This window comes from Panthera tigris, chromosome A3 (genome assembly GCF_018350195.1).
Source record: "Panthera tigris isolate Pti1 chromosome A3, P.tigris_Pti1_mat1.1, whole genome shotgun sequence".
Taxonomy (NCBI): Eukaryota; Metazoa; Chordata; class Mammalia; order Carnivora; family Felidae; genus Panthera; species Panthera tigris.
Window position 1 is genome coordinate 7,354,055 of NC_056662.1, and position 72,089 is coordinate 7,426,143.

A 72,089-nucleotide genomic window follows, 5' to 3' on the forward strand; every position below is an offset into this window, starting at 1 on the left:
TGACACCAGGCTGACATAGAACAATGAAAGAAGGGCCCTGCTTCGTGGAGCTTCCATTTTGACAGTGAGACAGACAAGAAAACAAATAGATAATATGTGAGAGGATGAAAAGGACTTGGAGCAAAATAAAATAGGTGAAATGATAAGAAATGTCAAGGGGTTGGGGACCCCTGTTTTATCGGAGGTAGTTTGAGAAGGCCTTGCTGATAAGGTGACATAAGGGTAGAGACCGGGAAGAATGGGAGGAGGCCACAAGGGGAAATGGGGACTATGTTTTCTAGGCTGAGCAAAGAGTAACATTCAAAATCTCAGGAGGATGCCTGGGGTGTTTGACGTAGAACAAAGCTGAAGCTGAGTGGTCATAGGAGTAAGTGGTAAGAAATCATGTCAGGGTGCGCCTGGGTGGCCCAGTTGGTAAAGCATCCAACTTCGGCTCAGGTCATGATTTCTTGGTGCATAAATTCGTGCCCCATATCAGGCTCTGTGCTGACAGCTCAGAGCCTGGAGTCTGATTCGGATTCTGTGTCTCCCTCTCTCTCTGCCCCTCCCCCCACTCCCACTCTCTCTCTCTCTCTCTCTCTCTCTCTCTCTCTCAAAAATAAATAAATCATTAAAAAATTAAAAAAAAAGAAAAGAAATCATGTTAGAAATGCAGTGGACAGACAGATGACCCTATAGAAAACTCTGAGATGGGGAACGCTTGGAGTTTAGAGCAGTGACTTGACATACGTTTTATGGGTTTTTTTTTAAGCGTATTTATTTTTGAGAGAGAAAGAGAGCATGAGCAAGGGAGGGACAGGGAGAGAGGAAGAGAGGGAGAATCCCAAGCAAGCTCTGCACCGTCAGAGTGGAGCCAGATGCAGGACTCGAACTTGCAAACTGTGAGGTCATGCCCTGAGCTGAAATCAAGAATCTGACGCTTAACTGACTGAGCCAGCCAGGCGCCCCCGACACATGTTTGAAAATGATCACACTGTCTATTGTATTGAGTATAAACTAGAAATAGAGCAAAGGCAAAAACGGGATGACCAGTAAGAATGTTACTTAAATAATGCAAATTAGAGGCGACGGTGGTGTGAATCATCGCAGCAGTAGAGGTCGTATTTTGAGGTAGAACTGGGATAAAACGTAAAGAGAGAAATGAAAGATAACTTTTTTTAGTCTGAACTGAAACGATGTCATCTTAGATGCTCTGATAGACCACAGAGATCCCTCCGTTGGGTTGGCTGACTGATCTCCCCAGTTGCAGGATATGCCACCAAGCAGGGAGCCCTCAACTCCCAGGCGTCGCTGGAAATCGATTTCAGCTGACCAGAATTCCCTTGCTGAAGGTCACTCCCCATTGCCGGCACTGTGCATCCAACAGCTGGCTGATATGGGGGTTGGGAGATAAGAGCCTGACTCACCGGATCCTTCTAAAGATGACTCAGGAAATCTATTCCAACTTCAGCATTCTGGAGAGCTCAGCTGAGGCTGTGTCTTACCCCAGCTTCTCCCTTTGCCCATCTCACTTCCTTCCCTTTGCCCACACTCATTGATTTTTGAGAGCACTCTCTGATTAAACTTCCCACACAGTAATTTCCATCTCAGGGTTTGCGCCCCAGAAAATACTCAGTCTGCAAAAGATAGAGCCACCATTTACCGAATGGGGAAGACAGTACAGGACGAGCAAGTTTTGGTGACAGAATCGGGAGTGCAATAGTGGAAAAACTTAGAGCAAATGCCATCGCTGTCTAAAATTTACTGCACACTTACTCAACAGATACTCTTTCTAGTATTTTACAGAGTTAATTAAAAAACATTGAATGAAGCAAAATATTATTTATACTCCCAACCACTCTGCTGTAATGCATCCCGGGCAATTTGATGTGTTGCACACAAACCGTCTTTTGCTAAAATCTCCTCTTTTTGTGGGTCATCTGGTTACACAAGTTCAGAACACCGATTAAAAAAAAATCCATTCCACATACAAATATGCCATTTGTAGATGTCTTTCTGATACCGAATCTGTCTTGTTTAACAAATATTTTTTGGATGGTCGGGTGAATGGATGAATGGATAAATGGGTGGGTGAATAAAAGAAAGAATAAATAAATAAAACACATATAGCGAGGGTACCACTTACACAAACATGAAAGTGTGACAGAGCACAAAAACTGTGGAAACTTAGCGCTAAGTTTAGTATGACAGGACTAATGGTTAGGACTGAAGAATGACAAGAGTTGGGCTGGACAATTAAGCAGTAATCTGATCATAAAGGACCAAGTGTCAAGTTTCTTAGTTTCTCACGTATAGCTATCTGGAGAAAATGCTAAAAACTGAAAGAATAGGAGTAACCATCTAATTATAGATGATTATTTACAATGATGTGCCAGCTTAACTGAGTACCTTTAGCAGATACCCAGAAGGCCCCAAACCAACTAATAGAGAAGAAACAAAAGCATCAAACAGGAAAAAGCCAGAAGTCTAGAGCTGGGCTATCTACTATGATGACTTTTAGCCACATATGGCTATTTCAATTCAATTCAAATAAAATTAAAATTAAGAAATCATTTCCTTAATCACACTGCCTACACTTCAAATGCTCAATATCCACATGTGGTCAGTGGCTAGTGCATTGAGCAGTGCAGAGTTTATAGAACATCCTACCATTACAGAAAGTTCTACTGGACTGTGCTGGAATAGAGCCATAGGTACCCGCCACATTATTGCTGGATAAAAAGCATCATTTGTTGTTTAATGGATCATTTAGGACTCTTTTAGTTGCAGATAACAGAAATCACTCTAGCTCACAAATAAAAATGGAGGGTTTTATTTTAAAGATACAGTGATAACTGTTCAAGGGAGAGATGGGGCCAAGTTTTGGGAAGGTATTGCAATCTGGAACCACTCTCCAGGGATCCAGATCTCTGCCTTCTGTTCCTTTACTTCATTCTCCCATTGTTCTTGTGATTAATCTCACAGTTCATTGGCTGGCCACATTCCAAGTTTTCATGAAAAGGATGCAACTCACCCTTACTGAGTCATTTGACTGCCCTTGGTCCTCTTATAAGTTCGGATACGAGAGGTAGACTGGGGAGGTAGTCTACATATGGGGGGGTACTATATAGGTATACCTGCTGCAGGCACCTTGGTGGCTCACTTGGTTTAGTGTCTGGCTCTTGATTTTGGCTCAGGTCATGATGCCAGGATCATGGGATCAAGTCCCACATCAGGCTCAATGGATTCTTTATCCTCCTCTCTCTCTGCCCCTTCCCTGCTTGCACTGTCTCTGTCTCTCTCTCTCAAATAAGTAAACAAACATATTTTTAAAGAGAGAAAAATTAGACATATCTGCCTAAAATACATCCCAGTCAACGGGGGGCCAGTGCTCTGGAAGGAAGAACATTGTGAATTGGGAAGATACCTTTACCAGTGACTATAACTTGAGTTAGCTGCTGTCCATAAGCATCCTTCCAATGCGTTTTTCTTTGTCTCTATAGCTTCTTATTTTCAGTCCCTGGTTTGGGGTACAGAGTGATGCGTCTGCAGTATATGTTACCCCATGTGGGATAGGGACTCACGGAGAATGCAATTTTATAAAGGGACTTCATACAAAGATGTAGGCTGAGTGTAGGGAAACCACAGGGGACGGTGGAGCACTATGGGATTGGTAACAGGGCTCCATTATCATTATAGAGGCTTGAAGGGGTGATAGGAGGAAGCCAATTCCCATCCCTGGAGACAAAGATGGCCATGGGGGGAGGGATGCTTACCTGTGACAGAACAATACATCAGCCCACAGGAACCCTATGACCAGAGAAATGGAATAAATAATTCAAACTTACTCCCTTCTCTCTTTCTGATCTGCTAGTCACTTTCCGTTAGTGGACTCAACTCCCAAGTCAGGAGGCAAGGGAGCTTGGTGATAATTTCCATACCAATTAGCCTCCTGAGGGACAAAGCAGGGTTAATAATAAAGACTAAAGAGTCATCCAGAGGGACAAATGGACATGAGTACACATCGTGGAAGCCATCCCATAAGGTGGAATATGGCTGAACTGGCTGGCCAACCAGACAAGACCGGTTTTCCTCTCCTGACCTAGGATTTCCATCCATACACTTTAGCCTCTGCTGAGAAAATTCCAGCTTTTAGTCATGTTTATTCAAAAAAATAAAATAATAAAAAAGCACCATATTCTCAAGCTTATCTGGAAGAAAGCAAATGTGCAATAGATTTAATCTGCCAAGTATTATTTTCAGTGAATTGCAACTTTGCCACTTTATTTATTTGCAATGAAAAAAGTAAACGAGCAGGAAAGGAATCTCCAGAAGCTGATGTGTCTCAGCTGATAGGGTGAGACAGAGGCAAGGTTACTCAAGGACAGCGGCAGAAAGACAGCTCATACCTGGAAAAGGTTTCTGGTGATGGATTAATCACAATCACTAAGTTAAGCCAGAGATGCTCTTGGTAGTTTTGTTCTTGGATTTCTTCTCTTTTCCAGGCAGCCTCAGGCTGCTGTGTATTTCAGGTGACATGTTTGTCCAGATGCTTGCTTGCCTGCTCTCAGTCAAAGAGAATTTAGTAAGCTCACTCCTTAGTTCTTCCGTTTTAATAGTTAACCCCGGAGCCATCCTGTAGTTAGAGTTTTCAATTACGCTCTTCAGCTGTGTCCTGGGCTTCTTGGGCAGCGATTGGTCAGAGGTTGGTCATCATAAGACACAGAGTGTCCTCCCATGTGAGGTTGACGGGCTGGTACTGAGGCTTGATGAGAATGTGTGTTTCAGCACGAGCATGGGGAAAAAAGAAGTTTTAAAAGAGAACAAAAAGAAGGCAAACAATTTTGTTTGCTCTTAAACACAATTCCTTTGCTTTTGGAATAAAACAAATTCTTGTGCTCTCTCACTTTGGTGATCTTTTCCAAGAGAGAAGTTAAAGAGAAACAGCCTGTGTGTGATAATTTTGCCAGATGCTGATCCTGCCCCAACTACAAACTCAGTTTATCATGTATTCCACTCATTAATGAATTTTCCATTCCACAAATTTTATGATCTGCTAAGGCTTATCTACCCACGCATTACATATCAGAGCAGTCAGGCCAGTTTCTGTGTCTTTTTCTTTCACTTTATGATACTTGTAGGGAAATGTCATTCATCCTCATGATAAAATAACCATCTCTAGTCTAGAGTTCTATTTTTTTAACTTTATTTATTTATTCTGAAAGAGAGAGAAAGAGACAGACACTGAGAGAGGACATTAGCAAGGGAGAGGCAGAGGGAGAGGAAGAGAGAGAGAATTCCAAGCAGGCTCCACACCATCATCACGGAGCCCACCGGGGCTCAATCTCATGAACCGTGAGATCATGACCTGAGCCCAAATCGAGAGTCAGACGCTTACCTGGCTGAGCCACCCAGGCACCCCTACAGTTCTACTCTGGATTTGTCATTTATCTGCTTGTCCTCTCCTGTTTGTTTGTTTTTTTTTCCCCAAAGCACCTCAAATTCAACACATCCAGGGTTAAACCCATGGTCTTCTCAACAAACTTGACTGGGGTTTGAGAAGCATGCAATGTTTCTATCCTCAGTAAATGACACAACTCTTCTCATAGCTGTATGTCAGCAGCCAGGAATACATTTTAGCATCTCCTTTGTGGTACCTCCCCCCATTCAATCCATACCAATTCCTGTCAATTTGTTGGCAAGATATTTCTGGAATATTTTTTAAGAAATTTGTTTGATGTTTTTATTTATTTTTGAGACAGAGAGAAAGCACACACTGGGGAGAGGCAGAGAGGGAGAGGAAAACAGGAACTGAAGTGGGCTCTGTGCTGAAAGCAGAGAGCCTGGGGCAGGGCTCCAACTCATAAGCAATGAAATCATGACCTAAGCTAAAGTCAGACGCTCAGCTGACTAAGCCACCCAGGTTCCCCCTGCGATAAATGTTGATTGGTATTTTCACGTTTTCCTCCTTCGAATGCACTATTCATTCTACAACTGGAGGCTCTTTTAAAAACCAAACGCATGTCAGGCAAGTATGCACCCCTGCCCTTAGTTTCACGTTACAGGAAATTCATGCTTCTCCCACCGCTTCAGTGGCTCATAATGATAAGGAAAATCCCCTTAATAGGGCAACACGTCCTGCCTGGTCTGGAGCCTGCCTACCTTTCTGCTGTGACTCCCTCCAGGTCAGCCCTCACTTACTCCAGCCAGCCATGTGGAGCATGCTCTCTTTGGCCACAGAGTATTTGCACCTACTCCCCCTGCCTAGAATATTTTCTCCTGCTCTTTATCTCAGGGAAGTCTTCTTAAATCTACACGACTTAATCACATACCTGTATTGTGGGAGCTCATAATTTTTTTAAAAATAAATTTTTGTCCGTGGTTTTATTAGATCAAAATTCTTTTTATTCCTTGTTGGTTTAAAATGCTGTTAAGTCTTCATTGCCTCATTTTTCACAGCTGGGATCTTACCTTCATTTCAGAGTTAGCTGCAGGGGAGCAGAACTGTCCACTATACATACAGCAACGTGCGCGTAATAGGAATGCTTTGCGCTCAGCCGACTCATCTATAAAACAAGAATAATGATATATGCTTCACAGGGGTTCTTTCTTATTAAGTGAGATATATCGTCTTCTTAGGACAGTGTCTAAATTGTACAGAAACAGGCATTAAATGGTAGCCATGGCAACAGTTGAGTCTGTTGTTTTACAATCCGTATTCTTTGAGTTCCGCAGTTTATCAACAGTGGCTGCCCTACTTATCTCAAGAAGATTGGAAGATTGAGTGACTTTCTAATTTCGATGCCAAGTGAGGCATCCTTAAATTGGCCTTTCACAGTTGAATTGAAAGTTTGGGTCTAAGCATTACACCTAATTGTACACCATTCAGAGTTCTTGCCATTGGTTTGCTTTCTAAGTACTTTTCGGAGCACGTGCATTTCCCCCAAGGGCTGGCAGGGAGGAACTCAATTGAAGCATGAGACTTTAAAACAATGTTTGGTTCCCTAACGGGAAACTCTGCCTTGTTGTTTTAAATGTTCTCTTAGCTGACAAACACAATGTGCCACTTCAGGGAATCATGACCGGTAACCCCACAGACAGTAAGTCATCAATGACATTGCCAACCTCAGTAATTATGCCTTTTGTTGGGAGATTCTTGATGTTGCAAGTTCAGACTGAGCTAGTTTAGCAGCGAATTAAAACGAATCAGTTACAAATTGGTAACTGTTCACTCTGAAGGGAAAACGGCTTTGGAAACATGGCTGGCCTCACGGCCCAGGATGGCTGATGCCAGGAAAAACAAAACAAGAACAACAAAGGCAAGGTGTTATGGTTGTATAAAAGACATTGTTGATTCCCTGCTTGGATCCCCTTTACGAGACTGGTGCTCCCATCTCCTAGTTACTAGGACGGTTGAGTGCTCACAGCCCGTCGCTCCACCCTTCTCAAGAGATCTTCCCTGGGCCTGATAGGAACCAATTCACCTGGAAATAACCTGACAGGTCACCTCCTTCCCTCTGGGACGGCCCACTGCCAATGGCTGGTGTTAAGTGGCATAAAAGCCCAGTCCTCTTGCCTCAAGCTGGGATGCTTTGTGGAACTGTGTATACTTCCAGAGTTCCCTGTGGGGTCAGACTGGGGAAAGACAGCATCTAAAACCACATCTTATTTCCCCTTTTCCTTCTGCCCTATTCTGCTTCCTTCATATCCTTGTAGTTTTCTCCTGAGCGCACCCCCTCAATGAATCAGAATCTGTCTCAGATACTGTATCCAGAAACCCTGATCTAAGTCCCATTGTGATCATTTCAATCCACGCCTAAGCATAGAGACTAGAAGCTCTGAATTCTACACGGGGGTTTTTGGATGGACCCATGATGAACACAAGCAAAACACCAGATGGTAGAGTTCTGTTCCTCATGAAGCAACAATCTACTGATACTGTGTCTATGTGATTCAGTTCTCATGACATGAACCAGAAAATCTCTTTGAACTCTAAGATCTAAAAATCCATATTGACTATAGCAGGAAAATCCAACAATAGGCATTTTTTAAATTGTTTTTAATGTTTACTTCTGAGAGAGAGAGGGAGAGAACCAGCAGGAGAGGGCAGAGAGAGAGCGAGACACAGAATCCGAAGAAGGCTCCAGGCTCCGAGCTGTTAGCACAGAGCCCAACGCGGGGCTCAAACTCATGAACTGTGAGATCATGACCTGAACCGAAGGATGCTCAACCGACTGAGCCACCCAGGTGCCCCAATAATAGGTATTTTTGTTGTTCAGATCTGCTGTGCTTAGACTGGAGAAGTCGGAAGTCCCCTTGGGTAATAAAACCAGTAAGGAGACTTAAAAAGTGGCCATTAGGGATTGTCTCAGCAAAAGGGATTTTCCCACATTGAGTCAGCAGAAAATGATCATTCATAAAATCCCACAGATATGAGGAAGCCTTGTTAAAAGACTACCAATAGCTTCAGAATATATGAAATACAGCAGGTTAAAAAAAATCAATGAAGAGTTATTTTTCAGGCCTTTGTGTTTGTGGATGTTTAAAGAATCTGTCGTTATGATGATGCCTCTGAGCAACTTTTAATAAAAACAAACATCTTTCCCCAGCTGTGTTTTGAAGCAATTTTTTCATGTATTTGAGCATGTTATGATCCATTTAGCATAGCTTTTAATTTTTTTTTTGAAACAATGATTGAATGTCAATTGCTGAATATTTTTTCTGTTGTTTGTTATTCCATTGCTTCTTGGTATCTTGAATCTAGAGAAATTTAAAACCAGCTTTGCAAAAAGCAGTATCTCTTGCCCCAAGCCAGAGGTAAAAGTCAAGCCGTAGCCCCAAAATGCTGTCAATAACTACCCTGAATTAGGAGGGAGAGCTATCAAAAGTTGCCAGCCACATAAGAAACAGTTTCTGTGGAGAGGGAAATCTGGTAGAGTTTTTTCATTTGTGCGGTTTCAGAACCTTAGAACTAGAGGGAGATAAGATGACAGTAATATGAATTCAAAGAGGGAGAAATGCAGGTTATAAAAATCGTTACGGTGCTTAGAATAATGGTGATTAAATAATTATATTTAATTATTTGTGGAAGTTTTTTAAAATAAATTTTCATTTATTTTTGAGAGAGAGAGACAGAGACAGAGACAGAGACAGAGAGAGAGGGGGCATGAGTGGGGGAGGGGCAGAGAGAGATGGAGACGCAGAATCAGAAGCAGGCTCCAGGCTCTGAGCTGTCAGCGCAGAGCCCGACTCGGGGCTCGAACCCACGAACTGTGAGATCATGACCTGAGCCGAAGTTGGACACTTAACCAACTGAGCCACCCAGGTGCCCCAATTATTTGTTGAAGTCTTAATCAGCCTGGAATTCTCCATGCCCAGGATTTTCATGGCTGATTCACTGCTGCCAGGCAGATGTCAGCTCACACGTCATTGCTTCTGGGAGGCTTGACTTCCGGTCTCCATGGACATTCAGCCATGCTCTATGACACCATGCTTGCTAGTTATCTCCCTGTGCATTTCTAGTCCAGGTATCACCCATCTGCCCACATCCTTAATGATCAGCTTGGTTACTTTCCCTTCCTTTTGTTATGGTTGGCTCTACCTCTAGCATCTAGACCAGAGTTTGGTTCATGGTAGATGGCCACCAAATACTCGTTGGTTGATTAAATGAATTATTCCCACCAGACTCTAAGTTCTGACAAAAGAGAGGATGAGGTCTCTTTCGCTCTGTGCCTTGATGGTATCCTCACTGCCTGGCATGGAGTTAGGTGTTTAATAAATATTTGTGGAATAAATAAATTGTCCTGGACCTTGAGGGTAAATGGGAAACACATAAGAAACGGTCCTTGGCCGTGGGGAAGCAGTTAAATCGATGAACAATACTTGGAGTGGCTCATTAACTCCTGACTTCATGGGAGCAGGGGCGGGGGAAGGAAAAATGTTTAGAATGAATGGGCCTCCACTCGGCAATGAGGCTTCAATATGTTCAGCTACACTGTTTATCTGTAAATGGCTTGAAGCCTGAGCATGCACAATTGTACATAATGTTTGGGAGTGTCTGGTGTCGATTTCTGTGTTCTCCTGAGAATCTGGGCTAAGAAAATGTTCTCTGCCGTCACGGGGTCAGATCTGGTCTAGTCTCTTCCAAAAGCCGACTCTGTGGACCTCGCCTGACATGTCCCTCCATGCCACCTGCCCCGGGACTGGTTGATTTCTTTTTTGGGAGAATATACGATTATATGCTGCTGCTTCTTAGACCCCTATTACTTCCATTCCTCAGAGTTCACTTTAGCTTCAATTTTTTCAGTTGAAGTCTATGAAAGGTTCGCTTTCTTCCAACACACACTGCAAAATGCCAGAGTAACTGTGAACCCAGTAAGGTGACCTTAGTGCATTTGTTAGGCTCTATAGCTACTGCTCTTACCTAATTGCCTTCAAGAGTTGCTTTCTTTTCACTCAGAGAATGGAGGACAATTCAACTCATTTTTTTACTAGTATATTCAATCTCCTATAGGCATCCTTGTTAAAAATAGACTCTCCCATTGTCCAGCTCCATGCCAGGTCCTACAGACCACCATCAATGGTCCCCTGGACAGGAGAAGTCCACCCTGTTTAACCATTTCCCGCCTGACAGCACACCAGCTTCTCTGGCCCATCAAATGCGCTGCCTTGAATGCTTTCCTAAGTCTCATCCTGTCCATGCTGCCCTCACCTTTGGCTACTCCAGATTTCCTGGATCTTGTCTGGAAGCTCAAATATCTGATGTCCCTCTTATCATGGTCCTTACTATTTGTAATTTCATGGCGGCTGAATCATTTATGTTACAGAGTATTTTGGAAATGACCCAATTTTAGTATTGGAGAGCACATTAGTGGTTGCCAGAAGTCGGGGATTGGGGCCACAGCAAGATGGTTTTGTTTATAAAAGGAAAACATGAAGGATCTTCATGGGGTTGGATCTGCTCGGTATCTTGACTACAGTGAATACACAAAACTACATAGGGGATAAAACTATATGGAACTAAATACAAGCAGATACATTCACACACAAACACTGATGGGTAAGTAAAACCAAGGATATCTAAATAAGGCTGATGGATTGTATCGATGTCAGTATCCTGGTTGTGATATAATAGTATATTTTTGCAAAACATTACTATTGAGGAAACTAAACAAAGTGTCCTGAGGTCTCCTTACCTTATTTCTTACGGTCGCATGCACATCTGCAATTATCTGAATAGGCCTTCCAATCAAAAATGAATGAGAAGTGAAATATATGGGTTAGGGAGGAGGGAAGGCAGCGAGGAAGGAAAGAAGTGGGGAGGGAAAATAGAGAAGGAAAGAAGGAAGAAGAAGGAGGAGAGGAGACAGTAGAGGAAGAGCATACAGAAGAGCTGGTGAAAGAAGAAAGGGAAGAAAAAAGGAAGGAGGAGAAGGAAAGGGGATAGAAGAGAAGAGGAGAGAGAGAAGGGTGCAGAGGTGGCGAGAGGGAGAAAGGAGGAAGGAGGTGGCCAGGAGGCGACGGGAAGAACAGGAAGAGGAACTAGACTTGAGCATCTTGGCCGACTATAGCTCTCAAAGGGGGAATCTTGCCACTCAGCAGAGACACCATCATCCAGTAAGGGACATGGAGTATCCCTCAAGTTTAGAAAAAAGAACTCCTCGTTTCTCCCATAGCTGAACACGTCCCAAGCTGAACATGTTACTATAGTGGACAGTTAGACATTTCTCACCCAAGTAGAGACATTCAAGCAATTATTCATCTTAATAGCTCTAGTCCCTGCCAAATATTAACTCTGGTGCCTTCAAAATGAAATTCCACAGGATAATCCAAAACACAACCAACAGACTCATGTTGTGGATGAGTATTTGGATGGCCCCTCGTCTGTCAATCCTCTGAGCCAAAGAACAAGCTAACTACAATCCAACTAGCTGTTGAACTGACTAATCTATAATCCTGTTGGCTGATGATAGTGTTCGTCAACTGTTAATTGATGATCACTGGTGCTCCAATTTAGACCCTACTGCTAATTAACTGAGTGACTGCAGGCAAAACATTTGACCAGTTGGAATCTGTATCCAACTTTCCATATCATGAAGGCAGCACGGTATACTTTACGACAGCATGTTTTCAGAGCCAGACACATCCAGGATTAAATCCCAGCAATGTCACTGGCTCTGTGACTTTAGGTAAGTCACTTAACCTTCCTGAGCTGTAGGTATTTCATTCATAAGGGAAATAGTTGCCTGACCACAGGCTTAACTATCGGTTCAGAAAATGAAGATATTATTGTGTATGGACTGTCTGACACATGGGAGCTCCTAAGAAAAGTATTTTGCCCTGTTTCTGTCCTAAAAAAAAGAAAGTTGTACTAATAAGAGTCAAATATTCTGAGCAATTAATATAGGGCCAGGCAATAAATTGGGTATCATATGTGCTAGGTCATTTCAAATTCAAAGTACTTCTGCAATATAGGTATTCCCAATTTCATTTTACAGTTGATGAAGGTGAGGTTCAGGGAAATTAAATAAATTACCTGTGATGCCACAAAGTGTATGCATCAGAGCTCAACTAACAACATACAGGTCTATCTAGAGTTCTAGAGTCTCTCTAGTCAGGTTCTATATTTGCATTCAAATATTCAAATATTTGATATTGGGGTTTTTGGCTTGCAAGAAGGGAAGGGAATGGGAGCAAATGGGCAGGAAGGGGAGGGGAGGGACATAACGTGAAGGAAGTGTACCCTGTGGTGATGGGGTATAGTGCTAATGCAGTTCTGCCTACTACGGTTTTAGAAGTGACACACCAGTATTGGGGTTTGGAAAGGAGTTTGACGTACATGGTACATTCAGAGGCCAGGTTGCTTCCTTCAGTCCTGCTTTTACCGTGAGCACCCTGGCTCGTACAAGAGCAGCAATCAGGAGAGAGCAAGACACATAATCATCTTCCACCATCCAACCAACCAGAAGGAATAAACGACTGGTTCACCTCTTCCTACAGTAACTTCCTGGTTCCACTGTCATTAATGATTCTAGCTAGGTATAAGACTGCACAGGTCAGGATGGATGCCATGAAACCTCCGTACTTTGTGGTCTCTCAATTCTTCAGTGTCTTGTCAGGTGTCCTCTTGTCCTCCCCTGATGACCCAGATGCTCACTGCTCTGTCTTTGCCTTGGTTCATCCCTTACCACTTGAGCCTATATCACCTAGTGCAGCAACAGATTTAATTTAGTAATATTTGGGGGGGGAGTCAAGCAGTCAAGACTCACCTTCCTTGTCAACATTTTTGTACATTTTTTAGATTTAGGGACTGAACATTCCTTATTTGCTATTTTCAACAATGGTTACAGAGTGAGGGGATGTAGTAGGTAGGCAGTTATATTTTCAGTGAGTTAAATTATAAAATTACAAAGCCAGTACTTTTGTACTGTGTGTGTGTGTGTGTGTGTGTGTGTGTGTATGTCTCTGTGTGTGTGTGTAAATAAAATAATGTTCAGAGCAATGGCTAGAAGACACTGACATACTTTGAAATCCACATTGTTAATGACTAATAGGATCATGTTTGCTCTTGTTTTGATATAAATATTGGAGACTACTCCTTTCTGTATTGATATGGTATCTAGCACATTTTAGGAAGTTGGTAACGTGTTGTAAATAATTGTTGATATCATCGTTATTTCACGGAATTTAGGAGACCACTTAATCTATTGCAGTTATCCATGTATTTTTTCAGTAAAAATTTATTAGGCATCTATGTGCCAATTAATATAGAGACAAGGGCAATATAGTCCCTATCCTCAATTATTCATAGTATATGCAGTGGAGATAGATACATAACTGAAAAGAAACAAGGATGTTTCACTTTCTGAATCACTCTGGATAACAGGAAGTTCACTGATTCAGAACTTTGACACATCTAAAATTACGTATGCTTTTCAGATATATTAACTTAAGAGAATGTGTCTTTTCTCATGCTGTTTGACTCCAAATCAGTTCCATTTCTGCAGTAATGCCAGGGAAAAAGAAAGCATTATTGTCAATGTTTTATTAAAGGCATCAACATTGCTGTTTTTCATTACACAAAGCACTTGGGGGTACCTGAGGTATGAATGCCGACAAAGAGAAGCCAATTCAATTCTCTGTTCCATTGATCTGCAAGGAAAATAATTCCAGAGATACGCTGGTTGGGGAGGGAAATTGAACTTCCTGGGTTAGCTTTATAATAGTATTTCTAAATAGAGCTATCTACATAAGCACTGTTCCCCAAGATGGATGGGCTCACATTTCCATGATGAAGTACAATTTCTCTGAGAGTGAGAATATGGTCCTGGAAATCAACTCACAGAACAAACAACCTTTAGAGGTTGCAACCTGATTGTGAGACTTTCTTGTCTCCTTGAACATTCTGAGACACACAAAAATCACATTTCATTCGGCACAGACTGCTGTTATTATTCCTATTTCTGTTGAAACCTCATTTTGTAGCTTGAAATTTCATATACATTGGCAACAATTAGAAAATATCTCTTTGAGTGGCCAAAATGAAGAAATCAGGAGACTATAGATGCTGGAGAGGATGTGGAGAAACAGGAACCCTCTTGCACTGTTGGTGGGAATGCAAATTGGTGCAGCCGCTCTGGAAAGCAGTGTGGAGGTTCCTCAGAAAATTAAAAATAGACCTACCCTATGACCCAGCAATAGCACTGCTAGGAATTTATCCAAGGGATACAGGAGTACTGATGCATAGGGGCACCTGTACCCCAATGTTTATAGCGGCACTCTCAACAATAGCCAAATTATGGAAAGAGCCTAAATGTCCATCAACTGATGAATGGATAAAGAAATTGTGGTTTATATACACAATGGAATACTACGTGGCAATGAGAAAAAATGAAATATGGCCTTTTGTAGCAACATGGATGGAACTGGAGAGTGTGATGCTAAGTGAAATAAGCCATACAGAGAAAGACAGATACCATATGGTTTCACTCTTATGTGGATCCTGAGAAACATAACAGAAACCCATGGGGGAGGGAAAAAAAAAAAAAAAAAAAAAAAAAAAAGAGGTTAGAGTGGGAGAGAGCCAAAGCATAAGAGACTGTTAAAAACTGAGAACAAACTGAGGGTTGATGGGGGGTGGGAGGGAGGGCAGGGTGGGTGATGGGTATTGAGGAGGGCACATTTTGGGATGAGCACTGGGTGTTGTATGGAAACCAATTTGACAGTAAATTTCATATATTAAAAAATAAAAAATAAAAAAAAAAGAGAAAAAGAAAAGAAAAAAAATTTTAAACTGTAAAAAAAAAAAAAAGAAATGGAAAATGTTAATAAAGAAGGCAGAACAGACTACTAACAAAAAAAAAAAAAAATATCTCTTTGATTTTTTTAAATAAATACACCAACAAAGATATTAACATTTGGATATTATGAATATATATATATATATATATATATATATATCACGAACATAAAATTCAAAATATTTGTACAATTTTGAATAAAATTATCAAGATAAATTAATAGATTATTATTATAGCTTAATAAAGCAGCATCTATCAAGTGTTATGATAGCTTATTAGCAGACTTACTTTTTTTAAAATAAATTTTTAAAGTTTATTTATTTACTTCGAGAGACAAGAGAGACCATGACTGAGGGAGGGGTGGAGAGAGACAGAATCCCAAGCAGGCTCTGTCTGCACTGTCAGCACAGAGCCCAAATGAGGGCTTGAAGTCACAAACCATGAGATCATGATCTGAGCCAAAACCAAGAGTCAGATGCTTAACCGACTGAGCCACCCAGGCACCCTGAGACTTACTTTTAAAAGTTTTGTGCAAATATCTTAGGACAGTTATTGGAGATTTTATTTATCTTGATGTTTCTGCTCTACACCCAAACAGGGAGCTATGTAAGGCAACATTTGAAAAGGGAAGTGGAGAAAACAGACCAATGCCTCCTTTTACCTGGGATCATGGTAGTGCCAGTGGGGCCATAAATCGGGACGAGCATTTTGGAAAACAATATGGTGACTGTGTGACAAAACTGAGGATGCACACAACTTACATTCTGACCTATACTTACGAGGAAACTTGCGCACCAAAGGACTGTTCCAAAGTGTTTATACTGTGGTGTTTATAACAGAAAACAAATAGAAACAATCAATTGAGACTAGATATTTTACAAAAAAAGAAAATTCTTACAATGTGATTAACGGCCTGGAGCATGGGTCAGCAAACTTTCTTAAAGAGCTAGGAAGGAAATGTTTTAAGCTTTGCAGGCCAAGACGCACATTTGAGGATATTCTGTAGGTACTTGTATAGCTATTATATTTACATAATTATTTAAAGTATAACAATTTAAGGCAAATATCATATGATTTCACTCATATGTGGAATTTAAGAAAAAAACAGATGAACATAGAGGAAAAGAAGCAAAAATAAGATAAAAACAGAGAGGGAGGCAAACCATAAGAGACTCTTAAATACAGAGAACAAACTGAGGGTTGCTGGAGGGGAGGCAGGTGGGGAATGGGCTAAATGGTTGATGGGCATTAAGGAGGACACTTGTTGGAATGAGTCCTGGGTGTTGTATCTAAGTGATGAATCACTAAATTCTATCCCCACAATCATTATTACACTATATGTTAACTAACTTGGATTTAAAAAAAAAGAACTGGCAAAAAATAAAATAAAATAAAATATAACAATTTAAAAATGTGAGAGGAAAAAAAACATTTTTAACTAGCCAGCTGTAAAAAAGTAAAACCAAATAAAGCAAAATAAACTCTTGTACATATTAAATAATTCACAGCAACTTAAAATGTAGGTTAAAAAGTATTTTATGAAATGTCATGTTAATTTTAAGTGACAAAAACAAAATGCAACAGGGTCAAAAATCAGAGATAGGGCATCCAACAACTTCCGTAAAGAAGACTTATAATAAATCAGGATGGGAGGGGAAAAAAAAACCCAAAAACCCTGCTTCACTTCATGTTTTAAAACTTTGCCCTAAAATTTCCAAATGAGGAAAATGAATCATGGCCCTGTGACCACTCCCACGCAGCTGAATCACCAGTGGGAGCTGCATAAACCCTTTGATCTCTTATTTTCCTTTGTTCCAATGAGAACTTGGCAATTGTCTGAATATCAAGTTCTGGGAACACTTCCACAGGTAAAAAAAAAAAAAAATAATAACATAAACAGAAAAGAGTGCCCTCGCTTGGTCTGCAGAGTGGCATCTGTGATGATTTCAATCGGGCTCACATTAACTTAAAGAGGCCATTGTCCCTTTATCATCCCTTTATCTCTGCTCTCTGACACTTGTTCATAAATAGTGACACGAACAATCAGGAGAGCTTTGTGGTTTGGGGGAAAGGGGGAAACAGCCTGGGACAGGGCACTTTATCAACGTCACTACCTGTGTCAAGAGATGGTCATTACTGCCCGGGGGATTTATCGCCTGGGTCAAAGCAAATTACTTTCTCTTCCGCTAGCCCTGGCTGCTCAGGTTTTCAATCTTTCTCCTGTGTCTTGTCTTCTCTCTTGCTTGGGGCTGGGCAATGAGCCTCACCAGAACTTTTTTTTTTTTTTTTTTTTTTGATGATGATGAAGACAATGAATGTGATTGATGTATCAGAAATTGTGAGTCCATGAGAGATGAACACAATTATTGGACTGAAGGATTAAAATTCCTAAAACATGGGGCGCCTGGGTGGCTCAGTCAGTTAAGCATCATCTCTTGGTTTCGGCTCAGGTCATGATCTCATGGTTCTTGAGTTTGAGCCCCGCGTTGAGCCCCATGCTGACAATGTGGAGCCTGCCTAGGAATCTCTTTCTCCCTCTCTCTTTGCCCCTACTCTGGTATCTCTCTCTCTCTCTTTCAAAATAAACTTTAAAAGAACCAAATAAAATTCCTAAAACAAGAAAACAACAATGTTCTCAATGCAACCACCTGAACATAATTTGCAGCACCCCCTTCCTAGTGTTCACCTACAACGATCATGTCCGCCTCCCCCACCACCATTGAATTCCTAATCATTCGTACTAATTACACAGGAGTGTTTTTCCATCATGTGATCTTTTTAAAAATATATCCGTTCTAAATTCACCTACTTCAGCACTATTGGTCTTCAATGGCAAGCTTCCAACACACAAAGACTCTACCTGCTGATTTTTCTACCACAGGAGTCTTTTCGTAGATGTCCCTGTCATAAAGGTGCAGGCATCCAAGGTCCGGTGGGCTGTAGGACCCTGAACCCGGGTACAAAACTCAGTGACTGGGTAGACCAAGCTATCCCACAAATGAGTGACAACGTGGCAGGGGGCTGGCATATCACAGACCTCATCCAAGGGCTCAGCTACTGTTCTCCCTCATCAATGGGGTCAGCCTTGGTCACCACATCTCGCTCCTCAAGAAAAGGCAGAGCTTCCTATTTTTAAGTAAAATTTTTCATTTTAAAAACATGGCGCGGAAGTTCAACAAAGCATGGGCGTGAGCCAACCCTAGTTAAAAGTAGCTGTTTTTTAACTTCTGACATATTATGAATCTTTTCTATACTTCTCTCGAGCCATTCCATAACTCTCAAATTTACTCTCTGACTCCTACATTTGAAATGCATTCTCAAGACCCTGCTCGAAGGTCACCCCCCCCCAACCATTTCCCCTTAATGTTTCCAGGGGGCAGCATGCTTCACTTTGGGCATACATCTTACCGATGCTTCTTAGCAGTTGTGTGTGTATCTGTCTGTAGCCGCCCTCCAGGAGGTGGTCTAGTCACCAGGGGATGTGTTAACTTGGCTTATGGAGCTCCTATTTCAATGGACAAGACACTGTTATCAGTGCTACTCCTGAAGCAGAGAGCACAGCTGTCTGTGTCCATGAACTCAGGAAGCTCACAGTCAAGTGATTCAGGGAAACAAATCAAGAAAGCAGCACATTAAAAGAGAAGACAGTGTTCCTAAACTAAGCCATCATAAGCACCAACAGTCTTTGAAAACTCTGAAACTTTTCCATTTTTTTTTATATACTTGGGCAATGTTCAGAAAGAGGATCTGTGTCTGCAATCGTATTCTCCAAGAGATCCATGACCCCAAATAAATAGGAACAACAGCAACATTGTTCTAAAGAGAAAGTAAGGTGCCTGTTCCCTTACTTCACTTCAATCTTCTTTAACATCAAGTGGTCCTTATAACCAGCTACTTCTTAGTAGTAAGAACTTGAACTTTTATAACTTACTGGCAGTTTTCAAAGCACATTTCCTTGCATGATTTATTCGCGTTCCCATAAAAATACTATGAAAAAGTTATTATCATCACGTGGCTTTACAGATGAGAAATTGAGGTTCAGAGAAGTTAAGTGGCTTACTCAGAATCACATGCTTAACTGGAGCTAAACCAGTCCCTAACTCGAGACCCAGCATTGCACCATGTCACGTTACCTCAGGTTGCCTCTGTGACTAAGCCAAACCACTGCCCATACTGGGAGCTCTCGCAGATGAAAGATGTGATCTTCGCATAGTGAATTCACCTACCAATTACTAATCAACCCTAACTTGTTTCTTCTCCATTTTAAATTCTTATTTATTATATTTATTATACTCCCCCCCCCCTCCAAAGGACTCAATGATCTGACCTAAGTACTATCGGCTTTCCTTACCTCAAAAGTAATGTTTCCAAATCTTGGAAGGAAGCACTTCAAAGAACGAAGAAAGTTTAAAAAAAAATCTATGGATTCAGAATCCAATCCAAATCTACCTAAGGACCACACTTAGCAGACAGTTCCTGGGATGTGTATTTCAGCTAGTTTTTCAAAACCATGCAAATGCAGCCATTTTAAAGATTACCCTTTGGGAAACAACACTTGAACCATTGTATCCATAAGCTCATCATTTTTCCCAAATTCTAGGCACCTCAATCTAAGGACCCTACTCTGTTGAAGTTGTACATTTGTGGTTGAAATAATTATATTTAAAAAATAGACATATTATATAAAATATACCTATGTGTGTGTATGTGTGTGTGTGTGTGTGTGTGTAAAACGCATATATGTTAGTTATATATATTGAGACTTACTTTAGTGAGACAAAGACAATTGTAGAAACTTCACATAGTTGATGCAAAATAACTTACACCCTGAGTGAATTTTGAAAGGTGAACGACAGAAAAGAATAAGTCCCTACATAACATCTTTCTGCTTTGGATGTAAAGGAGTGGGGGTGAATTTCATCAGACCAAAGAACAGACAGTCCTTAGCCTCTACCAGGGAGGGACCAGTGGTATGAGAGGCCAGGTGGAAGGAAGGTTGTTCTCTAGTTGATGGTAATTTGGATTAGAAAACAGACCCAAAGATACAACTGTCACTGTGACCATCAGCTCATAAGCTAACCACAACAGGATCATTAGGGGAGGAGAAAAGCCGACAAAAATTTTCACTCTAAGTGCAACAGATGGGCTTGAAATTGAGCTAAATATAACCCTCAGACTCTAAGTCACGTACAATGTATTCAGCGTCCACCCTCTCTTGGCTACAGGTGACAGAAACTAACCTCAAACTTGTTTCAGCAAAAATTCGAACTTAGTAAATCACATAACTGGGGTGTCCACCTCAAGCACGACCACCTCCAATACCTCAAAATTATATATATTTCTCCCCTCTCATTCTCTTTTAGCTGTGATTCTTTGCTTCTTTGGATATTTTGGTTCTACTCTCTCCTTATAGGAAGCTTTCTCCACTAGTCTGGAAAGATGGCCACAGTAACCCCAAGCACACATGCTTCTGACACTTGATACAAGAACACAGAGATTTATCTCTGAAATTCTGGTTTTTAATATTCTGGATAAAGACAGATTGGTCTGGTTGTGTTACTTGCCCCAAAAGACATGGTCCTATGATTGCCTAGCCTGTGGTCACTGAGTAACTCCCATGGGTTTCACCAGGACCATATGGAGTAAGTGAGGAGTGTGCATAAAGGAAGGATACAGAGCAGGCAAAAACAAGAGACGGAAACAATTCTCCATCGTCCTGGTTAAGAATACTTAGTTTGTGGTAAAGATGAATAGCACCTGAGAGTTAATGCAGACCTGATTCAAATTTATACATTTTAAATCCTCAGTATACACAAGATCAAATGGTTGATGTGTGTAAAGTGAAGACTTGTAGGGGCGCCTGGGTGGCGCAGTCGGTTAAGCGTCCGACTTCGGCCAGGTCATGATCTCGCGGTCCGTGAGTTCGAGCCCCGCATCAGGCTCTGGGCTGATGGCTCAGAGCCTGGAGCCTGTTTCCGATTCTGTGTCTCCCTCTCTCTCTCTGCCCCTCCCCCGTTCATGCTGTCTCTCTCTGTCCCAAAAATAAATAAAAAACGTTGAAAAAAAAAAGTGAAGACTTGTAGACAATAGTGACACTGTTTTGAAGAAGAGTTAGAATCAACCAATAGCAGGAATGAGCGGGGGGGTCTCTGTTTTCATAAAGATGGAGGCTATTTAACAATCAAACTTACCTGGAAGAGACGGTCCACAGTCATTTATGAATGCATTCATTTCTTCACTGAATGCACATGAGGCAGACGGCATTAGCAACTGTGGTGGGACTTGATTTATTACTTCTAGTACACGAATCATTCACAGACTTGAAAACTTTAACTATCATGAACAATAGGTTCATATTTAGAGTGGCCACAAAAACCAGGCAAACTTTACAGATCCACACTATAAAGAAACGGCAGAACTTCTAAAGGCTATGGGCAATGCTCTTACCATAATGATATTCTCACTTCTATTTCAGGCAATCATTTATACCCGAGGTTGACCTCCCTTTTATAACATCCTCTTACTGACTTATGTCGAGTTCAGGGTTTACAGTGTCCCCAATTTGTTTTCTGGCCTTTCTTGGAAAAAAAAACCCCTGCATGATGAAGTGACCCATTTTCTATCAGTCTCTATTTATCCCCATGTAGAATTATTCATCCTAGAAAAGGTCTGAGGAAGATGGAATAATTCTCTAAATAATAAAACCTTGCAGCCTTTTTCTCTGACAATACCCATAGTGCAGAGGTACAGGGAAGTTACTGCCAGGCAGAGCCAAAAGATAAGGTCAGACACTGGCATTTATTCATGAAAATAGTAGCAAGATGGTTCAGATTTATTATTTTTTAAGGTCCCTTGGAAATGCATGACAATGCTTTTAATAAGCATTTTGCATAAGAATGTCAGCACAACACTGCATGGGAAACTGGGGCTTCTGTCTCAGAGGTGTTTGGGGGAGTCTATAAAGCTAATGGCTTAAGTGCAAATCATCATTGTAGGAGAGGCTGCTGGCATTGCTTAACAAAACTCAAGCTCCAGGAGAAGAAAGTCCGCTTTTCAAAGAATACTTTCCCTTCTCCCGTTATTATAAATATACCCACAGGCGTCTGAGAGCAAGGGGTAGTCTATGGAGTTTTAAAACGCTAAAAAAGAGTAGCTTTCCAACTGGAACTATTCTATGAAGGGCACAGACATTTTAACATGAATTTATTCTCATGCAAAACAATAATTGTTGTACCTATCTTCCTTTTTTTCCTTTGGCACGTGCTTATGTAAAACTCTTTGACGAATATTTTTAAAACACGAACTCTGGAGATATAACCATAATGAAACTATCCGTATTTTAGGTCTTGTTCATGTTGGGGGAATGTATTGAGTAACATATATTGTCTTTTTGAGAAACCCAGCTCCAAACATCTTATAAACAGTGAGCTCTAAAAACCATGGAACCTGAGGAAAATGACGAGAAGGACTAAATGTTGATTGCTTGGAGAAAGGAAAGAGAGAAACTCCCGATGTACGGGTAACTGGAGAGCAATTTTTGAAAAACGGTCCCATTGTCATGAAATCAAACAAAGCGACAGATCAACATACATACATAAGCTCAATATGAAGTGTATTTAGGAGTCACATGAAACAATCTTATCATCTCGGAACTTCAAAACTATCACCTGCTACAAGTAAGGAGTCAAAATACACTTCCTGATGTTATCATGCAATTCATTTGTTGGACTTTCCACTCAAAAATGAGAAAAGAAAGGTAATTTTCTGAACTAACGAACATTAACAATCAAAAGCTCCCAATACGGCTCTGTTGAAATCATAGGTAATTTTAACACAGGTAAAAATATGATGAAAGTCTCAGTGGCACTGGTAGCTGCGATAAGCAGACGTAATTGTAAAGTCCCAAGGCGGAGAGATGAACTTGGTTGCTTTCTTTTAAAGGAGACACCAAGGTTTAGAGCAATGTTACCAAAGAGCAGGATCTGTTGGAAAATAAAACCCAACAAAATCCTTTTAATCTTTCTGTTAGTGGGTATGCTTTTCTTCTTCCTCTTAGGTATATTAATTTACAAAACACCCTCCATAAAAGCAGGCATCACCATGGAGACAATGCATGGAAACTGTTTATAGCAGAGTCACCAAGACTTTGCTGTTCTGTTGATTTAGCATTCTGTCGTTTGTTAGCAGACAGGTGTGTGTGTGTTTGTGCGTGGGGGGGGGGGGTGGGGAGGAATGGTGTATGCCCAAGTCCAGTCTTTTCCGATAGAGACAGATTTAATACTAAAATTGTATTCCTGTTGAAATTTCATCCAGACTCTAAAAGTCCACATGCAGCCTCCACCATCAGGCTTGTCTGTTTCATGGAATTAGCTAAGGAGTTTACCAAAATGGATTCAAACAAATGATGCCTCCATTTGGCGTAATCCAGTAGATCAACGAGGGCAAATTCAGCGTCTATAGAGCCCAGGTAGATAAAACAAATTAGTACTATGAGTCTGGTATGGAGACCTGTAACTCCATGGCCTGTATATAGAAGGCAATCTCTACTCAGTGCAATACTCTCTTGCCTTGCCATAATGCACCTCCCAGTATTGGGGGACCTGTTTCTTCATGATAAGTCAAAAAATCAGGCCATATGCATGGAATTTTCTGAGTTTTCCTGCTGAAAACGAATTCAAACTTTCAAACCGTTGCCATATCCTCAGGCCAGATTTCAGGTTGGTCTGCAACCCCAGCAGATCGGGTTCCCATCTCCTCAAAGAAGGAAGCACAAAGTCATGCCTGGTCTATGGTTAAGTAAATACTGTTGAGACCAGTGCTACTTCTCAAATAGGTTGGGGACCATATCAAAAGAAGGAAGAGTATAAATTGGCTTTTGAGCCACATTCTAGTAAACTTTTTCACAGATTTATAGTATTGGTTTTTGTCTCATTCAGTAACGATTGATGGGGTTCCCAGACACCGTTGAGGAAATATGGGGACGGTAGAAGAGTTTATGTTTGTTTGTTGTTAAATGTGGGATCTCATTTCATCTTTGCAAGCAAACTGAAATGACCTAACTGAAAACAAAACTAGGACTTTGCTCAGCAGAAACTGCAAGACCACATATTATTATTAAATGTGAAACACAGCATTGTCTTGCACACAAATCTCCCCGAGTATTCCACCCTCTGGGGTGATAGCCAGTTCCACTTCGGAAGTTTCTCATGGAGAGGTGCCTAAGGCTTAGGTCTGGCAGTATCTTTTTCTTCCTCTAGAGTCCTCTTTCTTGGTCTCCCTGTTGTTCTGTGGTTGGTTAAATCATTTTTGTCAAGATAATTGGAGTTTGTAGAGTTTGATGCACCAATTTTAGGTTAAAGGGACACATTTACTTTCTCACATAAAGCAGACAGATCAATTTTCCCTCGCAGCAGTCTGCTAATAAAATATTTTCTCTCTTCACTAAACACACGTAAATACTCATAAATACTTCTTCACCAGTAAAAGGTTTAACCCTTCATCCCACTTAAAGCCTGGGGATTGGTGGAGGTGGGGCTGGGGGAGGAAGATGCACAATTGATGGGGTTCCGAAGGAGAAGGCTTTCTTCAAACGTTAATTTAACACAAACCTGGCATTTCCAGTCTTTCCTGCTACCTTCCTCTTTCTTTCTGTCCCCTTCACACGCCTAAAGCATTTTTTTAATTATTAGAGGAGGCAAGACGGAAAGTGGGAGCGTATATGCAGAACACAGATAAATAGCTACTAAACACAGAAACAGGCATTTCAGTTTCGTGGCAACTGGGGCCTCGGAATCAAGGCTGTGCTTCTTCCACAGTATTGGTTGGAAGATGTTAGCTTCTCCCATATTTGTGTAAAATATGTGGGACGAAGTTCACTGCCTACACAGAACACGCTCGGGAGGAAAATACACTAGGTAGTTATCAATTTGATTGTCTTTATTCTATATATTTATAGAGTAGGGACTATACATTAACAGAGACATAACGAAGCATGAGCGCAGACACATACAGACATTGTGAAACACCCTGGATATTTCAGACCCAAAAGGCACATAGGAGAGACTGTCTAGTAGGCCTCATTGTAGAGGCAAGGAGATTGCGGGCCGAAAGACCAAAAGTCACATGGCTAAGCTAATAATACAACTTGAGATGGAATCCAGATTTTCAAAATCCCCAACTTCTAAACTTATACCTAAATTAAGTGCAGAAAGGGAGGAATAATAGTAACAGAAAGCTGTAAGTGCAATCACGAAAATGTGTTCTCTATGTGCCCTGCATGGTACACCATGTTAAGCGTGATGTGTCTCATTTCTTCTAATATTCTGAAGGTACTATTATAATCCCAATCTGATAGTTTGAGAAAATGGAGTTTAGAGGGGTTCAATTGATTGCCAGGACTCCACAGTATTCTCTATTGCCCTGAGATGAGAGTCTCCAGTGGCTTCTAGGGCATATGCTTGCCTGGGTCCATTCTTTAGATTCCTAACTATGTAAAAAATTGATGACACTTCAGATGCCTTTAAACCCACCCAATTCTGAACTCAGAATGAACTGATCCATTTTATTTTATTTTATTTTATTTTATTTTATTTTATTTTATTTTACTTTTATTTTAAGTCAAATTAGTTAACATACAGTTAACATAGTCTTTTCCCTTTAAAAAATGCTGTTTGTTACTCAATATCATAGCAATAGTTGACAGAGTCTAAAAAAGTTACTTAAATGTTTAAAAAATATATTTAACTTCTTTTTTCTTCCTTGATGAAATCAAATAACTGTTTAAGCTCACTTTTATATTGAAAAAGTGAAATTACAAGCTTTTTCTGCAATATCGATATAGTCTGTTTTCAAACAACATGGCTTCAGCTTTCCTCCTCTTAAATAGGACTGGAGGTTCACACAAGACCCAACATGTCCTGCGTGCTTTGTGTGTCTTCTATATGCTTTTCAGGATGAATGCCTGACTCCACTGAATTCTCAATTGCTTCAGTGCCAGTTTACTTCCTGGACTGTGCATTTATAAGTCATATATATATATATATATATATATATATATGCCATTTTGGGTATATCTAAAGCTGTTAGGTGTCATCAGATTTCATTGAAGATTTGTAGTGAGGGGAGAGAGCCCAGAACACATGATATATTACAAGGATGTGTTTGTCCATACTCTTCTTAGGCCATCAGACATCTTCCATTTTTCTAGTTACCACCCCGAGCTATGTCACTTGACCCTTCTCTTCCTACTGAGACTGTTCTCCTTTTTCATTTTTCTCTTCCCAACATTTTTAAGCCTCCAAATTCTGCCCCCCCCATCCACTAAGACAAAGATGCAAAATCCCATCTACTTTAATGCACAGAGTTATCATTTGCAAGTGACAAAATGCCCAAAACAAGCAAAAAAAAACCCCCAAAACAAAAAACAAAATGGGAACAGACTGTATCGCATCACCAAGTCCCAGAGCACAGCTGGTTTCAAACAGAACTGAGCACGAAGTTTCAAGCAGCGACCAGGACTAGGCCTCCTTCTCCATGGCTTGGTCCCGGTTCCTCTGTGCTCACTCCACTTTTAGGTTCCATGTGAGGACAGCGGCATCAAGCCCTACAGTGTTATGTTCAAGTGCAGTGGGAAAGGGAGAATGCCTTCTCCTGTAGCCCTCTAAGAGTCCTAAAGTTTATTCTTATTGGACTGGTCGTGGCCAACTCAAACAACCATGCTGGCCATGGCTTAGGCCAGGGTCACCATTTCAACCCCAGGGAGGTACCAACAAGATCACAGAAATGAATAATTAAGGAGGACCACAAAATTTGGGGATACTGTCAGAAAAATGAGGGATGGTTCTACTGAGGCAAACGGCAATAGATAATTACATTCTTTTTGTCTAAATGTCTTCTCCTAAATTTTATTTTTTAATTTTTAAATGCCATATATATATATATATATATATATATATATATATATATTTTTTTTTTTTTTTTTTAGTTAGCTAATTTATAGAGGAAGGGAGGGAGAGAGAGGAAGAGGGATAGAAAGAATCGTAAGCACGCTCCCTGCTGAGCAACCCTGACATTATGACCTGAGCTGAAATCAAGAGCCAGACTCTTAACCCACTGAACCACCCAGGCACCCCATCTTTTCCTAAATTTTAATATAACTTTTTCCTCAGAGTAGGGCTCATTTTCATAACCAACATGTCCATCAAAGTATTTTCCCCCAACAAATTCTCTTTGTAATAAGAAGACTCCCGTTCTACTTTTAGCCTAACCTTCAACCTTAACTTTAAAAATAGTCCCTTTCCTCCCATTATATTGAGAAACTTTATGAAGTCATACAGATAGGTTTATTTCTATAATTCTTTAATGTTCAAGTACATGGACCAACTGAATGAAAGCAGGCCAAGCGTTGCTTAATGGAGGGTCTGTTTTAATGGGTTGATAAAAATGATTTGCAATTTAAGCACAGCTTCTTTGCAGAGATAGGAGAGGCTCGGATAGGCTGTTGCCGTTATTTGAAGGCGCTCATAAATTAATATTCAAACCTGTGTGAAAATTAAGTTCCTGTTTTATGCTTTGTTTAAAAGTTGATATTTATCAGCAAAACGGATGACTATGTGTATTGCAGGTGGAACTTTAAAGGTTTTATAAGCTATAAATATTGATTATCTATTTATAGCTTATCTATTGACAGCCTTTACTGTTTTTCTCCTCTGTGAATATGGTGAGAATATGCACAGTGTAACACATAAGAAATGCATTGAGTATTTAAGTGATAGAATGAATATAAAATGCACTGCACAGTTCTTGACTCTTAATAAGCTTTAGAGCGATTTCTGCTGTTATTATTATTACTAAAGTAATGATGAAGATTACGTAGCTTGGAGATAGATGTCCCACGTAGAATCATTAAAGATTAGATAATATCTGACATCAATTAAGAGACCCAATGGGAAAATGAGAGTTGTATGAATCCATCACACTTACAAACTCAAGTTGTGGGACTGTGTGTGCATGTGTGTGTACTGTATATGTACAATAAAATGCACACACATGCACACACACAAATACCCGGTGTTTAAATTACCAATGGAAGCCTAAAGCCCATAACATCCAATAAGGATTTCTGATCCAGTCCTCTTGGTAGAACACGAGACTAAACAATATGTATAAGACTGTAATATCCTCACGGCGGTCTCCTGACAAAGATGAGAAGCTACAGGCAATACAGCTGATAAAACGGACAACTGTATCTCACACCACAATTTTAACAGTTTAGGACACAAATGTATTCCTACTTTCATCGGTATCAGTCGTACCAACTCTTTCTTTTTTGCTCTGTCACTACAGATTTTTCCAAGGGTGGCAGCATGTCATTACCAATCTTTGGCTTATGATTTCTTATCACATTCCAGCACATATAAAGTAGTTTTAAATAATTCTACAACCTATATGATAAAAAGGATTTTAATATTACTTTTTCCAAAGAGAGCCCTTTCCATCGTACACATGTGTGTCTTACAGGCTGACAAATGTCGTCCTGAACAGCTTCCAGTCTTCGCTCTGCCGTCTGTGAAACTCCCACTTCTCTTGAATAGGGCATCGGTGAGATCGTGTGTAGCCTTCCTGGGCCCCTGGAGTAACCCCGTCCTCAGATCCTCGGATGCTGCTGTCTGCGTCCCCACCCATTGTCCTCTTTAAGCCAAAGCTTTTCTCCATTCAGCGCTGTGCAAGTATTTCAACTGGCAACAAAATGACTTTAGGAGATGGTTTGCTTCTTCTTTCTTCTACCAGGCTTGTTCTCCACATTACTAATGGGACGTCCAGACAGTTCATTTTTCATGGATCGTTCTCAGCATGCTGTGTGGGCAAGTGCCAGCTGACTCAGCACATCCTCAACTAGAGAAGTGTTTCTCAGTGAATGCAAAGCTGGGACCTTAATCGCTAAGGGCGATGAATCGTGGGTGCCTAATTTCATCAATCTCTTCTACCAGTTTATTGTGTAGGAGGGTTTTTCATTGGTAGTGGCTTTCCCTTGAAATTTCAAAGATGTGTGCATTTCTCTTGGGTGAGAGTCTAATTTAGGCAATGGCTGTTTCCCTTCTCTTTTTCCATTTGCCCTTCTTCCTTTGTGAATGTTGGAACAAAAGCTCCCATGTCTAGAATCCATTTAATTGTGTTACACAACGATCAGAGGTGTGACAATTTCTATAGAGGTTCTACTCATAAAATGTACTGTGTGTCTTCAGACCCAGGTCTCTGGAAAGAAAGAATGAAGACAGAGAGTGATTAAGGAGGAAAGGAGGAGGGAGGGAGAAAAGGAGGAAGAAAGTAGGGAGGAAGAGGAAATGTCATATAGAAGAGTCCAGGCTCTGAATTTAGACAGAACTTGTTTTAAGTCTTGGCTCTACAACTAAACTTGGACACTAGAAATGGAGATATAAAGACACAATTAAAAGTCTACCTGGAGGGGCTCCTGGGTGGCTCAGTCGGTTGAGCATCTGCTCTAGATTTCAACTCAGGGCATGATCTCACGGGTCGTGGGTTTGAGCCCCATGTCAGGCTCCACACTATTAGTTTGGAGCCTGCTTGGGATATTCTCTCTCTCTCTCTCTCTCTCTCTCTCTCTCCACCCCCCGCAAAAATAAATACATAAACTTAAAAAAAAAAGTCTACCTGGAATCTGACTTATGAGCAAAGGGATCTTCCTAGACCATTCTTAGGATGTGAGAAATGGCAAAAATTGATTATTTAAAACTGGTTGTTTAGACACTGAAAGGCACCCGACTGATGTTTGCCCAACCATTTTGAGTCATCAGAGAGACTGAAGGGTGAGGTAGTTTATTTAGTGACTCACTAGCGTTATTCAATTTCTGTTAGTAGATTTTAACCTTCTGTTAGAAGATTTTAACTTCTTGAGATTTTTGCCAAGGAACAGATTGTAAACCCCTTTCCTTAAATACTAACAGTCAGTGGCTGGGGAGCAACATGGTGGGCAACACAGCAAAGGACCCTCTGTCACTGTAACACCAAATGGAAATGTAATCAACATGCCAAAGCTTTTATTACTTGAAGATATTTTTAGATTAGATTAGATAAATGACACAAACAAACAAACAAACAAACAAAAACCCCAAGAAATTCCTTTTGTTCCTGACCCAAATCATAAAGCTTTAATATTAGGTAATGATGAGAATTGGATCCCATGGAAAATATAAATAATCCAAGTTAGCTTCTGATTGTATATTATCTTGAGCGGACAGCTGGTTAGTTTATAATACTCTTCAGAAAGCTCCTTAACCCATGTCAAAGTAGCTCTACTACCCAGAACTCAATTCCTGGCATCAACATCTTCTTAACTGCTGAATACGTTACTCTCCTTCCTGTCTGTTCTGGATACTTGTCACCATCGATGGTAACCTGAGCCTCCATTAGGTTCTCTGTAACTAGCTTACTTGGTTCACCAATCTTATTTTTCCCCCAGTCTGTTTGCAGGAGTTTCCTTTTTCCTACACTTTACTTACATGGCTGTAGGCGTCTTCCATTCTCACTCTGCGTGCTCTCCATGGACAGCCTCAGCTACATTCACAGCTATAGCCACCCTTTATGACCTGCTGGCTTCCCAAGGCTGCACCTTCGAATCTGACCACTCCCCTGAGTTCGGCACGTCCTATCCAGCTGCCTGTGAGTCAGCTCTCTTCTGAAGTCCCGTGGGCCTCTGAAACCCCGTGCATACAAAAATCTATTAAATCATTTTATCTGTGCTACCTCCTTTATAATAGTGACTCCACGTGGCATCACTGAACTAGTGAATAGCATTACTCAGTTGCTCAAGTGAAAACTGGGGCCATCATCCTCTATTCCCGCTTTGCCAAGCTTTTCTGATCCTCAGCATCACCTGTGCTGGGTGTTACACACGGATTCCCAGATCCCTACCCTGAAATGCGGGTGCAGGAAACCCGGAGTTGGCTGAGAATCTGGGTTGAATAGTCATTTCGATTGATTCTTCTAATCAGACAGGCTTGGAAAACACTGTACTCTCTCTTCTCTCTCCTCAATTAAATCAATTTTTAAAATCCTACATATTCTGATTCGTGAATAGTTCTGGAATCCATTCAATTTCCATCCTCGTGTAGAAAGCTGGAATGAAGACCCTGTCCCAGGTCAATTCCATCACAACTCCCACCTAACTCGCATATCTTGCAGTCAGCCCCTGCCCTCTGCTCATAGCTCCCGTCCTTCCTCCCTTGCCACCTCCTCGGTGCTCCTTACTTGACTAACTTTCACCCATCAGTCAGACATCCACTTGGATATTTATTTTTCTAAAAAACGTATATTGACTTCCAAGTTCTAGAATAAGAGCTTTCTAAGTACAGTAAAACCTTGGTGTGCGAGCATAATTCGTTCCAGAAACATGCTTCTAATCCAAATCACTTGTATATCAAAGTGAATTTCCCCATAATAAATAACAGAAACTCAGATGATTTGTTCCACAACCCAAAAATATTCATGTAACAATGATTACAATACTGTCATATAATATAAAATGATAAAGAGAATACGAATTATGAGGAAAAATGAACAAATTAACCTGAACTTACCCTTGTAATCTTTGTGGCTGGTGTAAGGGAGACTAGAGAAAGGAGGGTTGTTGTGTAGGACGACTTTCACGATCACTAACGGTATCGCTTCTACCTACTGGCTCAATGAAGTCTTTTCCTTTTCATGCAACTTTAACAAGGAACCTACCCAATGACACTTGATTTTGCTTTCTTTTGAGCATTTCTGGCAATAAGGCAGCAGAGGAAAGGGTCTAGGTCCACAGGCAGCCTGACCTAGAATGAAGCAAAGCATTCCTAGGCTCACTCTTGTCTGGAAAAGCAAAGGACTGTCCACAGGTGCTTGGAAGTGACAAAAAACACAACAGTGCCAGTTGTGGGCACCTTCCAATGTTCTGAAAAATCACTGATTTCTGCCAAACACCGTGGCCCGAGTCTGAGCATCTGAGCATGAGAGATAATTACCTACAATCCCACAGTGAGAGAGAGCGTGCGTGCATGAGACAGAGAGAGACAGGGAGAACCATTGGCTCAGTTGTGATCATGTGACCTTCAGCATCACACACGACTTGTATTGCAAAACACTGCTTATTTATCAAGTTAAAATTTATCAGAAATGTTTGTTTATCCCACAGAACAGTCACAGAACAAGTTACTCACAATCCAAGGTTTCACTGTATTCACTTAAGACCTGTTTTGGAGTGTCTGGGTGGCTGTGTCAGTTAAGCCTCTGACCCTTAGTTTCCACTCAGGTCATGATCTCATGCTTGTTGAGACTGAGCCCCACATTGGACTCTACGCTGTCAGACTGGAACCTCCTTGGGATTCTCTCTCTCCCTCTCTGCCCCTCCCCCCACACCTGCTCCTCACCCACCTCAAATAAATAAATACACACATACACACAAAAAACAGGTGCCTGGGTGGCTCAGTCGGTTAAGTGGCTGAGTTCAGCTCAGGTCACAATCTCGCAGTCTGTTAGTTCGAGCCCCGCATCGGGCTCTGTGCTGGCAGCTCGGAGCCTGGAGCCTGCTTCGGATTCTGTGTCTCCCTCTGTCTCTGCACCTCCCCTGCATGCTCTCTCTCTCTCTCTCTCAAAAATAAATAAACATTAAGAAAAAAAGACGTGTTTTCATTGGATGACGGTATCTTGTTATGTATTGCTAATTTCCATCATCAGATTTGAAGTACAATGAAGGCAGAAGCCATATAGCATCCCTGACACCCGGCACAGCAGTTTGCCACAAGTATTCATTGAACAAATAAATGATTTTGTAAAATAAAATTATTAATGTGCAAAACTATGATTGAAGGTATCAGTTCATTGGTCGATTAATGAACAGAGACTACAGCTGCAAATTTGAAAGGCACATCAGTTAAAAATGGAGGAGTCTGGATTGGATACACAGAAATGACAAGTGTCCTAGGACTGTCATATGCAGACACTACGTCAAAAAGATAAAACATTGACCCCAATAGCATGAAACACGCTTTAAATTTGCGTGTAAAGAACCTTCGATAACCTCTCAGAAAGTCATCTAGCACAGATTCATAGATTTGTTTAAATTATGATAATTGCTATTAAAATAAAATTAATCGAACATGCTATGTAAATGCCCCTTAAACATATTTAGATTTTGAAAACTGCCATTAGACAGATGAGAACATAATGGAAGTGCACTTTCAGCATAATTGTCATTACGATAGCTAATTGTTTGTGTTCATTTAAAGCCGAATCTATAACTAGTCACTTATGGTGCAATCTTTCCAGCTCAGACCAGAGAAGGCGCGGGTAACACAGAATAAAGAAACAGCTGAACCAACGAAATATAATGTCATGAGTGTGGGGATAATGAAAACTGAATTAGGAAAGACTTCTCCAGCTGAAGATGGCAGTGTCCAAGTGGAGGATTTTGTCACAGTCCTCATGTGTCTCCCCACACGTTTAGTAAAATACACAAAGAGATGCAAAGCTGTAGCCATGTTTGGAACAGTGAATGAGAATTACTGATACGCAAGTACTTTGGGCACCACGCACCATTTCTATTTTGGAAAAGGAGTAAAAGAACACCAAACAGAATCACGGGTTCACCCCCCCTCCACAACCATACACACACACACACACACACACACACACACACATACACACACACAAAGACATCACTTACTCCATAACATATATTCTATCTTCATGTTTTGGCAAGTATATGGTCATGATGACAATTCTTAAAAATATGTAAATGTTGGCACAAAAACAGACACATAGACCAATGGAATAGAATAGAAACCCCAGAACTAGACCCACAGACGTATGGCCAACTCATCTTTGACAAAGCAGGAAAGAACATCCAATGGAAAAAAGACAGTCTCTTTAACAAATGGTGCTGGGAGAACTGGACAGCAACATGCAGAAGGCTGAAACTAGACCACTTTCTCACACCATTCACAAAAATAAACTCAAAATGGATAAAGGACCTGAATGTGAGACAGGAAACCATCAAAACCCTAGAGGAGAAAGCAGGAAAAGACCTCTTTGACCTCAGCCATAGCAATCTCTTACTCGGCACATCCCCAAAGGCAAGGGAATTAAAAACAAAAATGAATTACTGGGACCTTATGAAGATAAAAAGCTTCTGCACAGCAAAGGAAACAACCAACAAAACTAAAAGGCAACCAACGGAATGGGAAAAGATATTTGCAAATGACATATTGGACAAAGGGCTAGTATCCAAAATCTATAAAGAGCTCACCAAACTCCACACCCGAAAAACAAATAACCCAGTGAAGAAATGGGCAGAAAACATGAATAGACACTTCTCTAAAGAAGACATCCGGATGGCCAACAGGCACATGAAAAGATGCTCAACGTCGCTCCTTATCAGGGAAATACAAATCAAAACCGCACTCAGATATCACCTCACGCCAGTCAGAGTCGCCAAAATGAACAAATCAGGAGACTACAGATGCTGGAGAGGATGTGGAGAAATGGGAACCCTCTTGCACTGTTGGTGGGAATGCAAATTGGTGGGGCACTCTGGAAAACAGTGTGGAGGTGCCTCAGAAAATTAAAAATAGACCCACCCTATGACCCAGCAATAGCACTGCTAGGAATTTACCCAAGGGATACAGGAGTACTGATGCATAGGGGCACTTGTACCCCAATGTTTATAGCAGCACTCTCAACAATAGCCAAATTATGGAAAGAGCCTAAATGTCCATCAACTATGAATGGATAAAGAAATTGTGGTTTATATACACAATGGAGTACTACAGGGCAATGAGAAAGAACGAAATATGGCCATTTGTAGCAACGTGGATGGAACTGGAGAGTGTGATGCTACGTGAAATAAGCCATACAGAGAAAGACAGATACCATATGTTTTCACTCTTATGTGGATCCTGAGAAACTTGACAGAAACACATGGGGGAGGGGAAGGAAAAAAAAAAAAGAGGTTAGAGTGGGAGAGAGCCAAAGCATGAGAGACTCTTAAAAACTGAGAACAAACTGAGGGTTGATGGGGGGGTGGGAGGGAGGGGAAGGTGGGTGATGGATATTGAGGAGGGCACCTTTTGGGATGAGCACTGGGTGTTGTATGGAAACCATTTTGACAATAAATTTCATATACTGAAAAAAAAATTAAATTTAATTTAATTTAAAAAAATAAAAAAATTAAAAAAATAAAAAATATGTAAATGTAAGACTTTTATATGACTGAAGGTTGGCCAACTATCAAAAGGTACTAAATGTAACTATTACAGATGTCTCTGTCGATAAGAAATGAAACAGATCATTCATAAAATGCTTTAAATTTATAACATGTAATATAATTTTCCAGTTTTCATTTCAGCAAAATCACAAATTATATTATCATCAAGATTTTCACATTTGTGCCCTATTGATAACAATGAGCTAAAACATTAAAAAAATGCAGTTATGCAAAGTACATGAAGTAAATGATAAAAATAAAATGCAATTAATTTTTCCATGTTTTAAAAGTTATTTGTTTTAAAATATTAAAATTGTCTCTTAAAATTCAAAGATGAAATACAAATTTAAATAAATGAATGTCAACATTTTAACTCAAATTATTTATGTAAAGCAAAACAAGTAGGGAAACACACTCCTACTGGTCCTACAGATTTTTTTTGAGTGTGGTAGGAAGGTACTAAGAAAAAGGTATCTGAGGGGGGTGCCTGGGTGGCTCAGTCAGTTAAGCATCTGACTTCAGCACAGATCATGATCTCGTGGTTCGTGAGTTTGAGCCCCACTTCGGGCTCTGTGCTGACAGCTTAGAGCGTGGAACCTGCTATGATTCTGTATCTCCCTCTCTCTCTGCTCCTCCCCTGCTCATGCTCTGTCTCTCTCTCTCTCCTTCAAAAAAAAAAAAAAAAGATACCTGAGAAAAGTTCATAGAGAAAGACACAACTCAGGGTGAAATTCCTGAACTTCAAGATTAATAGCAATATAAACAACTTTGGAAAAACAAATAATAAACCATTAAGAGTGCTTATTTTGGGGTGTTGGAATCAAAAGTCCTATGTATTCCTTGTACCTTTCTGTCCTTTTCAAATTCCCCACCAAGTGCATACACTACTTTTAAGTCAAACTGAAAACATAAGTGCTATTTTTTTTGGTAAAATTACACAAGCTCGTATCTATTAAGCACTTGCTCCCAAGTTTTCCCTTAACTGTTATGCTATTATATTAAAGCTATTTGTTAACAACATTTCATTGTGAAAAGAACACATGAATAGGCATTTAATTGCATAAGGGATTTGTGCTGAAACCATTTTAATAAATCAAGCTTGGAACATCTGCAAACATTTTGTACCTAAACCACATATGTGAAGGAACAACAACCAAAAAGCACAAAAGCTCTGAGTCAAAATGAAGATGAAGTTTTTCAACACAAACCTGGTGCCAAAAGTCGTAGAAAATCACTGTTTTATACACAATTCTGATTTGTGTGATGAAGTATCGGTAGGCTTGATGCAAAATAGCAAAGCTTTCCAAATAGAGTAACAGTTTTCTTTAACACATACCCAACAAGAAAAACACAGAAAGTCAAAAGAACAATACCAAATTCAATGTTCTTTGCTTTTTCTTATTGCAAGAACAATCGGTTTTCTTTCCAACAAGAGCAGATTGCCACCATTCTCAAAAATAATAGAATACAATTGAGTTGCTACATCCAAAGAATGTCACAAAGAGAAAGCACTCACTATCTATAACTGAGAGAAAATAAGTCACTGAATTCCTTATTCACAGAAATTTATCTGAAAACTGGAGGGCAATTATTAATTCCCCTGTATTTATCAGTGTATGCGATATGTAAAACACATGATGCTCAGTTTTTAGTTTTTCTCTCTTCAGTTCCATTTCTTGAACGGTTATTGGGTAAACTAAAAGAAGTAAACTGTGGGCAAAAAGAATGGCAACTTGCTTGCTCTACATAAACTTCCCTAGTGTTGCAATGGTTTCCATACTCCCATGGACTTGAAAACAGTTGGTGGTGTTAATACAGCAAGGTATAGAAATTAGTATCACTTCTCAAAAGGTTTAAATATTGAATTACCACATGACCGGGCGATTCCACTCCTAGGTATATATCCAAGTGAACTGAAAATATATGTCCATACTCACACAAATAAACTGTCACACAATTATATCATAGTAACATTATTCATATTAGACAAAAAGTAGAAATAATACTATGTCTGTTAACTGATGAGGGAATCAACAAAAGTGATAATATTCATAAAACAGAATATTATTCAGCCCCATAAAGGAATTAAGTACTTATACATGAATGAACCTTAAAAACATGAAAAACAAAAGAAGCCAGACTCTATAGGCCACATAGTATATAATTCCATGTATATGACTTATCCAGAAAAGGCAAAATCATAGAGATACAAAGTAGATTAGTGGTTTCCAGAGGCTGGTGGGGGTAAGGGGTGGTCAGGGGTAGACTGTGGTTGCTAATAGGTATGGAGTTTCTTTGGGGGGTGATGAAAATATTCTGGATCAGTTACGATTGCACAGCTTTGTGATTATACAAAGACCCATGAATTCTATAGTATGTGAATTACATTGCAATAAAAAAAGGAAAAGAAAAAGAAATGAATGCCTTGGCAAAAAAACTCCACACTGCATGTGCTGCTGGAACCCATGCCCAATATTATGTCAGATTGTTGCAGTGTTAGGTTATAAAATAAAGGGTCTCACGGTCAACTCAGTTTGAGGAATACTGAATGAAGTAGATTTCATTTCTGAAAGACATCACAGAGTTTACTGATGTGCCTTGTGAATGTCTGCACTTCCTACACATGTTTTCTGTCTTCTACTTATGGAAACTCTCTGAGGACACGTGTTCTACAAACTTTGGGAACTGCAGCCTTAGAAGACCAGTCTAGGGGAATGTACCGATGAAAATGGATTAAATTTTCCTTTGATCAAAATGCAAACCATTATTTATTTAGAGGCTTTATATTGCTTACAAAGCTGCTGATATTTACACTTTGCTTCATAATGTAAGTTTTTGCCTTTAAATCTAACAGTCACAAATTTAGAAACCTCAATACTTCAATAGGAAGTATATGCTTGACAAACTGCATTAGTGTGAAACAATCCAATAAAGTTAAGTGACTAGAAATTTAAGCAAGACTACTCATTATGAATCAGATCCCGTGGAGAGCTTTTTGACAATGTCCAACAAAATTACGAATGCATATACCATTTGATGTAGCCATTCTATATCAAGGAATTTATCCTTATATATGAATGAAATATTTTACAGAGATGGATAGATATGAAATACACATAGCAATAGATGAAGAGATGGGGATATAGAAAAATATATATAAATATTATTTTAGCTAGCTTCCAACATGGTTTCTAATGATGATTATCACCTTGTGGTATTTATGACCTGGTGTAGTCCCCTCCCACACTGAATGAGGTTGACCCACTTAACCTATAGCACCTGATTAGAAATGATGAAGCATAACTTCCCAGCTTAGATCATAAAAGACATTGTGGTTCCCACTTTACTCTCTCTCCTGGATCGCACACTTTGGAGGAAGACAGCTGCCATGTCACAAAGACACTAAAGCAACCCTAAGAAAAGATTGATTTAGTATGGAAATGAGACCCCCTCCCTCCCAACATCTAGTGTGAAACTGACTACGGTTATGGCTATGTCAGTGAGCCATCTTGGAAGCAGATTCTCCAACCCTGGTCAAACCTTCAGTTGACTTCAGCCCCCTGACTGCTAGCTCTACAGATTCTGAACCAGAACCATGCAAGCCAAATGCTCCTGAATTGCTGACTTACAGAAGCTGTTTTCACTTGGGAAATCCGGGGTAAGTTATTACACAGGACTGTATGTCCAACATAGCTCCCTATTATTTTATTAATTGTAGTATGTTTAGAATAGCAAAAGGTTTAAAAAAATCTCAGTGTTTGTAAGTATTGAATCTACAAAATTTAATATACAGATATTCAGTGAAACAGTGGACAGGCATAAAATTAAGAAGTATCTTTATACATGGATGTAAAATATTCTAACAAAATAAGTATGCAAAAAAAATTTATGAAAAAAAGAAAATTAATATATGTCTACACCTGCTAATATATACATAAGATATCTCTCAAAGGGTGCATAATAATTTACTGACATTTATTGATTCTCTTCCAGGGTAGCTGGAAGAGGCAGATTTGAAGAGGGGAGTTTTCATCGCAATATACATTCACTGCATTTTCAATCATGTGAAGGTATTACTTTTTTGTTTTCAAGCATTCATTTCTGTTATTGGTATAGCAGCATGAGACGTTCAGACAATTCCCCTCCATAGTAAACAAGCATAAAACCATACAAAATTATTTTTAAAACAACTGAAAATGACCAAACACAGGCACCAACTTGAGAAGTGTTTACTCATGGGCAACTCTACTGTTTCAAATAAGGATGGCGAATTTGTAAAACTTCTTGCTTGGAGGCATGTCCATCTCTCCCAGCTCAAGCGATAAAAAACCCAAAGTCTGATTAGCCAGAGGTGGTAGTCTCAGTTTGGGCAGGTGGCAAAGCAGTTAGGAATTTAAATGGAAGATAATGAGAATAGAAGGCCTTTGGAAGAGCTGAGAGGATATATGCTTGGCACATTTCTAGCTGACTTTTCAACTGTGTGCAGGGGAGAGGATGAATCTAGAAAAAATAGAAAGCCCAGAGAAACTTTATTTATCTATTTTTTCAAGTTTTCATTTAACTTCCAGTGAGTTAACATACAGTGCAATACTAGTTTTAGGTGTAGAATTTAGTGATTCATCCCCTATCTACAACACCCAGTGCTCACCACAAGAGGCACCCTCCTTCGTATCTATCACCCGCTTAACCCTTCCCCCTGCCCACCTCCCTCCAGAAGCCCTCAATTTGTTCTCTATAGTTAAGAGTCTGTTTTCTGGTTTGCCCCTCTTTTTTTCTTTCTCCCCCTATGTTCATCTGTTTTGTTTCTTAAATTCCGCATATGCCTGAAATCATGCATTTCACTTAGCATAATACTACTCTCTAGCTCCAACCACATCATTGCAAATGGCAAGATTTCGTTTTTTTATAAGCCTGAGAAACTTTAAATCAATGGCACATCGAAATGAGTTCCACATAAAATCTGGGCAGCAGATAAATCATTGGCTGACTGCTAATTACACTATCAAAAGGATGGTAATTGGGGAGATGGAGACCGAACAAACAAATAAAACTTCAGCATAGGTATCTGTGGCTGCTCTGAGTGAGGGAGACAGATTTTACAGCTGGAGCCCAGGCAAATTATGTGCGTGCAAAATAAAACATGAACAACATTTGGAGGAAGAAATTGAATCCAGAGTTGCTACAAGGCATCAGCAATGATGTGCAGTTTTAAACCGAAAATTATTAAGACATTTTAATAGAAAGACATTTTAAAAGAAAACAGAAAGTCTTACCTGTGCTCTGGAAACAAGAAGACAATAGAAACAGACACTGAGTTGGAACACATTTGGGATTGAGTAGATGAATACTTCAATACATATATTATAAATGTACTCAAGTGATTAAAGGAAAGTATGTTTAAATAATCAATGGGAGATATGCCAATAATAAGTGAATAAATGGGGAATTGTGCCAGAGAGGAGGAAACTATCAAAAAGAAAAAAACAAAAAAATTAAGACTTGCAAATAATAAAAATGGAAAGCTTACTAGACGAGTGCCAGAGCACATTTGACAAAGCAGAAAAAAAAAATCAGGGACTGGAATATAAAACAATAGAAATTTTACAACAAAATGTCAGATAAAACATATTGAAGAAAAATAAACAGAGCCTCAGAGACATGTAGGACAATATTACACATCCCAACATTCATATGATTGGAGTCCAAAAAGAGACCAAAAAAGGGCAGAAAAATTATTTGAAGAAATAATGGTGGGAAAGTCCCATTATTTAGTGAATTTGGTGAAATTTAGTGAAAAATATTACTCTATAGGTTCAGGAAGGTAAAGAAAATCTCAGTAGCATAAGCAGGAAAAAAAAGTCATCTAGATGTATCATACTCAAAAAAGATCATTTGAAATCAATAGAGATAAGTAGAAAATCCATAAGCAGCAGGAGAAAATTACCACAAAAATACATGGATGAATCAGAAATGCACATTGTTAAGTGAAAGAAGTTAGTCTGAAAAGGTATGTACTGTCTGATCCCACTTTACAACATTCTAGAAAAGGCAAAACTATAGTGAATATAAGATTATTGGGTCGCCAGAGGTCCAGCTGGAGGTAGGGAGGGGTTGAATAAGCTAAGCACAAGGAATTATTTGTGGCAATGAAACTATTCTGTATGATACGACGTTGTAGCTGTGAATATAAGATACTATGCACTTGTTAAAACCCACAGAGTTTTACAGCATGAAGAGTAAATCTTAATGTATGCAAATTTAAACATCATTTAGGAGGTCAGAGGATCCCCAGATGGAATGCTGAAAGTGACAAAATAATTTAATTGTATTACAAATGTATGAAAGAATTCACGGAAGAGGACGGGAGAAAAAAGTGCTGACCCAACGCAAATAAGCAAAGTCTTTAAGGCAAAGAAACTATATGTAAGCACTGTGGTTTACTGTGGTGTTTGGATTAACAATTGTGATTTTACTATACATGGTTATTGTAATTGAACAATAAAGAAATAGATAGTGGGTGGTGGGAACCAGATTTCCCACTGTTGGAATAAGAGGTTACCAATAAACAAGAGTAAAAGACTAGAATGATCCATGGGGCTTAATAGATCAGAATAGGGGATAGCAGTATGAACTCATGTTTAGTTTAATATAGATAGAGAAGGTTATCTATAAAATTTTTAATAGATCTGTGTGTATACATTGTTAATACACACACAAGTATGTCCTTGCTCTACTGGTTACACGAATTGACATCCCAGTAGCATTGAGCATATCAGCACACAGATCTTGGTTTCTAATACCATTAGCTAGTAAAAGAAACCAGGGATCCTCACAGAAATAGTTGATTCTAGGAATGGGGAAAATATACAAGATGAATCTGGAGCATTGTATAGTGCTGGGAAGGTTCCACAATTTATATGAAAGGACTTAGAATAACCGAAGTGATTTTTAACAAGAGGAAGTAGGAAGATTTGGCCACCTAATTTAATGACTTATTATAAAAGCTACAGTAATTAAAATCATCTGGCACCATGAAAAGATAGAATTATATATCGGCGGAATGGAAAAGAGAGGTCAGACACAGATTCACATATATATGATTACTTGATTTTGACAAAGATGCCAAATCAATGTAATTGAGGGAGAAAAATTCTTTTTAAACAAACGAGCTGGATCACCTAGATATTCCATAAGGAAAACACTGAACATTGACCTTTTCCTCACATCATCCACAAAAATTAATTCAAAATGTAAAGCCTAACACTGGAAAGGTTCTACATGAAAATATAGGAGACAGTCTTTGCAAACTTGAGGTAGGCAAAAGTTTAGAGAACACAAAATGTGTCCAAATAAAATAATGGTAAATGGGGCTTCCATCGTGTCTGTCATAAGGAGGTACAAGGATAAAGCCTTCAGTTGGTTACAGTTCTTTGCTCTGATTAGGAAACTGTTTAACACCGAGGTTGAGCTGGGATATTTTAAAAGGTATAGTAGGTATTTAAATGATATATTCGAGGATATTAGTTAGAATAACCTATCATTGATAATGAAGAGTTCTGAATGATACAAGGAATTATTGGAGCAGAGATCCAGACAGAGAGAAAAATGAGCAAAACCCCGAAACAGTTACTAGGCCAAGGGAGCTAGTGACCTGATTGCGTTGAAGATCACACTCAACTTCTCAAACATCAATGGCATGAGAACTTGGAACTGTGCTAGTCTGAGGCACAAGAAGGACCAACTGGAACTGGTCAGTGTCTGCTCACGTGAACACCATGGACATAGAATTGGGACGTCGTGACACGTCTCACTTACTTGATAAAGAGGAGGCCATAGTCTCCGTTTGCTCTATGATTATCTTTGAAGGATATGTATGAAGGAGCTACAGCCTTCAAAGGAAGCCAAGTCTTTCCCGTCTTTAGAACAGCTGGGTGATTGCCCAGCACGAAGCAAATCCCATAGCGTTTAAACAAATCCTGCTCATATAAAGGCACTTTCTGGGGAGTGTGTGTGTATACTGAGAGGAGTTGATGTGCCAACCACCATAATTTACTCTAAACCCACTAAGATCTGGTCAGGATGATTTAGATCTTAAATTACGCTCTGACTGACAATCCCTATCCAGATGCCAAGGAAAATCAATTTAAAAAAAACCCTACCTGTTTACTCTCCGTGTATAACAAGGGAAGAACGGACATTTGTAATTGAAATGGCAATTGACCATGCTAGGTATCATTGTTGCGGTGGGGTTTTTTTTCTTTAATGACACAATGAACAACTAATCCGTCATTGTTTTAATCTTCAACATGACATTATTTAGGCTGCTGATCCACTGGTGCCCTTCTGATGACACTTAATCAGGCATTATTTTGTACACATCAAACTTCCATTTGCCGCGATAGTGCTATAATTATGCTGTTGCATAGATCATTTAGGAGAGCTGGAGTCTCCATGGCCTGAAAATATTAATGTGATACGGTCATCGTGTTAAGCTCTATTTTGCATTTTCTTATGGCCTCTTGTTCATTTCATATTACAAATCTGTACCGGGGTCAAATTCAATTAGTTTCTGAGACAGGGATACTCATTATGATTCATAAATTAAATGTTACCTGCTATTACTCAATGGAAAATATGTTTCACTACTAGGAAGGAGTTGAGGCTTCTTTTACTCGATTCCTTTTATTTAAAAAACCAAGTCAACAGGCTTCAAACAGAAAATTATGTGTTTTTCTTTCAAGAGGTGCCTATGCATTCAAGCTCCTGTCAAAAGAATTTCGACTCACAGAAAATGTAGAGACTTTCTCTATCCCATAAGTTGTTTCTCAAGTCTACAAGACTAATCAAGTTATGAAATTCAAAATAAAGATACATTCACACTCATTAATTCATTCGACCAATTTTTATTAAGTAATGTGTGTGAGGAGGCATCATGTTGCAGGCTAAGAAGGAGAGTTAGAAACAAAGCAAATGCTGTTCCAATGGAGATAATGGTGAAAGGGCCCCAGGAGCTTTCCTCAAGAAGAACTATAAGGAAAGGAAATACTAAGGAATTTATACCCAATTCATAGAACAGGAAGGGTCTAATGGGATAGTTGTATCTTCCATACGTAATGCAGTGCGTACTTCCTTCTTTCAACATCAGTTTTATATCATTTCATGCGTGTGACAGATACATTAGCAAATCGGAAATGTTTGCAGTGTCACTTGCTCATGTTGAAGCCTAATTTGTTGAGGTCCTTCTTGCAACGAACACAAAGCATGCACCTGTTGTTTGCTAAGGGAGCCGCAAGAGAAATAAAAGGCATAGATTCTGCTTTTGAGAATGTACCATTCCCATTTAAAAACAAATCTGTAGAGTCAGCATGTTTTCCAGTAAGCTTGGTTCATTGAATAGAACTGTCTTTTCAAATTATCAACCGATCATTTGATCTTTTTTTTTCTCTTGTGGAAGCATTCAAGAGATTGTCTTGAAAACTCACCTGAGAGAATACTGGATATTTCTAAAAACTTCACGTCATGGGAAATATGACATATTAATAATCTCTGGAAATAATAGAATGCTCAAAGTCACCATTCTGCTCATGTCTATGAGGTAAAATAACACTCTCTGTCACAGGAGAATACCAAGTTCCTGAGATTGTTGTGTGAGACATTAAAAGTCAGATTGAGGATATTTTAAAGGAAATACTATTGGAAGAATTGGTGGGTTTCCTTCCAAATTACTACCTACCAATAATATTGTCTCCTTTTGTCCAGCTCCGTTTCTAGACAATGTCAAAGCTACGGCATAAAGGGCAAAAGAAGAGAAGATACATATAAAATAATATTTTTCTTCTGTCAACCAGAGCTACAACCTCGCAACAGACAGGTGTCTCAATATAATGAAAGTTGGCTTAACTGAAAAATATTACATAGAGAATACAGTACTCCAAAACACAGAATTTCCTCTCTTACTGCATTCATTCCTGGGTCTGGCAATGACAGTTCAATTTCAGTAAGTGAAAACATGGGTACAGGGTAAACATTGTATTTTGTTCACCCATTATCTACCCATCCTCACTTCTGGCACCATGATTTTCTTCTCAGAGCCCATGTCTGACATTGTTTCCATCCTTGTGATTCAGTGAGAATGACATTTCCTTCATATAGCTCAGCACTGAGTGGGTCTCTCAGACCTGGGGACAGAGTATTCAATCCACTGGGCATGGGGACCCTAGGCAGATGACCCAGGCTGGCACCAAAGAGCTTCCAAATTATGACTTCAACAGGAGCTCTTGGGAAAGAGCATTTGCCTTTCCACTGGGGTTTCTAAGACAGTGGGGATTGGAATTTAGCTGTCATTGCATTACCAGATGGGGTGTGTTTGTCTCAAAACAAAGCTAATACAACAGAGGGCACAGTTCAGAGGTGGAGAGAGAAAATTTTGACCCCAAGCTTGATATAATGTATGTCTGGGCTTTTTATTCAGTTCGACTAAGTTTGCTAATTAATTAATTCTTTTGTACTTTTTAAGCTTGATTGAAATGAGTTTCTATCTTTCTGCCATTAGCAATTGAGTCCTGAAAAATACTGTCTTTTTAAAAATTTTTAAATTATATATATAATTTATTGTCAAGTTAGCTAACATACAGTGTATACAGTATGCTCTTGGATTTGGGGATAGATTCCTGTGATTCATCGCTTACATATAATACCCAGTGCTCATCCCAACAAGTGCCCTCCTTAATGCCCATCACCCATTTACTCCCTCCTCTTTCCCCCACCTCCCATCAACCCTCAGTTTCTTCTCCATATTCAAGAGTCTCTTATGGCCTCCCTCTCAGTTTCCTTTCTTTCTTTCTTTTTCTTTCTTTCTTTCTTTCTTTCTTTCTCTCTCTCTCTCTCTCTTTCTTTCTTTCTTTCTTTCTTTCCTTCTTTCTTTCTTTCTTTCATCTATCTATCTATCTATCTATCTATCATCAGACACAATCTAATGAAAGATAACCTTAAAGCCTGATTACAGAGGCACTGCTTATGGAGTCTGGCTGCCTAACATTCAAATTCTAAGGCTACCACTTAGCATAAAACCCTGAGTAATGGATTCAATCACTCTGAACATTGGATCCCCCATGAAGAAAGCATAGACACCAGAATCTTGCCTTGCATTTCTATGAGTATTTAACTCGGACATAGAGAGAAGCTGAGTTGCCCATTTTAATCCATGTAAACAGCTCCTAGGAAGTCCTCCAAGAGACACCATTTATTTTGAATAGACTGACTACTGAAACCAGGAACTGCATAATGGGGCAGCCGTAAAGATGTATTTAAGGTCACCTAGATCAGTGCACCTACAAATATTTTTCTTTGCGTGATTGCCAGAACGTCAGACCTAGAAACAATCCAATGACCACTTCATTTAACTACTTCGTTATACAAAAGAGAAAACGAAGGTCAAGAAAGGGGAAGAGAGATGTTATTCTCAAATGGCCAGCTACAGGCAGGTATACATCCAGGTTTCTTTTTTTTCTATCATTGCCCTTCACTTGCAACAATTGGGAAAACAATAGTGTTGTACTTAAAACGCAGATCTGAGCAGCTCTGTTTAGAATGCTACCAGCTGGCTTGCTTATTTCTAGAGTCAAAAAAAAAAATAGGAAAAATGAAAGATGTTGGACTAACCTTTTGCAGGTGAGGTTGAGTGTCAGTTGCTATGCAACTCAACAGGGAGGATTTACAATCTGCAGGAGTTGAGTGGGAAGCAATTGAATCTGACTGAAAGTTGAGGTCTGACTGAGTAACAGAAGTGTGTGTGTGTGGGGGGGGGAGGTGGAAACAACCACGTCTGCCTTTGGTGCATATATTTATAATGGAATATGAATGGTAAAAAATTAGATTTTCAGAGTTTGGGGGCCTCATGTTTACCTAAAATTATTAGATAATTGTTCTTAGTTTTTTAATTGAATATGTAGACATAGCCTATCACGGATGAGAACTGTATTATCTTTGTAAAATTACCAATTTCCCTTTTTGAAATTCAGTCCAGTATACGAATTGAAAGTAGGGTCAACATAATCCCAAAGCAGCGGACTGGATATTTTCTTCTAAAAACCAACAAATAAAAATTACACAGCTCACGAAAACAAAAATGTGTCAAATCAATTTTGTGATTCAAACAATAAAGACGTAGAATTTGACAGTTTTAAATAATTATCTGATACACACAAGTAAATTTAGGTATTAATGAGAAAGAGCATTTAAAAAATTCTTAATACAGGTATTTGAGCAGTCAGCATCCATTAAATTTGGAAATATGCAATTGCCATCTTTTCGCACCATGTCCTTTTCATGTTTCCCTTAGTCTCTTGTAATTTCTCTTCCTTAAAAAGTACCTGGAGTTCTGTATGACTTTGTTAGTTTTCCAAAACCCCAGTGTCCTTCCCCTACTGTGTTTCCTTTCTCAAGTTGAAGAGCCTCTCTAATTGAGCTTTGTTTTTCTCCAACATTACATCAAAATGTAACTGTAGCAAATCGAATTCTCACAAGAAATGTGCTCTCATCCTAGGAGCTCACCAAAAGAGCAAACAACCAAGAGGCAAAAATCTAGCTCTTGAGAAGATGTCAGGTAGTTTGCCTCTGTCTTTAGTTTTTAATTGGCAGCATGTAGTCACTTGGTCACTTCTAAGTATAGTAAACAGTAGATTAGTTCCAAAACCTAATGCCCTACTTTGGTTCTAGTATGAATGGACTGACCCTCATTTCCAAAAACATAGTAGACCATATATATTTAAATCCCTCCTGCTACAAAATGTCTAAAACTCTGAAAGATACATTTAAAATAACGCTTTAAACACATAGCTGTGATACAAAGGAGAATATTCATCCCAGAGGGCATAGAGACAGGAAGCTATCTAAAGGGCATTCAGTTGAGAGTCCTGAGGAAGATGGGAGACTGGCCTTAGTCCCTTGGAAGGCAACATATCGGAGCAGAGATGCCTGCGTTATCTAGAATCTGCAATGGTAGTATCTTCAGTGATAAGCTAACCTGAAGAATAATGCATCCCATTTTACAAAAGCAGTAGTCAAAGACATTCGCTGTATGTTTTTACTCTATCTGCAAAAGAAAATTTGTTCATCTTGAAATGTATGATCTACAACTAGCCTTTACACGGATCTAGGGTTCAAATTCACTATCTGTGTAATATAAAGAAATTCAGTCCCAGAAAATCTTTTAAAGTGGTTTTGGTATAGTAGAGTGTCCAGATGTTCAAACTAAGAAATGTAAATCCTAAAGTCGTTTTCGCAGAATTCCCAGAGATCAAGTTTTAGCAAGCATGAAATCATACTGAACATCACAAAACATGGGAAAACGAGGGAAAATGAGGGAAAAACAGCAGAAGCAACAAACAGCAGTATGAAGTCTACAATATTTTAGATATTGAAAGTATCAAATGTAGAATGTGAAATAAATGTATTGCATATGCTTGAAGAAATAAAAGGGCAACTTGAAAACATTAAGGAGGAATAAGAAAATTGTTCATATATTGAAAAAAATAAAAGAATACTTCTCTAATGAATAATAGATTTCATTTTAGTTGAAATTAAAAAAAAACAACAAATGTATGGGTTAACAGCAAATCTGAAAGATGAAGAAAGAGTTGGGAGAACTGAGAGATATAAATGTCTTACCAATGCCCAGAACGTCAAAGCAATGGAAAACTGTGGCAAAAGTTAAGAGCATGCAAGGCAAGAAAAGTTTTATGTTTAACCAGAGTCCCAGAAGGGAAAAAAATGGAGAGATTTAGAGAAGGGATATAAGAAGAGAGAATGACTGAGAATCTTCCAGATGTTATGACAGATATAAATCATTAGACCATTATAGTTAAAGTGCAGAACACCAAGCACTAAAAGAAAACCACAAGAACAGTCAGAATGCATAGAAAACTACCGACAAAGCAAGATTGTAAATCAACAGTTGATTTTTCCACAGCTACAATGGGAGCCAGATGACACATAAATAATATCTTCAGATAACAAAAAATAGCATCAATTCAGAATTTATACTCTGTGAAATAATCTTTGAAGAATGAGGGTAAAATTAAAAAAAAATTCTAAAATAAAAACTGAAAGGATTTACTAACATAGACTATCACTTCCAAAGGATATCCTTTACAAACAAAGAATTCCACCTAAGAAGAAAGCTCTGAGGGGCAGAAGGGAGGAGGGGAAAAAGATACTGCTAAACCTACAGGCAAATCCACCTCTGAGTAAAACTGTCTGCATACAACAACAGTAATAATGTATAATTTGTATGAAAAACATTATGGACTAAAACACTGAATAGCAACTTATGCTCTGAGAAGGGAGTCATCAGAATTATGGAACTCCAGTGACTTTACGAGCACAGAAGGAGGATTGATTTTAGAGTTGATTCTACATGCCTGTTAAAATTTCAAGGATACGGTGCCTGGGTGGCTCAGTTGGTTAAGCATCTGACTCTTGACTTCAGCTCAGGTCATGATCTCATGGTTGTGACATTGAGCCTCAGGTCAGGCTCTGTGCTGAGTGTGGAGCCTGCTTGGGATTCTCTCTCTCTCTCTCTCTCTCTCTCTCTCTCTGTCTGCTCCTCCCCAACTTGCGCTCTCTCCGTCTCTCTCAAAATAAACAAATAAACTTTAAAAATTTTTTTCAAGGATAAAACCAAAGTGAATAGAAAGATGTTAACTTCTAAAGCATTAGAAGCAAAAGTGTTATAATCGCAACAAAAATAAGATAATCCAGTGTGATGAAAGGAAGGAACAACCAAAGGGTAAATATAAATGTTTTAAAATGTAAAACAGGGGAAATTAAAATAATAGAAGGTGACTGAGAAACAAATCCATGTATATCAGTAATCACAATATATGTCAATTTATCTGCTTAAAAGACAATGATTGTTTAACTGTAATTTAAAAAAATCCAAGTACATACAGTTAACACAAGATAGACAAAAACATAAGAGTAATAGTGAGAAAAGGTATAATAATAAATATTATACACATATTATATATAAATAAGTATTGTGCACATATTATATATATGTATATATATGTTGGTTAATATACTATTAACCAAACAATTTGGTGGCAATATACCAAATGAAGTTGACCTTCAGGCAAAAACCATTAAGACAAACTGTACCAGCACACTACAATAAAAATTTTCAACTTTTCAAGGACACAAAAGAAGTTGAAAACTGTATGTCTCTAAACACATAGCTTCAAAAAGTATGAAAAAGTATGAAAAAGCTACAAAAACTACACCTGCCTGACCAAACTTGATGTATGGACATATATTGAATCCTGGACCCAACTATTAAACAGTACACATTATTTTTTCAGGTCTATAGAGAATATTTACAGAAGCAACAGCAAATAATTAAAACTCAGGGCATGCCATAAAGAAAAAAATTAGAAGGAAACATACAGTCTTACATTGCTGAAATAAGAAAAAAGAATGTAAATTAATAGAGAAGGGAGACTGAGCTAATTAAACAGATATTATAGCTACAATAAAGAAGCTCAGCAGTATCTCTTTGGAAATATCCATAGCGTTAGGTGAGTTAGATACCGGAAAAATATATAAGTGACTGCAAGAGAATTTCATAAATGTAAACAGGGGATGGAGAAAGTGCTGCTTATTTCATTATTCTGTATGTACTTGTATGTATTGAACATACTGTTAACAAATTGGGCATATGTAACAATAAAACAAAATATAAAATGACAAATACCCCTAAAATGCATACAGGGTCAGTGTTTCCTTGTTTTGTTTTGTTTTTTAAACAGTTACTCTCTTAGCGATGTGATGCTCTTTCCCTAAATACAATTTCACACTAGAGCCACCCTCTAAGGAGTGGAGTTTTTTTCTTTCTTTTGTGACTCACGGCTTCTGTGACAACCACTTCTGTCTTTCTCCTTCCTCATCATCTGGGTCCTCATTGCTTTCTGCCCCATTTCTACCCTACTTGCAGAATTGTAGGTTTTTCGGTCTTCCTCCTAAACCTCTTCTTTCCTCTCTGTTGGATCCCATTAAATTCCACGAATTGAACATCATCCTTAATTTAATGGCTCTGAATTCTGTTTTTATTTCTGAACTTGCCTCTGATTTTCTGACATATTCTAATTTCCTTCAAGAAGGAAGCAATGTTTTTCAGAAGCCAACAATACCTAGACATGTCCTGAAGACATTTCTGAAATTTTAGGATAAGTTAAAAAAAAAAAAAACTACCAGTGATCTGATCAAAGAAAAAAAAAGCCAGCAATAAAAGAAAAGAGGGAGAGGGAGACAGAGTTAGGGAGGAAGAGAGGGAGGGAGGGAGGGAGGGAGGGAGAGAGAGAGAGAGAGAGAGAGAGAGAGACTGACATATCTTATATTTTCACATGTTAAAAGCAATACCCAGGGGGTCTTTGAGTATTTGGATACTATCTGCAAATGCAATTGAAATGTATTTCTAATGTGTAAGTTCTCAGAAAGCATTATATTAATATCCTTCCTGAAAAAAAGACCTTCCAAATAATTATTTTAGTCAGAGATAAAGAAATACAAATTTAAAAAATGGAATTATAAGACATGTAACAAAGTAAATCATGAAAGACAGATTGCCTCAGTTATTGTTCCCAAGGTTTAAAATGCACTGAAATATTAAAATATTTATTAAAAGAAAAGATTTTAAAAATTTTTAATGTTTATTTTTATTTTATTTTTTTAACGTTTATTTATTTTTGAGACAGAGAGAGACAGAGCATGAATGAGGGAGGGTCAGAGAGAGGGAGACACAGAATCTGAAACAGGCTCCAGGCTCCGAGCTGTCAGCACAGAGCCCGATGCGGGGCTCGAACTCACGGACCGCGAGATCATGACCTGAGCTGAAGCCGGCCGCTTAACCGACTGAGCCACCCAGGCGCCCCTTAATGTTTATTTTTGAGAGAGAGACACAGTGCAAGTGGGGGAGGGGCAGAGAGAGAGGGAGACAGAATCTGAAACAGGCTTCAGGCTCCAGTCTCCCAGCTGTCAGCACAGAGCCTGAAGCGGGGCTCAAACCCATGAAGTGGGAGATCATGATCTGAGCCGAAGTCTGACGCTTAACTGACTGAGGCATGCAGGTGCCCCAAAAGACAGATATTTAAAGCAAACTATGGGGCACCTGGGTGGCTCAGTCGGCTAAGCGTTGGACTCTTAACTTCAGCTCAGGTCATGATCTCATGGTTTGTGGGACTGAGCCCCTCATCAGGCTCTGTTTTGACAGTGTGGGGCCTGCTTGTGATTCTCTCTCTCTCCCCCCACCCCTGCCTCTCCCCCCCGATAGTGCTCTGTTTCCCTCTCTCTCATTCTCCCTCTCTCTCTCTCTCTCTCTCTCAAAACAAATAAATACACTTAAAAAAAAGATTGCCTTAAAAAAATAAAAGAAAACTATGATGGGGCATCTGGGTGGCTCAGTAGGTTAAGCATCTGACTCTTGATTTTGGCCCCGGTCATGATCTCACAGTTCATGGATCCCCAGCCCCACATCAGGTTCCATGTATCAGTGCAGAGCCTGCTTACGTCTCTCTCTCTCTCTCTCTCTCTCTCTCTCTCTCTCTCTGCCCCTCCCTGACTTGTGCTTTCTCTCTCTCTCAAAATAAATAAATAAACTTAAAAAAAAGATAAGAAAACTCTAATAATATTGTGGTGATAATAGATAACAAAAATACCTTAAACTTTTCATTTTTGAAGACAGCTAATTGATCATGGTTTAATCATGATGATTTTATGTTGTTTTATATTGAAAGCAAAGACTATCAGAAAATAAAATGAGTCAAGTTTCAAATCCCTAAATAAAATAGAGAAAGAAACCCAAAACAGACACAAAAAGCATTTGGAAACAGAAATAGGAAAACATAAAAGAAGTTCATGTAAACAGAATCACACAGAATGACTGCTTTATGAGATTCCTTGCTCTGAGCACAGTGTTTTCAGACTCTTACCCTAGTCTTGTGTGTATGGTCAGATCAATTCAGTAATTGCTGAAGAGCATTCATTTGTATAAATGTTGCAAAGTTTGTTCATTCTTTCTCCCATTAATGGTCATCTGGGATATTTCCAGGTTTGGGCTATTAAATAAAGCTTCTGTAAATATTCCTGCACAAGTCCTTTTGTGAACATATGTTTTCTTTTCAGTCTTGGGTAAACACCTTAAGAGTGGCATGGCTGGACCCCAGGGAAATGTATGTTTAATTTTATTAGAAGCTGCCAGAACTTTTCTCAAAGGAATTGTGCTCTTTTACATCTCTGCCAATGATGTGTTAGACTTCAGGGTGCCCAAATCCTCACCAACTTTTGTTGTCGATATTTTTTCAAAAATAGTTCAGTGGGTGTGAAAGTTATCTGTCTCTTAACAAAGAATGCACATAGCCATAAATAATTTTTTGTCAGAAACACATATAGATAGGTAGATAGATAGATAGATAGATAGATTGGTAAATAGGTAGATAGACAATAGATAGATAGATAGATAGATATGATAGATATAGATAGATGATAGATTGATAGATGATATAGATGATAGATGATAGATAGATATAGATGATAAAGAAAGATATAGATGATAGAGATAGATTGATAAATATAGATGATACATAGATATAGATAGATATATGATAGATCGATCGATCGATAGATAGATATACATGACAGAGAGAGATAGAGATGATAGAGAGATGTTAGAGAGATAACAATCCACAAAATCCACACCATGAGAAACTCTACAGGAAAAATGAGATTCTTTTTTATAGACAACGGTTATATGTGTTGAAGAATGGGATGTATCCGATGAAAGGGTCATGGGGAAAGTTTAGCTCCTGATGTAGGTGGCAGGTAAAAGGGAAGTCACATCATAATCACATTGGTTTTGTGTGCTTTTCTGCATTTGTTTTATATTTTACAATTGAAAATATTTTTGAGAAAAGGCACATTGTATGTAGCAACAAAGGACTATTTGTAAATTCTCTGAACATCTTGCAATAAATCTGTGAATGAGAAGCAAAAGGTCAATGACTCAAACCAAATAAAAACCTTGGAAGGCTGAAAACAATTCCAAGTTCTGAAAGAAAACAGAAGCTACCATAAATGATTATTATGAAAATAATCATGAGGATTCTATTAGTACATACTAATGTCTGAAGATAATATGCAAAGCTGTATTCAAAGAAAGTATAATTTAATGTCAAGTAACTGCTAAAAATAAGCTATATAGAGTATACATTTTAAAATCTCCTAAAAATGGAAATTTTCTAGAAAGAATACAAACATGTTATTTGACTCAGAAAAGTGAAGGAAATAAGTAAATCAAAAACATGGAAGAAACTAAAGTTACGTATACCTAAGCTGAAAAAAGATAGCACATTTGCATATTTTAATTGCTGTGATATATATATTCTAGAGAACAGTTCATATGTATGAAAGGTTTAAAGAAAACTAAAATTAACACCCACTTATCCATGAATAAGCTTAAGAAATAGAAAAATGATTTGAAAGCCTCAGTACACTCTTTCATCAATGCTAGTTCTCAGAGGAAATATCTGTTGTGATTTTTGCATATCATTTCCCTTGAAAATCCTTCCTTTGCCTTTTTAAAAATAGTATTAACATATTCACACACATCTCTAACAATATATTGTACTCCATAGCTTTGCCACGCGTAACCTTGATAGAAATGGAGTTATATTCCAAGAATTCTGTGAATTCCATCCCCTCCCCCAACCCAGATAAACATAAAGTTTTTGAGTCTCATCCCACATTCATTCATTGACATTCTTCCATAGTGTTCCATTGTCTAAATATTAAAAATGTATCTATCCATTCGATTTATCTGTTCTACTGCAGATAGATATGTGGGCTGTTTCCAAATTTTTAGCTATTATAGAAAATTCTACTCTGAATATACCTCCATGTGTCTCCTTGTGAAAATATGCGAGAGGCTCTCTAAGTATATTCCTAGGAATTGAAATTTTGAAATGTACATGTGCACATCTTTAACTTCACTGAATAATGCCACCTCCCTTTTCAAAATAGTTATGGACCTTCCAAGGAAATAAATCACTTGATATTGTCTGACTCTTTAATTTTTGCTAATAAAATATGTGTAAAATGGCATCTCATTGTGGTTTTGATTTGCATGCATGACTACCAACGATTTTGAGAATGTATTACTGTTTACTCGTCATTCCTGTTTACTTTTCTAACATCTTTAGCAAAGTGAGTTTTCTTTTTATCATTGATTTGTAGATGCTGTTTATATTTTCCAGATGCTAACGCTTGGTTATGGATCTTAAAAATACCTTTTCCCATTATGTGGTTTGTCTTTTCAGCTTCATAATATTTTTTTGGTAAAAATCTATCTTTAATATAATTCAACATATTAATATTTTCTTTATGATTTCTCATTTGTGTCATATTTATAATTCAAAATTCCCTATTTCAATGTTATAAGATATTCTTCTAAGTTTTCTTTTAAAAATTAATGTATTATCTTTCATATTTAAAGCATAAATCCACCTGAAATTGATTTCTGTGGCTAGTGTGAGCCTGAGATTCAATTTTATATGTTTCTATATAGAATTGACCCAGCATAATTTATTAAATAGCTCATCATTCCTACAGGGACCTGAAATGGAGGCTGTGTAATACATAAAGTTCACATATATGTGTCTATGTTTTATGGCTTTCTATCCCAATCTATTGGGTTTATTTTGTCATGCCAAGTATAGGTGTGCTTATAGGATGAATTGTTTTAAGTAAAAGGACAGAAGATACCTATTTTTTTACAGCATCACAAAAAGGGGAAAAAATCCTATAGATAGAATGATCCCTATTACATAATTCATAGTACATCTTTTACAGCAAAATCTGAAAAAAATCTCAAACACATGTATACACACACACATACATCAAAGTACTACCTCTTTTATAACTACAGAAAAAAATATTTCTGAGTAATTATTAGTCTACAGAATCAGCACAACAGAACAGAAATTACATATATTATCATCTGTCTCTAGATATATAAACATAAATATGAAATCCACGAATCTATTTTATGACATTAGAAAGCCATACTATATAATCCACAGAGCCTATAAATGAATAAAAGCATTTCATAACATTTAACATCCATCTCTAATAATAAATCAAATCAGTAAACTAGGAATTTAAAACTTACTTAAGATAAAGAAAATCCACATGAAACCAATAGCCAATCTTGTACAAAGAGACAAAACACAGAGGCATTCTGACTAAGCTACAAGCATCTCATTTCTGTTCTCACCATTTTAATTTAATAATGTTCTGAAATCCTAGTCAAAACAATTATAGAACAACACCAAAAAATTTTAAGCACAGTGATTACCAAGATGAGACAAAATCATCTTAAAAATATAGATCCAAGGCCTTTATAACATATATGAATTTTTTTCCTTTTGGTAATTTTTTTTTCTTGCCAAGATTTTATTTCAGTTCAAGTTACTTAATATATGGTGTTGTAACAGGTTCAGGAGTAGAATTTTGTGCTTTGACACTTACATATGACACCCAGTGCTCATCACAAGTGCCCTTCTTAATAGCCGTCACCCATTTAGCCCATCCCCCTACCTAACACCCCTCCAGCAACCCTCAGTTTGGTCTCTACCATTAAGAGTCTCTTATGATTTGCCTCCCTCTCTGTTTTTATCTTATTTTATTTTTCCTTCCCTTTCCTTACGTTCATCTGTTTTGCTTCTTAAATTCCACATATGAGTGAAATCATATGATATTTATCTTTTTCTGCCTGACTTTTTTCACTTAACATAATACACTCTAGTTCTATCCAGGTCATTACAAATGGCAAGATTTCATTCTTTTTGATGGCTGAGTAATATCCCATTGTATATATATACCATTTCTTCTTTACCTGTTCATCAGTCAGTGGACTTTTGGGCTCTTTCCATAATTTGGCTATTTTTGATAGTGTTGCTTAAACATTGGATTGCATGTGCCCCTTCGAATCAGTATTTTTGTATCTTTTGGATAAATACCTAGTAGTGCAACTGCCGTGTCTTTGGCGTAGGGTATATGAATTTTGATCCTGCTTTTTCACTTCTAATATTTTATTGCATGGAAATAGTTTTAGATGAGGATAAACCTTACCTATTAAGTAAGGCTGTGAATAATAACAAAAATACTGGAAATATTTAGCATGAATAAATTATAGGGATTGGTTAAGTTGTGGAGCATTAATAAAATGGAATATTATATAATTTTAACATAATGTATAAACTAACTCATGTCATGGGGAAAATATTCATATTGCTTTCAATAATTAATTGCTTCGAAAATGGGTAGTTCCTTTTTAAGGAGTACACAAGCATCTATTAACCTATCAACTGATCCCATATATAGCACACAAGATGGATAATGCTCTCAGTATATGACAATGATTAAAACTGTAGGCGTTGAGGGACACCTGGGTGGCTCAGTCTGTTAAGTATCTGACTTCGGTTCAGGTCATGGTCTCACGGTTTCTGGGTTCGAGCCCCACGTCACGCTCTGTGCTAACAGCTCAGAGCCTGGAGCCTGCTTGGTATTCTATGTCTCCCTCTCTCTGCCCCTCCTCTGCTCACACTCTGTCTTTCTCTCTCAAAAATAAATGAACGTTAAACAAAATTAAGGATTTTTTTAAATGTTTATTTTTGATAGAAAGAGAGCGAGCGTGAGCAAGTGGGGGCAGAGAGAGAAGGAGATATAGAATTCAAAGCAGGCTCCAGGCTCTGAGCTGTCAGGACATTGCCCGACACGGGAGTTGAAACCATGAACTGTGAGATCATGACCCAAGCCAAAGTTGACACTTAACCAACTGAGCCACGCAGGCACCCCTAAAAAACATTTTTAAATAAAATAAAATAAAATAAAATAAAATAAAATAAAATAAAATAAAAGCTTTAAATTCGGCCAGATCTGTGTTTGAATCTTTATTAATTAGCCACTCCAAGCCTCACGTTTACTCATCAATGAGTTTACACATGACTGGGTTGAAGAAAAAATGAGTAAGACAATATATACAGTATTTTATATATTTAGTGGTCAATATTCCAAACTTTCATAACATTTATTATTAGTAAGAATAATTTGTCTCATAATTAATATCATAGTGCATTTAGTATAAGAAATAAACCATACAATGAATATCATCAGATGAAAAATATACGTATTGATGTGTGAACCCAAAGAGAACAATGATATGTATTATTTTCATATTTTCCTTGAAAAAAGCATAATGAATTGATACCATTTCTGTAGCCTTAAGCAAAAGCCTCAGCAATTTCCCCACAAGTATAAATTGTGTCAGCCATATTATGTAATTATCATGCAACAAACATAGCAGCTAATATAAAAGATTAAATATCTAAAGTTTATCAGCCTTTGGGAAAACAAAAAATGCTTAATTCGCTATTGAGTAAAAGAAGTAATTAAAATTGCAGCCAGAGGTTATTCAGAAAATAAAAGAACAAAACACCAGCACGAGAGGGTGTGGCCCCAATCTGCAATGCAGGCCAATTCAGCATCAGTTAATTCCATCAGTACATATGGGAGAATGACAATAAGTAAAATAAGGTGAAAAATAATGACAATGGAAATTAATGAAAGAAAGAATGAATCAACAGAAAAATAGAATGCAGACAAAAAGAGAAATCAGAAAAGCAATGGAGCTGTTGATTATGTGTAGGAACAAGTTCTTTACAGTTACTAACTCAGTGTGTTTACAACAGCCTTAACAGAATGGTTGAGGAAAAACAAGAGATAAATCACAAAGCACAATATTAAGGCTAATGAGGGAGATTGTCTTTCATATGAATAGAGAATGTTTAATATGGTAGCTTTCTATGGATACAATTGGTAGCAGGGCATCTGGAAAACTAATTTCCTAGGGGAAAAAAAATGACCCGTGACTCAGGAGGTACACAGTCCAGTAGAACAAGAATTATCCTGGGACGCCTGGGTAGCTCAGTCGGTAAAGCGTCCGACTCTGGCTTAGGTCGTGATCTCAGGGTTTGTGAGTTTGAGCCCTGCGCTGGGCTCTGTGCTGACAGCTCGGAGCCTGAAGCCTGCTTTGGATTCTGTGTCTCCCTCTCTCTCTGCCTCTCTCTCACTCACACTCTGTCTCTCTCTCTCCCTCAAAAATAAATAAAAAGAAAAAAAGAAAAGAATTATCCTGAAAGCTTTTAAAAGCTATCAAAGAATTACTCCCTAAAAAAAAAAAAATTACACTTAGCTTATTCTCCTGATTCTTTTTTTTTTTTTTTAATATTTATTTATTCTTGAGAGAGACAGAGCGTGAGTGAGGGAGGGCCAGAGAGAGAGAGGGAGACACAGAATCGGAAGCAGGCTCCAGACTCTGAGTTGTCAGCACAGAGCCCGACACGGGGCTTGAACCCACAAACCGCAAGATCATGACCTGAGCTGAAGTTGGATGCTTAACCGATTGAGCCACCCAGGCACCCCTATTTTCCTGATTCTTTGAGTGAATTTATTACTGAAAAATATGTGTATTATTGGGAGCCTGTGACTTGCCAGATGTTGCTCTAGGGCCCAAGAAAGAATCCAGCAGGAATCCAGCTGTGGGCAAATCCCCAGTCCTAACAAGGTAACTGCTGAAGAGATCTAGGATATCCGGTGGTGGTAAAGGATGACATGGGGACAAATCAGGGCAAGGACTGGGTGTTGTAGAAAGGATGAGTGGCCGTGGGGGCATCTGTCTGCCCAGCTGGGATCCCCACTACCCTACCAAGCAGCTGTCGTGAACGTGCATAGGTTACCACAAGCATCGTGCCTCATGCTTCTCGTCTATAAAGTGGGATTCATACTTTTTACCCCACAGTGTCATGGTGAAGATTCAGTGAGTTAATATGGGAAATCTTTAGAAGAGTGCCTGGTATATAATAAACAAATGGGGGTGGCGGTGGGGTTCTTAGTGTGCCGGGAAAGCGCTTCTGATAAGAGATCATAGTTGAATCCCTGAAGGAAGTGAAGAAGACCGCTGGGGGCGATCTGGGATGTATCCTGTTTCATTGTAGAAACAACAAAGAGAACTCCAAAGGGCTGGGGAGAGTGAAGGAAGAAGGGCAGAGAAGGGTGAGTGAGGCTGGATTATAGTCTTAAGGGTGTCACAGGAAGTTCTGGAGAGTTCTCAGCAGAGAAGGGACATGTGCTGACAAATATAAGGTTCCTTCTGGCTGCTTGCTAAACACCATACCAAAGGGAAGGTAGGGGTGGAACCTGGGACATCAAGTCGGTCCAGACAAGAGATTATGGAGGTGCTTGGACAAGGGTCACAGCATGAACTGTACATTCACACTCTAAAAAAAGTAAGTTCCAGGTTGTTTAAACTTTTTTAAAGCCCAGAAGAAAATTCCACATTTTCCAATTCAACTAGGAAGGCTCATATTTCTATATCGCCAAATCTGAAATAGTACACACATGCATGCACACAGATGCACGTGTGCACGCGTACACACACACACACACACACACACACACACACACACAAACTCATAGTCCTATCTCACTTAGAAACTTAGAACCAAATTATAAATTAAATATTAGTATATTAATGCCAGATGCACTGCAGACACCGTGGTTAAACTATAAAAAAAAGCTTAAACTCTCTCAGTCAATCTCACCTGGCATTTAATGAAAATGCAACAGACATTACCCCTTAGAACTAACGGAGAAAAGAGGCATAATCATAATCAGTACATTATATTCTTCATCAAACTGTAATCAAAGCAATAGACAAAAAGGAAGAAAGAAAGGAAAGAAGGAAGGGAGGAAGGAAGGATGAACTGAGAGAAGGCAGGACAGAAGGAAAAATAATATACCTCGGAGATGATGAAAGTAAATTACCCTATTTTTTTAAGAAGGGAAAGTTATTTTGTCTAGATAATCCACAAAAACTATCTGAAAAAATCATTGAAAGTTTTAAGAGAGTTTAGTACATTGACCTGTTACAAATGAAATATTTGGAATCAATAGCTTACTTATGTAGTAGCAATATTTATCTAGAGTAAATAAAATGACCCACCTACCATGATAAAGAAGGGAACATGAAATCATGTTTAAAAATAAAAATGGGGGGGCGCCTGGGTGGCTCAGTCGGTTGGGCGTCCGACTTCGGCTCAGGTCATGATCTCACGGTCCGTGAGTTCGAGCCCCGCGTTGGCCTCTGTGCTGACAGCTCAGAGCCTGGAGCCTGTTTCAGATTCTGTGTCTCCCTCTCTCTCTGACCCTCCCGCGTTCATGCTCTGTCTCTCTCTGTCTCAAAAATGAATAAACGTTAAAAAAATTTTTTTTAAATCAATCAATCAATCAATCAATCAATCAATAAAAATGGGGACACCTGGGTGGCTCAGTCGGTTAAGCATCTGACTCTTGGCTTCAGCTCAGGTCATGATCTTGTGGTTTGGAGACTGGAGCCCCACATTGGGCTCTGCGCGGAGAGCACGGGCCCTGCTTTGGAGTCTCTCTCTCCCTCTCTCTTTGCCCCTCCCCTGCTCATGCTGCACTCTCTCTCTCTCAAAATAAAAATAAAAATGAAAATGAACAAAGGATCAGTATGTAGGATCTCAGTATAGAAAATGACAAATCATTAGTGAGGCCATTATATATTATACATCACATATCACATATTATATATCATATAACATATTATATGCTATAAGTTATGTGCTATGCTATATAATATGTCAAGAAAGATATATTAGCTACCAAAAAATGAAGATAGGAAGAGAGTTTGGCATGTTTAATAAACACAATCTATAAGATTATACAATAAATTCCATCTCAGGTGAGTGAGATTAAAAGCCATTCTTATTTTATTCTTTTCCCACTTTTTCTACATTCAGTATGTATGCAACATTTTTAATGCCTCCAAATTTTGCATTACTTATCAGTAACTTATATATGTCTACATTTTATTCTTTGCTGTCTTAATTCCAGAAATGTATTCTGAGATAAAATCAAAGCTGTATGCAAAGATTTAGCTTTAAAAACATGCCCAGAAATGTTGTTTATAATATTGAAAAATAGGAAATTATCTAAATGTCTAACTATTGGAAGCTCTTTAACTGAGTTTGGATTCACCCATGCAATAGACTGTGTGTGTGTGTGTGTGTGTGTGTGTGTGTGTGTGTGTGTGCTGTGTTGTGTTTCACAGAAGATCACTTGGCTTGGAAAATGGTCTCAACATAATGACCAAGAAAAAATGAATTAAATACATTTATAAAACAGGTTGTGAAGCATAGTGGAATTTTTTATGACATAAATATTTTGAAAAAAAAAAACAACGAAAAGCATCTGTACTAGAATACAAAGAACAGAATGAGTATCTGTATTTTTTTATCCTGTTACATATTTTCCACCAATGCTATCATATATATTCTTTTTTTAAATTTTTTTTTAACATTTATTTATTTTTGAGACACAGAGAGAGAGAGCATGAACAGGGGAGGGTCAGAGGAAGAGGGAGGCATAGAATCCGAAACAGGCTCCAGTCTCTGAGCTGTCTGCACAGAGCCCGAAGCGGGGCTCGAACCCACAGACCGCGAGATCATGACCTGAGCCGAAGTCAGATGCTCAACCGACTGAGCCACCCAGGCGCCCCTCATATATATTCTTATAATGAAAATATTATTACACTTTTTTTTATCATATGTAATGTCCAGAAACTAGGAACATAATAAAATCCCCTGAAATAATAAAATTACCAAGTATATGGTGTTGTATTTTTATAATGGGTAACATCTTTATATTTTTTATTCTGATAATGTTTACATAAAAGAATAGAAAGCTGATGAGAACAGTTGATAACACAGAATCTGTCTCCATTAAAGCAAAGAATACTCTAAAGTGGACACATAAATTTGTAAACTGGTAACAACCAAACTTAAAGTCATCATTTCTAGATGAGGCCAGTGAAACACAAACTCATATTTTCAAGTTCGCCTCTATTTGGAATTATAAATTCCCAAATTCTGGAAACTATAACTGAAATCAGGAAAATCTTATGGCCTAGGATAGACTTTCCCCAATTGGAAGTTTAAAGGGGTGGATTAAAATTGGGTTCGTAAAGTCAGAGACAAAAATAACTTCTAAAGAAATTCCTTTAAAACAAATTACAGAGTGTTCTAACGGTCCTAATGTGTCACGGTGTGTTCATTCGTTATGCCACCAAATATTTAATAATCATAGGTTTGAGGCAAGAGATGAGGTGGGTGCTATTGATTCAAAATAAATATAAGTATCTGTACCTTCAGTGAGTTTATGATTTGATGAGGGAAAGTAGCTAACATTTATATAGTACTTTATGTTTACACATGAATTCATAAACATATCAAGGTTTGGCATAATCCTCTCCAGCTCATCTGATCTTATGAGTCTCCCAAGCTATTAAATCCATTGGTCCATTTCAGTCCTTTTCTTGACCTCACTGATCACTTTAAAATACTGTTTTTCTCTCTGCTACTGTTACACTGCATGCTCTTGGTTTTTCTCCTCAATAATCTGTTGACTTCCCTAGCTTCTCTTCCTGTCCATCTTCAGAGTCCCATCCTGGACGCCGTATCTCCTTTAATTCTGTACTCCTCTGCTTATCTCAATCACTCCATTGCTGGGGAGTCCCAGGTCTCTTCCATCAACATTTCAGATCCCAGTAAACCTTTATCTGTTGAGTTGCTACAGTCAGAAACCTGAGTCCTTCTTGACACTTTCTTATGCCGCCAACTTGATTTACAGTCTTCAATTCCCGTCAAGTAAAACTCCTAAATATCCCTCAAGTGCATCTCTTCTCCCCACCTGCACTGCAGTTGCCTTGACCCAAGCCACCATGATCTTTTAGCTGGAATCACGGTCAGAATCTCAAACTCAACCTCAAACCATCTTAACTGCTTTCCTGAAATCCTTACTCCATACCACATACCATACTCTATACCAATTCAAAACCCATATCTGGCTACGAAGAAGGTGTCTGGGCCTATTTGGGATGCCCACGGGAGAGAAGGGATTGAGAATGGATGCTCTGTTCACCTGGAGGGTGTCTCCAGGCCATGATGAAACTTAGTATCCTAATAATCCTTTCCTTAGCGTAAAATTTTATACAGTTGAGAGGCTTACAGGTGCTGATAGCAATTTAGGTGTACTTTAGAATCACCTGGGAGTTTGAAACCAGATGGGAATGAATTTCCAGAGCTTTAATTTGGGATTTGTCAGCAAAAGAGAAAGAATGGAAGGCTTACGTTAAATGACAAAACTTCACCCAAAACTTTAAAAAAAATGTTATTTATTTGGAGAAGGGAGAGGGGCAGAGAGAAAGGGAAAGAGAATTCCCAAGCAGGCTCCACACTCAGCACGGACCCCAAGATGGGGCTTGATCTCAGGACAGCGACCCGACATCAAGAGTCAGACATTAAACAGACTGAGCCCCCCAGGTGCTCTGGTTTGTTTGGTTTTTTTTTTAAGTATTTCTTTCTTTCTTTTTTTTAAACGTTTATTTATTTTTGAGAGACAGAGAGAGACAGAGAATGAGCAGGGGAGGGACAGAGAGAGAGGGAGACACAGAATCCAAAGCAGGCTCCAGGCTCTGAGCTGTCAGCACAGAGCCTGACACAGGGCTCGAACCCACGAACCGTGAGATCATGACCTGAGCCGAAGTCAGTTGCGTAACTGACTGAGCCACCCAGGCGCCCCACCATTTATTTCGACAGAGAGAAAGAGAGAGCAAACTTCACCCAATGTTAAAAAAAAAAAAGAACACTTGCATTAATATTCATCGTTATTGATGATTACGTTTTAAATAATGCTACATTAGCCTGCCTACCTATCAGATTTTCATTTTTCTTTCACAACTGTTTAAGGGACAGGGCATTTTATTAAAAAATAAAAATAATAAAGAAAATGCTGTTGGTTCAGCATAATAGGAAGCAGTGTTCACTTACTTACAAATCATAGGATATTTAGGAAGAAAATGTTGCAAAAACCATGTTCAAGATACAAGCTTTCTCTGAAGTCTAATGGGAGCGTAAGGTTACATTCATGGCACTCCACTAAGATTTTAACAACATAACTTATTCATGCATGCTCTTGGCCATTTTGTATACTACTCTTCCCTAAAGAGGAAGAAATATAAAGAAAGCCCTTAAAGAGGATCAGGTCATATTAGACAAAATGTCTTATGCTGCTGATAGGTATCTTTAAAGCTATAACACAGCAACGAAAGACTCATACTGGCTACAGCAGAAATACGGAGGAGAACCTGACAAGATCAAGACATATTTGGTTATACTCAAACAGAGGCTTGAATACAAATGGGTAATGTTAAAATTCACGAAAGAACAAATGAATATGATGATAAAGGGTGAATATCTCCGAGAGTCACAAGCTCACTGGTGAAAGACAGAAGGAACAAAATATAACCTTGTCCGTAAATAATCTACAGTAACATTTGCTCTAGGACCTGCCTGTAACAGAACATCCCATCCAGAATGTAACACATCCTCCCCATAGGTAATGGGGTTTTATTAAGAACAACATATTCCTGGCTTCCCAGAACACACAAAAGTACCTTCTATTGAAATAATAAATGAGATTCAGCTGTGTTCATGTAATTTGACATGAATAAGGAAATCGATACCTTTCCAGGTAATGTAAGTCAGTGGGATAATTTACAACCAAAAAAAAAAAAAAATCTCCTTCAGTAAAATGAGTCATTTTACTGAAAGTGACAGCAACCGTTGTTCAAAGAAACTGAGTTAGAAGAAAATGTTCTCTTCCTTTTCATCTGGAGGCCCTACCTCAGCAGAGTTTAAGAAAAAATTCTGCCTACCCATGGTTGGTACTGAAGCGATACATAACACCGTGACTCAGCTGCAGCCTTTATATTCATTCCATTCTGATCTTTCTGGAAAAGTGAACTAGGTATCTTGAGCTGGTAAGTAGGAGAATATGTAGGCTTCTGCCTCTGAGCGAAAGCATGCAGCTATCGGAAGGATGGGATTGAGAAGTATGCCATATCTAGGCTCAGAGGAAGAATGTCCAATTGATTGGCAATGCCTGCCACGGCCAAAAGATGAGTAGATGTGCTCCTCCGGACCCTTCTCCTATTTGGATCTTATATTTCTTGGTCCCTAAATTTCCTTTTGAACCCTTATTAATACTGGGTTCCTGACCTGCTAATCAAGCTGACATTGACCTATGCCTCAATGACTCAACCTTCAATTACGTCTCTGCTTCAACATTCTACTTATCATGGCATGATTACCTTTGTTGTTCTATAAAAAACAAGTATCATTTCTCAGAAGGGAAAAGAAGGAAAAGGTGCCTTTGAAGAAAGAAGACTACTTGTCCATCATGCTGGATAATTTCTGGTAATTCACACTGCCTCTTTCATGCCCACCGTTTAGTTTTTACCTGCAGAGATGATCTTGGGCTCTGTTCGGTCTTACGCCTGTATGAAGCTCAGGCGTTTTGCACAGCTGCCGAGATTTCTCCATCCAGCTGTCCCAGACTACGTCCCAAGTCGCTGGGAATTTTCCCTATATGAATCGCTGCACAGACTTGCGACTTAAATTCTAGATAAACAGTCTCAATTTACCAACACCAGTTTCACCAACCCAGGCAAATAACAGACTCTAAAAATTAAAGGGGTAAGATGTCACAACATCTGTTTTCAGCCTGAGTCCCAACGGTGCTTCATCTCCGCCAACTTCTACATCACTCAGAAAGATAACTCAAGCAGGAAGCTGCCCAGAATCCCACAGTAGAGTGCTCAAATTCAAGCTCTTGCCACTATCACCAGACCAGACTAGCTTTCTGGATTAGACAGATGTTGGCATGAACGCTTAGAGCTTTTCAAGCCTGAATCGCCTTAATAGACATGCCGAGTTGCTGTATTTTAAAAATTTTTATCCCAAAATGTTCACATACTTCCTATAACAGCTATATATAATGAACAGTAAATTATGCGATTTCTACACACTAAAAAGAAAATAGTACCAGATTGAGTCTCAAATTGTCTTGTAAATGCAATAATTATCATACGAGTGACAACACAAATTAGTTTCCTCTGGCATGGAACTGGTTGGGCAAAAGTATGCTCAGATAGCATGCTCAACAGAAATAGTTTAAAATCACTTTTAAAAATAGTCTTCGTGTGTATCTGCAGACCAATCCAGTAATAACTAAAAATAAATTATGGCTGGTGAGAAATTATGGTTGAATAACACTGAATTTTATTTTGTTTTTTTGGTTAAAAAAAAGTAATTTAGTAAATCGGCCAGCAGTAACTGGGGATGTGACTCTGGCACCTAGAAAGCATGTGCCCCATCAAAAGACGTCAGCCTCTACTCAGTCCTAGCTGACTGCTAACATGTGAAAATGGGCCCCAGCACTGTACAATTTTCCAGTTGTTTTTATAAGAACAGCTAGAAAACCCAGGTTTTTATGATAAATCTTCCTTTAAAAGACATTTACCACTAACCAAAGTTACAGTGAAATTTGGGCAAATGAGCCCAATAAAACATGATTGAGGGAAACCTTGGTCCATGATCTATCAGTGAGGAGCAAATAAAGATTCATTCCAAGTTTCCTTCCACCTGCAACATTCTGTAAAAGTCACTAACCCAAAGCCACATATAGGGACTCCTCCGTCAGGGAGCAGACATTGGTACAAACATTCTGCTAATTAAATTGAGGAAAGTGAAATGGGATGACTTCTTACAATTCTAGGAATCTACAAGACAATTTTTTTAAATGTCCAGTGAATTAGCAATAAATACCAACCACAAGAGAGGGGAAGAATGATTTTGTATTTGATAGCCTTTCTTTGGAATCTGTGCTTATCACTGTACAACTTTAAATTGCTATTAAGATATTATTTTGATGCTCTATTGTAGTTGGATTAGTGAGTGATAGGGATAATTTCTTTGAAATAGGAAAGACAGAAATACATCACTTTCAATTCATTGGCAAATTGTTTTGTCGACTCACAGTATTCAAGATACTATAAGTAGTCGGTTTATCTTCAGATGTCCCCTTAGCCAACTAGCAGGTAACCTGGACAGACCATACGTCCAGAAGATGGTTTAGAATATTTCTCCATCATTCCTGCTGGCCATGTTTAATACCTTGCCGAGTCTACCTCATACCAAAGACATAAAAAATTGATGAATTCTGGTAAAAGTGTGTTAGGAAGACAAGAGTTCAGCTTACGCAGCGCATTGGGATATCCAGGCTGAACAGAACCAGACAAAATAATTTTCTGGTTTTCATCCTTCATGGTCACTGGGATCCCATTCTTTACCTACAGTTCTTTCCAATCTACACGTTGACTCTGGCTCAATAGTCCACTCCCATAGTTTCAGCTGCCATGTTAATGAAGCTCAAATACAGGCCTGTATCCAGTCTCTTATCCAGTCCCAATGGCCTGCTGAAATATTGCCACCAGGATGGCCAGAGGTCATGACATATTATCTTTCCCCTGAAATAATCTCTCCTGGATTCTCCTTTCCAGCTATTGGAATCATCATTTATCTACTCACTGAGGCCAAAATCTTAGAATTCTTTCATGATTCTCCCCTCGCTCTTACTTCCCATATGCAATCACCACTCCCTGCAAATTTCACAGAAAAAGGGTTTGTCTTCCATTCTTATTCCAACTAATCTACCTACAATCATCTTTATCTCTCATCTTCAATATTTTATCAGCTTCTTTTTATTGTTTTTTTTTTATTTTTGAGAGAGAGAGAGAACATGTGCAAGTGGGGGAGGGGCAGAGAGAGAAGGAGGGACAGAGGATCTGAAGCGAGGTCTGTGCTCACAGCAGAGACCCTGACGTGGGGCTCAAACCCACAAAGCATGAGATCACGACCTGAGCCAAAGTCAGACGCTTAACCCATCGAGCTACTCAGGTGCCCCTTACCAGCTTCTTAATTGGTGCCCTGGCACCAGCAATGCCCTTCCCGTACAATCCTTGCTTCCCTCAATCTCCATGACCGTCCCCATGGCAACGAGGAGCTGCCCTGTGGTTCATCCGAAAACTAAAGCCAATTAGGTGACAATAATGGCTTCAAACTTCAAAATATCCTGATCACGTACAGAAGAAGAGCCCACTTTTAAAATATGATACACACGGCCCTCCGTGTTCTAGCTAGTTCTGACATCTCTAGCTCCATCGCTTACGACTGCCTATTTTACTGAAACAGAAATTACCGTAGATGCTACACACATAGCAGGCCCACTCAACGTGCATCATGCTGTTTTTCATCCCAGTGGTAGCCTTTTGTTAGGCTACCGATCAACCACAGAATTCGCTATTTGAAATTAGCGAATTTTTATCACCTTTTGGATGTACTTCAGGCCACCTATTCCAGCAGGCCTTCTCTGACCCAAAATATATTACATCCTATGAATGAGGGTTTTTTTTTTTAAAAAAAAAAAAACAGCATTATCGCGGTATAATTTACAAGCCATAAAATTTACTCATTTTGAGTGTGCGATTCAGTAGTTGTTTAAAAAATTACAGAATTGTGCAGCTATCACCAGCATCGAATTTAGGGATATTTCCATTACCCCAGAAAGTAACTTTGTGCTCATTTGCAGACCCTCCCTGTTCCCAATCCCAGCCTCGGGCAACTACGAATCTGCTATCCGTACAAATTTGCCTTTTACTGGACATGTTATACAGATGGGATCGTGCAACATGTGGTCTTTTGTGTTTGTTTTCTTTCACTTAGCATCATGTTCTAGAGGGACATGCATGGATGTATTTTTCCACGTATTCCGGCTGCAGAATGTATCAGTCCTTTTTCCTTTTAATTGCTGAATGTTATCTCACTGCAAGGACATATCATGTTTTGTTTAGCCATTCACCAGTTGATAGACATTTGGGTCGTTTCCACTTTTTCGCTGTCATGAATGATGCTCCTGACATTCTCAATTTATCATACGGTCGGTGTGTAGACATATGTTTTCATTTCTCTCGGGTGGATACTCATGTTAAAAGACGCAACATTTTAAGAAATTGCCAAACTGCTTTCCAGGTGGCTGCACCATTTTACATTTGTGAGATAACAGAAAATATATATATTGGTCTCTGCCTCCTGTTCCTGGCACAGAGCTTCTAAAACCCTTATAATTTTCTAAATGAGAGCACTAGAAGCATGTTTTGTTCTAATAAGGTGACTCTGGATAGTCTCCAGAAAGACCCAGCCATGATCAGCACTTTGGAATTTTCGCCTCACTCCCTACTCTCCAGAAAGGGGAAAGGGGCTGCAAATGGAGTTAATAATTGATCATTCCTACATGAGAAAGCCCCCATAAAAATCCCAATGCTGTGAGGTGTGGAAAGCTTCCAGGTTGGTGAACACATCCGCTTAGCAGAAGAATGACATACCCCAACTCCCTAAGGACAGAAGCTCCTGAACTTGGGTCCCTCAGACCTCACCCCATGCAACTCTTCATCCGAGATCTTTTATCTTCCTCTATGTCTTTTATCACATTCTTGTATAGACTGGCAACTGAAAGTGTTTCCATGAGCTCTGTGAGCTCCTCTAGCAAATTAATCAAACCAAAGAGGGGTCATGGGAAGCCCCGATTTGTAGCCAGGTTGGACAGAAGTTATGGCTAACCTGGAGATCTACTACTCGCAATTGGCAGGTGAGGTGGACATCGGTCTCTTAGGACTGAGCCCGTAACCTGTAGGACCCGATGCTGTCTCCACGTAGAAAACGTCAGAATTTAGTTACGTTGCGGGACACCCAGCTGGTGTCACAAAATTGCTTGGTGTGGGGAAAAACCCCGTATATCCGTGTGAGAAGGGTTTTGAGATTGGCAATAGTGTGACAGCAAAGGAGAAACACAGGAGAGGGTGGAGTTTTCTAAATTGACCTCTCAACAACAATGCATGTGTTCACAGCGATTTGACTATTATATTTATTACCACTTCAGTACTGTGAGCTGCATGCTTACAAAAACTATTCAATATTCCTATTTAGTATCCAGTAGACTTCTCATAGCACATGGGTCCATAATACGGACTCAATAATATTTATTGTGATGCAATTTATGGTGCCTAACGTACAGAACTTGCTGTAAAATAATCACCATTCAGGACCAAAACTTATCTTGCCACTAGCCAAATTAATGTTTTATTATTTGATTAAACTTCAGTTAAAGAAAATATTGAGGATCATTACTTTCTAGGAGTTTCGGATACAATAATATGACAGGTTTCTGCTCTCAAGACATCTATGGTCTTGCGGCAGAAGCCACATATGAAACAATATTTAAGGAACTATGTTCCTTTTAGTACAGGTATTATTCAAGGACTGTGCAAATGTTTTATTTGAATTTTATTAAAATATCATTAAATTATTTTTAAGACTGTAATAAATTATTCTGCCCCATCAAATATTACCAGGTGATATACCAGGCGATAACACTGTAACCCCAAAATGTGCTAACTCATATTGTCAGAT

At 38.8% G+C, this 72,089-nt stretch overlaps 1 long non-coding RNA gene across 1 annotated transcript; it reads right to left on the reverse strand.

Annotated features, from left to right (window-relative positions):
• Positions 1-4,242: 4,242 nt before the first annotated feature.
• On the reverse strand, positions 4,243-6,646 carry LOC122236941. Its single transcript, XR_006215117.1, has 2 exons — positions 6,451-6,646; positions 4,243-4,744 (listed from the first exon to the last, which is right to left on the reverse strand). It is a non-coding gene; the product is annotated as an uncharacterized LOC122236941 (long non-coding RNA).
• Positions 6,647-72,089: the final 65,443 nt, after the last annotated feature.